The following is a 67,967-nucleotide window of genomic DNA, read 5'->3' as shown; positions in this document are numbered from 1 at the left end:
CTGATGCGGCATGGGCTCGTGCTTGATCGTGACGCCTGTGGGCCTTCAGCCCTCCCCAGTCCCCTCATCAGAGAGCAAAAGTAAATCAGCCTTTTTAGGCCCCAGTTGGAAGCCCTAAACACATCCCTCTTAGGCACAAGAGGAAGCCCTCTCTTGCCCTGGCCAATGTGGCTCAGTGGCTAGCGCATTGTCCCATAACTGAAGGGTTATGGGTCTGATTCCCGGTCAGGGCACATGCATGGATTGCGGGTGCGCTCCCTGGTCCAGGGGTGGGGTGTGATCCCCGGTCTGGGTGCAGCCAGTCGGTGCTTCTCTCTCGCATTGATGTTTCTTTCTCTCTGTCTTCCTCTCTCCCTTCATCTCTCTGAAAGCAATGAAAAAATGTCTTTGGGTGAGGATTTAAAACAAAGTCCCATGTCCCCTGCCCCCAGCCACGAGGTATGGAGCGAAGGATCTGCTCCCCTCCTGGGAGGGAGCTGGTCCGGCAGTGTGACAGGGCGGGAGCACGCTGTGCAGGGACACACACAGAACTTGGACAGGCCACACGGGAAGTGTCCCTTTTCTGTGTCCTGGCTAAGTACAGAGACAGTTCTCTGGCCTGTGGCTGACCAGCTCTCATGCAGTGTTCCTCCGCCTTAGGGGGTAGTTCCTGGTTTTCTGCCTTTTTGGTCCCACCTCAATCCACATGCTTTCACGTGCACAGGAGCAGCAGCAGCTGGGCTGGGACCTCACTGCTGGGCCTGTCACCTGCCGGAAGGAAAAGGAGGGAAAGGATCAAGGAAACGGACACAAGGTGTTAGAAGTGACTTTTTCTGTCTTTCCTAGAAAAGGCTTCTGAGGCGTCACTCCGGGTTCAGTCGTCCGACAAGGTCACAAGCATCAGTCTGCCTGCTGCGCCTGCGTACCACGTGATCGAATTTGAACTGGAAGTCCTGTCTTTACCTTCAGCTCCCGCACCTGCAGGGGAGAGCAGCGCGCTGGGGGGGACAGAGGCCCAGAGAAAGCATAAGGACACACCGAAAGCCGGCCACTGCATGGCCACCACGGACCACAAAGTAAGGCGGGGCTGGGACCGCTCAGCCTGTGGCGGTGGCCTCCGTGTGTCCTGCTTGTTCTGAAAGACAGCACTTAAGAGATGGTTCTGTGGCGGTGGCAGATTTCCTCCCTGATACCGGGAGCTCGTGCTGGGGTTAGCCCTTGTGTCTGTGAATCGTACCTTCTTACTAAGGGGCACATCTTGGGGGACACAGACAAACAGGCTCTCACGTTTCCACCCCAACTCAAGAGGGAAGGACCGTGTGTTATAAGAGACAGAGTGTTTGCTTAGGAGAGGTAACTGTGGGCCCGCGGCCCATTTGTCCTGGTGACTAGACCGGAGGGACTTCTGTGTCGGGTGTGCTTCAGTTTCTGTCCACTGAAACGTCCCATCAGACTCAGCGAGGAGCAAGCTCTGCTCCGGTGCTGGTGTTTATTGACAGCTGCTTGAGAGACCTGTGGCTTTGTTCCCAGGTCTGCAGTCCGTGAGCTCACAGAGTGTGTCACTAGCACTGTGCCCGTCCCACTTGTGTCCGTGTCTTGTAACACAGAGAGCGGTTCTGAGGGCTTCCGACCAGCCTGGGTATAGAAGTTCATTCTTGGGGCTCCGTGGGACTCTGCATTTGCATGCTTTTGGAAGGTGCTGCCCGGGGGTCTGGCTTCTAGTCAGCCCCAATCTAGGTAGGGAGAGACTGCTCTACAGGACACTGACGGTTCTCAGCACCAGGGGCCAGGAGCTGTCCGGAACCAAGCAGGCAGCCGCAGGAGCACAGACGTCAGAGAGACCACCAGGAGCCGCGACGGAGTCGAGCAACAGCCTCGCTTCCTGCACAGGCCGCCCCTTCAGGACGGGAGAGGCGGCGGTTGCACTGCCGCACAGAAACCAGCAGAGCGTCCAGCGTGGTGAAGAGACAGCAGGCATGTGTTCCAAGTGAGAGAACAAGAGAAAGCCTCAGGGAAAAACACCTCGATGTCAGGAAGGCAAGTAATTTACCTGCTAAAGAGTTAGAACTGATGTTTAGAAAGACACTCTGAAGTGGACAGAACAGATGAAATGAACACAGTAAGACCTTCAACAAAGGGGTGGGAAATATAAGAAAATACCAAGTGGCATTAGCAGAGCTGAGACACCCACTGGAGAGGGTCAGCGGCGGACCACATGGAGCAGGAGGAAGGACCCCGACAACTTCCGGACAAGGCGGTGGGACTCATCCACCCGGAGCAACAGAAAGAAGGGAAGAGACTGAAGACCGCTTAAGGGACTTACGGGCCAACACCAATCAGACTAACATTTGCATTATGAGGCCCCCAGGAGGAGGAGAGAGAGAAAGGGGTGGGAATCTGATTTGGAGAAATAATGGCTGAAAAGTTCCCTAGCCTGGAAAACAGACATCCAGATCCAGGAAGTCCAAAGCGTCCCGTCAAGGCACATTCTAGTTAAAACGTCAGAAGTTAACGACAAGGGGAGGTGTTAAAAACAGCCAGAGAAAATCAACCTGTTATGTGCAGGGAACCCCCAGCAGACTGTCAGATTTTTTCATCAGAAACTTTGCAGGCCAGAGGGAGTGTCATACATCCAAAGGGCTGAAAGAAATCAAACGTCCAATTATAATACTTTGCCTGACAAACTTATCTATTATTCAGACTTGAAGGAGAGACAGAAAAGTTTTACAAGCAAAAGCTGAAAGTTTTTTACCACTACACCTGCCTTGCAAGATACATTAAATTCAGTGGACTTAAGATGAGAAGAGTAGGTGCTAATTACTAACAACATGTGAGAGAAAAAATCTCACCAGGAAGGTAGGCATATAGAAAAGGTGGTTGGATAATCAATTAGGAAGCTACTCTGAAAGTTAAAAGACAAAAGTAGTAAAAATAACGATTACAGTAATCAAGGAATACACAGGATAAAAAAATGTAAAATTTGACATAAAAGTATGAAATGTGGTGGAGCAGACAGTAAAAATGTTGAGTTTTAGAATGTAGTCAAACTTAATTATCAACTTAAAATAGGCTGTTACCTGTAAACACAAAGCAAACACTTACAGTAAATATGCAAAAGGTAAAGAGAAAGGAACCTAAGGATACCAGTAAAGAAAGCCATCAAGCCACAAAGGAAGGGAGAAGAAAGAAAGAGAGAGAGAGAGAGAAAAGAAAGGAAAAGAGAGGGACTGAAAAAACAGAAACAAAACAGCTTGAAAACTACAAAATAGCAATAAGAACATACCTATCAGGAATTACTTTGAATGCAAATTGACTAAATTCTCTAAGCAAAAGACAAAGTGGCTGCATGGATAAAACCAAGACCATCCATATGCTGCCTACAACAGACTCGGTTTGTTTTTAAAAAAATTTTTTTTAAACATTATTGATTATGCTGTTACAGTTGTCCCAGTTTTTCCCCCTTTGACCTCCTTCACCCAGCACCCCCACTCCCTCAGGCAGTCCCCACACCACTGTTCGTGCCTGTGGGTCATGTGTGTAAGTGCTTTGGCCGCTCCGTTTCCTGTGCTGTACTTTATACCCCCGTGGCTGTTAACAGACTCACTCCAGGTGTAAGGACACACACAGACGGAAAGTGAGGGATGGAAGGGCAGTTCCCTGCAAACGGAAACGAGGAGAAGCTGGAGTAGTTCTACATATTTCAGATGAACAGACTGTAAAACAAAGACTGTAATAAGAATCAAAGATGGGCATTACATAATGATAAAAGGGATATGTACAACAAGAAGATACAACATTTGTAAACATTTATGCACCCAACATAGGAATAACTAAATATATAAAGCAGGTATTAACAGACCTAAAGGGAGAAATAGACAGCCATACAGGTATAGCAGGGAACGTCAGTACCCCACTTACATCAATAGACAGGCCATTCAGACAGAAAATCAACGAGGAAACACGGCTCTTAAACATGGCAGAGCAGATCAGCTTAACACGCATATCCAGAATATTCCATCCAAAAGCAAAGGAATACGTGTTCTTGTCAATTGTACACAGAATATTTCCAAGATCACGTTAGGCCACAAGTCTTAATAAATGTAAGAGTATTAAAGTCATATCAGGCATCTTTTTTTTTTAGCCACAGTGGTATGAAACTAGAAATTAAGTGCATGAAGAAAACTGGAAAATTCACAAATATGTGCGGATTAAACAACATGCTAACGAACAACCAGTAGGTTAAAAAAGAAATCAAAAAAGAAACCAAAAAAATACCTTGAGACAAATGAGAATGGAAATGCAGCATACCAAAACTTACGGGCTATAGCATAAGCAGTTCCAAGAGGGAAGTTCAGAGTGGTAGCTGCCTACCTTAAGGAACAAGGAAAGTCTCAGATAAACAACCTACTTCTATGCCTCACGGAACCAGGAAAAGAAGAACAAACGAAGCCCAGAGTTAGTAGAAGGAAGGAATTAACAAAGATGAGAGCAGAAATAAATGAGAGAGACTAAAAAGACCATAGCAAACATGAATGCAATTAAGAGTGAGTTGGTTCTTTGAAAAGATAAAATTGATAAACCTTTAGTTAGATTCACCAAGAAAAAAAGAGAAGACTCAATAAAACCGGAAATGAAAGAGGAAATGTTACAACTGATACCACAGAAATACAAAGGATCGTAAGAGACTACGGTGAATAATTACATGCCAACAAGTTTGACAACCTAGAAGGAAATAGATAAATTCCTAGAAATATACAACCCTCCAAGACTGAATCATACGCAATAGAAAATCTGAACAGACTGATTACTGGTAAGGGGATTGAATCCGTAATCAAAAACCTCCCACCAAAAGTTCAGGACCGGATGGCATCACTAGCGAATTCTACCACATATCCAAAGAAGAATTAATGCCAGTCCTTCCCAAACTATTTCAAAAAATGGAAGAGGAGGAAATACTTCCAAACTCATTTTAGGAGGCCAGCATTACCGTGATAGATGCCAAAACCAGAAAAAGGATGCCCTAGGAAAAAAAATTACAGGCTGATATTCCTGCTGCACGTAGGTGCAAAACTCCTACAGACTGTTAGCAAAGCAGACTCAACAATCACGCACCATGACCAAGAGGGATTTGTTCCAGGGGTGCACAGTGGGTTCCGATCTGCAAGTCAGTCACTGTGACTCACAACATTATCAAAACGAGTGACCAAATTATATCTCAATAGATGCAGAAAAAGCACTTGACAAAATTTAGCGTCCATTTATGATAAGAACTCTCAACAACATGGGTGTGGAAGGAGAGGACCTCAGCATAAGAAGGACCAGGTACGCCAGGCCCACAGCTCACATCATACCCAGCGGTGAAAAGCTGAAGGCTTCTTCTCGAAGATCAGGAGGAAGACAAGGATGCCCACGTCATCACTCTTTGTGAACATGGTATCGGATGTCTTAGCCAGAGTGATTAATCAAGAAAAGCTAAATGCGTATAAATTCGAAAGGGAGAAAGGAGACCGTAACTATTTGCAGATGACATGATCTTACGTATAGAAAGCCCTAAAGACTCCATCGGAGAACCGCTGGAACTAATGAATGAATTCAGTGAAGTCGCAGGATACGAGTTCAGTGCACAAAACTGTTGCATTTCTATGTACTAATAATGAACTGTGAGAAAGAGAAATTAATAAAACAATACCATTTACAGTTGCACCCAAAAGAATAAGGAGGAGAAAGACCTTTATAATTGAAGACTAGAAGGAAATAATAAAAGAAAATGAAGAAGACACAAATAAATGGAAGATAGTCCATGCTGATGGAATAGGAGATTTAATGTTGTGAAAATGCCCATATTACCCAAAGCATTATACAGATTCAGTGCAGTCCCTATCAAATTCCAGTGGCATTTCTTAGAGAAATAGAACAATCCTAAAACTTGTGTGGAACCACAAACGACCCTGAATAACCAAAGCAAATCTGAGAAAGAACAGAGCTGGAGGTATCGTGCTGCCTGATTTCCAGCCACATTACAAACTGGTGGTCATTAGAACAGCATGGTGTGGGCATGAACACAGACACGTAGGTTATTGGTTAAGGAATAGGAAGCCCAGAAGTAAATCCATACTTACGTGGTTGATTAATTTATGTTAAAGCATCCAAGAATATACAATGGGAAAGGACATCTCTTGAATGAGTGGTGTTGGGAAAACCTGGACAGTCACACGCAAAGAAACAAAACTGGACCACCACCTTACAACTTAGACAAAAAATAACTCAAAATGGATTAAAGATTTGAATGTAAACCTGAAACCATAAAACTCCTAGGAGAAAACATAGGCAGTAAGCTCCTTGACATAGACCTTAGTGATGATGCTTTAAATCTGATGCCAAAAGCAAAAGCAACAAAACTAAAAATAAACAAGTGGGACTGCATCAAACTAAAAAGCTTCTGTGCACGAAGGAAACCATCAGCAAAATGAATAAACAGCCCTTTGAGTGAGGAAGATATTTACAAACGGTACATCTGATAAGAGGCTAAGATCCAAAATATGTAATGAACTCATAGAAATTAATGGCAAAAACAAAACAAAACAAACCCCCCCAAATAATCCAATTAAAGAAGAGGCAGAAGAGCTGAATAGATATTTTCCCGAAGAAGACATACAGACAGCTGACTGACACATGAAAAGATGCTCAGCATCACTCATCACCAGGGAAATGCAATCAAAACACTGCAATCACAGTGAGGTCCCATCTAACACCTGTCAGAACGGCTGGTACCAAAAAGGCAAAAATAACAAGTGTTGACGGGGATGTGGAGAACAGGGAACACGCGTGCACCACAGGTGGCATTGTAAATTGGCACAGCCACCATGGAAAACAGTATGGAGTTCTCGAGGAATTAAAACTAGAGCTGTACGATCTAACAGTCCCACTTCCGGACGCTTATCTAAAGAAAACAGAAACACTAATTTAAAGAGATGTGTGCACCGCCACGTTCATTGCAGCGTTATGTACAGCAGCCGAGATACGGAAGTAACGTAAGTGTCCGCCTGCGGGTGGGTGGGCAGAGGAGTGATGTGCAGACACGCGCACGCAGGCACGCACAGTGGAATGTCGTTCAGCCCTAGAAAGGGGTTGAAACCCCGCTATTTGAACAACATGGATGGACCTTGATGGTATTAGGCTAAGGGAAATGAGTCAGAGAGAGAAAGACAAATACTACATCATCTCTTAAATGTGAAATCAAAAACGCGAGAAAACTAGCCTCATAGATGCAGAGAAGATTGGTGGTTGCTGGCGGGATAAATGGGTGAACTGGTTTTTGCTTTTTGTTTTAGTTTAAATGACTAATTTTTTTAAATGTGTGTCCAAAAGGCTAAGAAACGCTGTCATTTCAGAGATTGTGGCATAGAATATCAGACCAGTCAGTGCCTACGGAATAATGTTTTCATTTTTCAGTCCTTGAAATTTCCCCCCTCACTTGATTTCGAGTTCAGGAGACAAAGGTGATACTTATTTCAGTAGGCTCATGGGATCCTGCTGAATGACAGAGTTTTCCGTACTCAGTGTGTTTGTTTGCATAAATTGAAGCTTGAGGCCTGGTCTCTGCCCTTCTATGAACTGATAACTCGGTCCACACTGTGCCCCCAAGGTGACTGGCTTTCAGCTAGGCATTCAGCAGCATGTGGATTAAACGTTTGGATCATTCGCTCACTTTTGCTCAGGTAATGACTGACTGGTGTCCTCTGGACGTAGTGATTAAACGCACTCTGTCAGAACCCCCTGTGCCGTAGAATGACGTTTGGCATGGCGGCCATGTGTGCGAGGCCAGTGAGGTGGGTTTGTGCTGCCCCCTGCGGCCTCTGCTCTGCAGCCACCGGGACCATTCTGGCGACTTCTGGACCTTCTGCCAGTTCCACACACATCCATTTTTCCCGACTGTCTGTGCGGCTCTGTGTCTCTCCCGTGTCTGTGCGCATGTTTGGTGGGGTTTTCTTCTGAACACGGAATCAGAAAGCCGTCGGGTGTGCGGGACACTGGCCGCACCGCAGGTGCCGATGGACGGTGGTGGTGGCTGAGCTGCTGGCGAGTAGTCTGAATGGCGTCCTCCTGTTTCCCCCCAGGTGTCCATCGAGTGCCCGTGGTCCATCTACTCCACCGTCATCGCGCTGACCTTCAGCATGCCCTTCAGGACCACGCATGCCCTGCTGTCGTCGGGGACGCGGTAAGGGAGGCCCTGCTCCTGTCCCGGGCTCTTTGACGCAGAGCCCCTTGCTGTTCAGAGCTTGACCTTGGTGACCTTGAGCATGTTGCCTTACATGACCATGATGCCGTTGTCCCCTGCAGCACCCAGTCCGTGCTCAGGTCTCCCAGCTGCCTCAGCAGTGACTCTGCACCATTGCTCTGTGGGATGCGGGCCCCATGTGATTACCCCATGTGATTACCCCATGTGATTACCCCATGTGATTACCCCATGTGATCATCGGATGCCCTTTTCTCCCTCCCGCCCTTGTTCTTCAAGCCCGCGGCCCACTGACAGCTGTGGGTCAGCTGTCCCCTAGGAGGTCCCCCGTTCTGCGTGTGCCCGGGCTGTCCTCTCGGGTCAGTTAAACTAGTCCCCCCGTGAACCTCGGGGTACCTCTGGAGCAGGCCTTTCCAACCGCAGCACTGCTGACGCTGTGGGTCAGGTGGCCCTGTGCTGTGGGCGCTGCCCTGCGCATGGTAGGGTGTTAGCAGCTCCCCCGCTTCGCGCCGGCGGCACTTCCCATCCTGCCCGCCCTCAGTGTGACATTGCCCAACGTGCCCTGGCGCGGGCAGGGGGGATGGCTGCCAGTGAGAGCCACTGCCCTGGAGGCTCGACGAGGCTCGGAGCCGGCCTCTGGAGAGGCCGGGGTCCCGGAGGGGCGGCCCCGTGCTCCGTGTGTCCCCGCGTCCAGAGATGCGGGGTCCAGTGGCCCGGAGGTGGCGGTGCTCTCGTCGACACTGGGCCCGGGCGAGCCTGGCCCCTCCCTGTGACATCCCCTTCTGCTTCACCCACGGGTCATTCGGGCAATTTGGAAACAAATGTCAGCACCCTATTTAGCGTGGGACATTATTCCAGCAGCAGTTTCCCTTTAAATCGCAGTGAGGGAACTGTCAATACTAATGGTTAAAAACATCGGCAGGTGATGAACAGAGCCCGAGTTGCTGTAAGATCGGCTTCCGCAGCCCCTCACCTGCGGCGAGCCTGTGCCCGGTCCCAGAGAGAAAGCCTCCCCGTGGCCGCTGCTCGTGCCCGCGCCACTCGTCGCGGCCGGCGGCTCCTCGTTCGGAGGTTCGGAGGCCTCGGTCACAGGCTGTGTCAGACGCCACCGTGTCAGCATCAGAGCGCCCCGATCCCCTTTTCCTCAGAACCGGCTCCTCAGCAAGACTGGTGCTCGCCGGCTCATCCCCTGTGAAACAGAAAGTAGGAGTGTGCAGCAGCTGGGTCTTAGTTGTTTTACCGTGTGACTTTCCCGATGCCCCGGAGAGGTTCTTCTTAACAAAGCCAAAATATATTCCATGACGTTCTTAATCGTCAAAGTCATATTTCTTGTTTCTCCGCTTTAGGAAATACATTCAAGTTTGTGTCCAGAATTTGTCCGACCTTGACTTCCGCCTGTCAGACAGCGCCCTGGCGGACGTCGGGGGCAGCGCCGACCTGCAGCTGCGGCCGCTGAACCTGGAATCCCAGCAGGTAACCACCTTCTAGAACTGAGCGTGTGCTCAGCAGAACACAGGAGCGTGGGTGCGTGGTGGCCGAGCCACCCGTGGTGTTGACGCTGTGCTGCAGGGAATGCGGGTGTGGCCGCCCTTCCGGAGGGAGAAGGGCGCGCACGGGGCACTGCTTGGAGGAGCAGCTCTGGGCGGCGGCGTGTGTGTCCGCCCCCCACTCCGTGGGCTGGGCGGCGCAGGGAGAGGTCAGGAAATGGAGTGATGTTATGTCATCAGAAGATTGCACCCCTACACTCGTCCCGCCCTGCACACAGATTTATGTAGCCACAAGCTCATTCTCAGTCTCCCGTGGGCGGGGAGTGGTGGCCGTGCCGTCCCGCCTGTCACCAGATGCCTGCCCGGGCCCCGGGGAGAGGTCGGCGGTGTCGGTGTCAAGGCGTCATCTCCGTGTTCACGCCGCCTGGCGGCATCCTGACCTTGCTTTTCCTGTTTGCACGTCACATGTGTTTTCAGACAGTAAACGCTGAGTGTTTAGAAGAGCAAGAGCTTTCGTAAGGGATGTCTCATCTTCAGCGTTCTCACAGGATTTTCCCAGAACACATTTGGCACGTTTCAGATCCCACCCCTGTCTGGGGCTGTGCTGCAGGGGTGGATGCTGACACACGCTGCGCCGGTTCCTCGCATAACTCCGTGTTCCAGACGAAGTGATTGGCGTGGGTGTAGCTGTCCTTTCTAGTTGACTGATGCGTTTCCCATTTTGGAAATGTATGGGATACTCTATACTTGTAAACGTCCTTTAAGCTTTTTAATCTCCCATGCTGTGAGGCACACGAAACCTTAAAAAGGTAAAGCTTGTTTTACCAACCTTGTGCAGACTGCTCCAGGGGCAAGGGCAGGCAGGAGGGGCGGGGCCCCGGCGGGTGCAGGGCATAGGGCAGCACATCTGTCAGGGCTGTCAGGCCAGGGCCCTGTGGGGTCGCTGCTTCTCCATCCCACCCGCCTCCTGTCGGAGGGAGCGCCCCTCTGCCCGGGTGGGGCTCGGCCCCGTGCGGTGACGGCCGGCTCTCTTGCAGCGCATCTGCAGCCGGCAGTCGGTGTTCTTCGTCTGGGAGCTGGCGTGGACGCGAGAGCCGCCCCCTCCGCTGCACGCCCGGTTCTCCGTGGGATTCCGCCCCGCCTCTCAGGAACGGCTGACTGTCTCCTTAAAGCCCTATACTTACGAATTCCAAGTGGAAAACTTCTTTGTATGTATTGTTTTATTTTGGGGGTGGGGAATGCAGGGTGGGGAAGTAAAAGGCGACCTCATGTTCTTTATAATCTAAAAAATCGGACAACATCTTTCAAAATAATGAAGCAACAGATCAAGGAAAATAGTTAACAGTTGGAGTAGTTGAATCGCTGACTGATGGTATTTGGACCCAGGTCCTTTTCAGGGGACATGTTCATGCCCATGTGCTATTTCTGGCAGCTCTAAGATGAGTGTTCATAACCATAAAGACCAACGACTTCCTGCCCTCGCCAGGTGGCTCAGTTGGTTGGAGCATTGTCCTATACACCAAAGGATTGGGGTTTGATTCCCAGTCAGGCCACATGCCTGAGTTGTGGGTTCCATCCCTGGTCAGAGCATATATGGAGGGCAGCTGATTGACGTTTCTTTCTCACATCTCTCTCTCTCTCTCTGTCTGTCTGTCTCTCTCTTTCTCTCTCTCTCTCTCTCTCCCCAGCCTCCTCTCTTTTTCTGAAATTGGCAAACATATCCTCAGGTGAGGATTAAAAAAAAATGTTTTTTAAACAAAAAGACCAAAGACCTCTGATTGCATCTCCCTTCTCTTCCTTAGCTGACATAGTAATGTTCTGGAACTATTTCTCAGAGTCCTTTCAGCTTGATCCTTAACTGTTATGTGGGGGTGGGGGGGGGTGAGGGTTGAGTTATAAAGACATGTATCTGGTTTTCTAAAAGAAAAAAATACTATAGAAGTTCACTTAATATTGGGAAGGTTTCCTTATAATCTGTGTGTGGAGCCGAAAGAAGCCTTGAGCTAGGTGAGTGGGTAGCTCCTTTCTGTTTCTTCAGTGAGATTGTTGGGTTTCGTGTTAGGGAAATGAAGTGAAAATACAGGTGGCCCTGAACAACTTGGGGGAGGTAGGGGCACCCACTCCCATGCAGTCAAAAAGTTGTATCAAAATACAACTTTTGATTCCCCCAAAACTTAACTATCAGTAGCCCACTGTTGACTGCCTTACTGACAACATACACAGACTATTAACACAAATTTTGTATGTTATGTGTGTGTTATACAATATATTGTACTCTTCTGATAAAATAAGCTAGAGAATTGTTATTAAGAAAATCATAAAGAAGAGGAAATACATTTACAGTGTTTATGGGAAAGAAAATCCGTGTGTAAGTGGATCTGCATAGTTCAAACCTGTATTTTTTAAGGGTCAGCGATCCACAACCTTGTGGTGTTTCCTTTTCTCCTCTTTACTACTGAAATGGTCAAACAGCGCTTTGTTTGAGAGGTGTTTGTGTTGACCCATCTTTCCAGTACCTCCCTTCAACCAAAAGACTATTTGTTTCGACCCTTCTGTTTTATTTCACTGTCCGTATCAGCTTTAGTGTTGAACGTGACCGTGAGCCTGGTTACCTTTTTGCAGTGTGGTGCAAACAGGCACCCTTTGGATGCGTTAATAGCGACCGAACATCACATGCTCACATGGTCATCTCTGCAGAAATTCATCTGCTTTGCTTGCTGCAGATGATTATTGGCTAGGTAGCTGTTTTCCCTGGTACTTCGTCTTTTTCGCTCCCTCCTCTGATGCAGAGTATGGAGAAATCTTCCTTTAGAGCTGTACAGGCTGAGTCAAAGGCCAGAGAAAACTGTCTGGTGGGTTGTTCTTTCTAAGGCATATTCTGAGGACCCAATATGTGGATACCACTTTTTAAAAAAGCCCTGTTGGGACATAACCGATACACCATGAAGTTCACCCATCGAAAGGGCACAGTGTGATTATGGTGGTAGGTTGACTCTGGTGCAGCCATTACCGTGATCCTGCTCTAGAACACTTTGGTCACCCTAAAAAGAAGCCGTGTGCCCCATTAACAGCCCTCCCCATTCTGTCCCCCATCGGCTGCAGGCGGTCACCACCTCGATCGAGGCAGCTCTGCCTGGGCTTGCCTGCTCTGAGCAGTTCATACATGTAGGGTGATCCACTGTGTGCGGTCTTTCTGTGCCTGACTTTCTCCACTTGGAGTGAGGTTTCCAGCGTCTGCTTGCCGTGGAGCAGGACCAGAACTTGGTTCCCTTCAGTGGCTGAACAGTACTCCATCGTGCAGACAGGCCGGCCACGTTTTGTTTTTCAGTTACCAGTGGCCAGATAGCTGGGCTGTGTCCACTTTGGGGAGACTGTGAGTGACCATGCCTTGAAAACCCTTGTGTGAGTTTTTCTGCACCAAACATGTTCAGTTTTCTTGGGTAAATACCTAGGTGGAGTTGTGGGGTCATCGGGTAACTCTGTTCTTTTTTTTTTAGTTTTGCTAAACTGTTCTTCAGGGACATCACTTTGCACTGCCACCAGCAACGTCTGAGGGTTCCCCTTCCCACCTCCTCACTGGCACTGGTGGCGGTTGTCCTTTTTTACCGTGACCCTCCCGGGGGCGTGAAGTGGTGTCTCGTGCTTTTGACCTGCGGTTCCCTGCCGGCTGCTGGCGTTGAGCGTCCTTCCTGTGCCTCTCGGCCACTTGAATATGCTCTTCGGAGAGATGTCTGTTCAGGCCCTTTGCCCATTTTTTTATAAGGTTGTCTTTTTATCGCTGAGTTGTAAGAGCTCTGTACGTATTCTAGATATCAGCCCCTTATTAGAGATGGGATTTGCAAATATTTTCTTCCACTCTGTGGGTTGTATGTTCACTTTCTTGATGGTCTCCTGGAAGACAAAGTTTTAATTCTGATGAAGTCCAACGAACTGAGCTCTCTTATTTCTTGTGCTTTTGGTGTAGGGTCTAAGAAATCGTTGCTTATCCCAAGGTCAAAATGATTTCCTTCGAGTTCTCTTCTAAGAGTTTGTAGTTTTAGCTCTCACATGGAGGCTGGCGATCCACTTTGAGGTAACTTTTGTGTGCGGTGACAGACAGGGGTCCAAATTCCTTCTCTCCGTGTGGTTAATCAGGTGTCCCTACACCGTTCGTTGAGAACACTGTTCTTTCCCCATTGGATGGTCTTGGCACCCTTGTTGATAATCAGTTGGCCATAAATGTTAGAAATAAACTCTTACCTATTTAGGAATAAGCTCTAGCACTGTCCCCAAAGCCTCAGCAGCCGCTGTCAGGTGTGGGAGGCACCTCACTGCTAACCGAGGGCCCCGTGCTTCCCCTCGGCTGCTGTCCTCCATCCCTCGTGCAGCCAGAGAGGTGGTGACCAGGTGCTCCCAAGCGCGGCTGGGAGCACACTCACCTGTGTCACCCTGTAACTGCGCTTCCTTCCAGGCTCCGGGCGAAATTCGCCGAGCTCAGCAGCAGTCCAGACTGTGTGTTCCACCCGGGAGCAGGGGGCTCCTCGGGCAGCTCTGCAGGGGCGCCGTCCCTCTCTGTGCAGCGTTCCTTTGGGTGTCGGCCACTGCCGTGCCCCCAGGACAGACGGACCTCTCACGGCCTGCCCAAGGGCCTCTGTCCCTTTGCACCTGCACGTGCGGGCGTCTCTTGTGTCCAGTCAGAGCGCCCTCCGATCAGTAGAAGCCTGCCCCGTCCCCAGAGGGCCGTGACGGGTGTCGGGCGGGCAGGTCACTGCTTGAGGCCCATCGGGGTTACTGTGCAGCCTCGTTGGCTCCCAGGAAAATGGGGTGCCTCGGCAGCAGCCTTTCTAAACTTCTGAAGTCTTTTTCCTTTGAACATCTTACAATACCAACAGAACGCTTGAAATCAAATTATACTGCAATTACTTTATGTGCCGCTATGTAAATTAACAGTAAGTGGAGCACCGGCCGCTGGGTGGTGAGCTGTGGCTCCGCAGCAGAGCGCAGGGAGATGGGAGCAGAGAAGTGTGTCAGGGCCTGGAGGAGGAGCTCCGCACTCCCTTCTGCGGGTCTGTGGCTGGAGGGCTTGGAGGGTCCTGGGCGGGGCTGGATCAGTCTGTTCCCACCCAAAGAGCGTAATCAGTGTATGTGTGCTAGGAGATGGAAAAGCTTGAAAATCCTTGATTCAGGGTGGGAGGGGCCGTGTCTGTTTAGGGTCTCTGCCGGCCACTGGGCCAAACAGCATGGAAGGGGAGGCAGCGGTGCCATGGAGTATCTGAGCTGCACTCTCGACAGTATTGTAGAAGGAAGGAGGCTTACCTTCACCAGCGGCAGCGGCAGGTGTGGCAGGTGGGCGTTAGCCCCCGTGCAGGCTTTGGGTCTCATCCTGGGCGGCAGGCAGGTGTGGGGCGGGTGTGAGTAGGCACGAATATCAGGTAAGCGTGCCGTGGAGAAGGAAGCATTGAAGAGGAAGTTGATTCTGTCTTGATACTGGATGACCCCTAAATACTAATTTTGCCAGTCGTGATAACGGCATTGCGTTTTGGTAAGAAAGCAGCCATGTTTTTAGTTGCGCATACTGAAGTGCACAGGGGTGGAATGACAGGCTGTCTGGAATCTGCCTAGGAACACGCCAGGTGAGAGCGTCAGTGTAGAAGGGTAGGCGAGGACGCACGTGAGTGGCGCGGTGGTGAACTGGAGTCGGGGGCCCGGCACACGGAGAGCGCTGTGCTGCCGCCGCGCGTGCCCCGAAACGCTCAGTGCTCGCTGAAGCAGGGCCGCCCGGATGCTGTGACGTGCAGAGGAGGCGCACGGCTGCTCTGCGGCCACGGGCCCGGCGGCTGAGCAGACGTCCCCTCCGCCCACTGCCGAGCCCGTGGGCAGCACCCGGCCTGCCACAGAGCCCGCGCTTCCAGGTCTGTCTTCAGTGGGGTGCATCTCCTGTGTCCTGTTCTCCCCCGTTCCTGCCAGACGCTGTACAACGTGAGAGCTGAGATTCTGCCCCCTGCGGGGATGGAGCTCTGCAGGACAGGCGCGCTGTGCGCCCTGGAGGTGGCCATCACGCGCCTCTCGGACCTCCTGGAGGTGGACAGGGACGAAGCGCTGACAGAGTCCGACGAGCATTTTTCCACCAAGCTCATGTACGAAGGTAGGTCTGGGGCCTCGTTTGCCCCGGCCGTTGCGCCAGCCCAGTGCTCCAGGTGACTGTGCCCGCACTCTCATACAGTGCAGCGTTCTCGGTCCGAAGCGAGAACGCTCTCGGATTAAAAGGTCTCGTTGAATGTTTCATTCTGCAACGTGGTCCTCGGCTCACAGGAAGTCGGACTTGGTGGTTACGGAGTCGTTCTTGTAACAGGTGTTATCACGCAGCTGTTGGGCTCAGGGCTGAGCCCGGCGACGCGTGGGGCTGCCCTTCCCATTCCACTGCGATTCAGGGTCTCCGTGACCCCTGAAGCAAGGTCCCAGCTCCACTTAGCCGGTCAGCTGCCCTCCAGTCATGGCTCCTGCCCGTTCCCTCCCATCTCCTTTCATCCCCTTTCACACTCCCATCCCCGCTGTGACCCCCACAGTGACCCCGACGCGCCCAGGCCCCTCGTTGCTGATGGCTCCGACACCCCTTGGCAGCCCCCCTCCTCGGGGCCTGGCTCCTTCAGCAGCAGGTCTCAGTTTGGGGGGTCAAGACCCCGTATTCTCTGAGGAACGATTGAGGTGTGGGGGGGAAGGTAGAGAAGCCAAGCATTTACTTACTTAAAGATAACAGCCCTGTTTTCCAAAACCACCACAAAAAGTAGTGAGGAGAAGGACGCTAACTTGAGCTTTCCTGCCTGCTGCATTCGGTGACGTGACAGCATCGGTCACGGACACGAAGAAGCTCCAGTAGTTGGAAACGGGAGGGGTATTTTAACAGCCTCCCTGTAACTAGAGGGTCTTCTTTGATGCCACACCAGAGCTTGACAAGGGGCAGTTTTTACAGGCGAGACACCGCGCAGAATCAGCGCTCGCGTGTGCGGCCCTTTCGTGCCGGGCTTCACGGAGCCCTTTTGCCTGCCCTGCGTCGCGAGAGGCTTCGCCGTCCGTGCGCCGGTCCCGCGGGCACCGGAGTCGTGCAGGTCCTCTCCGTGCTGGTGTCTGTCCTCACCCACTGTCACAGACGCACCTTGTTTCAGACTCACACTGAATTCATCAGGATGGTCTGATTACAGGGACACAGTCAAGTTCACAACGGCAAGTGCCAATTTTCCAAAGTTCTCATTTTTGATGAGAGTTTCAGATCTCAGAGTTGTGTCCTTGGCCACTTCTTTGAAGTCCCAGGCTCATTTTTCAAGAAAACGTCTGCAAAAACCCCAGACTGAGTAGCCACAGCAGGCGAGCTCGTGGCCAGCTCGGCAGTCCAGCGCCCTGCACTGTGCAGACACCTGCCTGGACGGCGGGGCCGGGGAGGCGGGGGATGGTGCACGGGCCTCTCTCTGCCCTCTGCAACTTCTTCTGAGTCTGTCCTCATTTCCCAAAGTAGAAGAAGATGTGTACTTAAACCGGAGTGTGAAAATGGCTTTGGTCCCCCCCGAGGACCCCACCGTGGGAACTGCTGCTCCAGCGTGTCCCTCCTCAATGCTGTCTGCCCCTTGCACCCCTGTGTGTGTCCGTCACCACTGCTCCTGAGCGGTTTGCCCGCCTGCAGGAAACCCACCTCTGCAGCCCCTTCTGTGCTGCTTGTGGAACTTGTGGCCACGTGCTCCTGGGCTCTTGCCTTGTGTCCCCATGCCCCGGTCACGGCGACCTCTCTGCGAGGTCTTCTGCTTCTTGAGGACAAGGGTGCTGTCCTGTGTACTTTGGAGTGACCGATCAGTTAGGTGTTTGAATTGCACTGGATCACACACAGTTGTGTTATAATTAGTGTTACTAATAACACTTGCTGTGTGTTTAGACTCTGAGTGGCAGCTGGGACTCAGACCCTCCGCTCTCATGTCACCACTCAGAAGATGCCATCACTTAGAAGATGCCACCACTCACAAGATGCGCCCCCCGTCCTGCTCCCATTCTTCACACAGCAGCCAGGCAGCCATGCGTGGGAAGAATCAGACACATAGGTTGCCAGGGGACTTCAGCCAGAATTGAATCCTTGACCGTTTATTGATGAGCAGAGTGATTTCCCCGGGCATCGCCATGTGTCCTGGCCACTCCACCATCTGTGCCTTACTGGAACATGTGGTCACAAGATGTGGAGACAGAGGCCTGTGCCCCAGTTTGGGGTTTTGTACTGAGTGTGAGACTGTTGATGCTTTGGTCTGAATGTGCATGCCCTTTCCCGGGGTAACAGAGCGTCTCCCTCTTGGTTTCAGTGGTCGACAACAGTAGCAACTGGGCGGTGTGTGGGAAAAGTTCCGGAGTCATCTCCATGCCTGTGGTCCCTCAGGCCACGCACAGAGTCCACATGGAGGTGATGCCCCTGTTCGCGGGTTACCTGCCCCTTCCCGACGTCAGGCTGTTTAAGTACCTCCCGCATCACTCTGCACACTCCTCGCAGCTGGATGCTGGTAAGGACTCCGTGGTGGGGGGAGCAGGCCTGCTGCTCACGGCACGTTCCCCGAGTCAGGGCTGCAAGCCGTAGGCATCTGCTCCGCGGCTCCATCCTTTGAGGGCCCGTGTGCTAGGTTCCCTGGGAGGAGTTGCCTCATCTACCTGCTGCTGTACTAAGGGTGGCTTGGGTGGCTTGCTGCTGCTCCCCAGGGTGGGTCAAGGGTCCGTGGCTTCGTGGCCTGTATCTCACCTCCTGTGTGTTTTGCAGATAGCTGGATAGAAAACGACAGCCTGTCGGTGGACAAGCATGTGGATGACCAGCTGGACAGCAGCAGCATCAAGAGCAGGGGCAGCGTGCACTCAGCCGCCAGCAGCGAGCACAAAGGCTTGCCCATGCCCCGGCTGCAGGCGCTGCCGCCTGGCCAGGTCTTCAACTCCAGCGCAGGCGTGCAGATCCTGGTCGTCCCCAGCAAAGACGACCATGTTCTCGAAGTCAGCGTCACATGACCACGCCTCGGGGAACGCGCCCCGGCCCGGCGCGAGTGCACTCGAAGGGATCCTGACTCGGTCATTCTCCATTGTAACATTCTCGCTCTAACCACGCCCGGGGACTCTGCCCGGCCACCGAAGCACCAGAGAGACGGGCTCCACGTGCAGCCGGCCAGCAGAGTCCAACACTTCCTTTGTGCTGTCAGTGGTGTCAGGTTACTTACTGCTTTCTCATCCCCCTGTCCCTGCGCCGGCGTCCCCCAGTGCCGGCCCAGAGCCCACCCACTTACCCCCACTCCCCGCTCACGCAAGCTCTTCAGAGGGGTCTCCCACCTGGGCAGCCCGCAGTCTGCCGGTTCTTCTTGAGGTCCGTGTGTCTTCCAGGGAGACGCTCAGCAGGCCTTGCGGTCTTGGTAGTGACACGCGTGTGCCTTTCTGGTCACGCGGCTGCCCGATGTCCGGACCGGGTGGGTTTGTCAGTCTCCTAAGGGGTAACGCAGTCCTTTACCTCAGCTCATCTCATTGTGCTTTTCTAGAAAAACCCCCTTTTAGGGCGGGTAGGTGGGGCTAAGGGGCGGGGTGGGGAGGGAACAACCCCTTCTGTGCCTTGGGATGTCGAGCTGGGCCGCCCTGGGGCACCCACCAGCTGGAGCCGTTGTAAAGGTACTTCGAGGAGACCAGAGCAGGGCCTAAGGAACAAAGAGCTCGGTATTGGAGCAGTTTAGGAAAAGATGTTTCTGGGACCCTTTTTCCCTCATAATGTTGATTGAATACCATATGCACTTGAAATTAAATATATATTTATTTTAATTATCTATGTGAGGGTAAATATGTTGTGTTTTCTCTCACCTTTAAGCTTAGAGTCTTTACATGTCATTGTAACTGTATAATCAATATTTTTCCTTTGCACCTTAAATCTTAGAAATTAGGAGTTTCCATCTGAGTGACGATTGGAGGGGTCCTCTCGGTGTAGTTCTAGTCGGGTCGTAGGGGGGCAGGAGTCCTGGAGTATTCCCTGCTGGGCCGCTAAACTGCAGTCATCCCATACCGACAGATTAATTTGCTTTTGGTTGTAAATGTAATTGTACATACGGTTGATTTATTATTTTTAAAAGTACAAAGTAACTGATGTAATGTTTATGTATAAGTTGCACCAAAAATCAAGGACAGAATAAATATGTGTTTGTTTTTATTGGTGTGAAAGTCACAGCTTGTAAATAAGTGTTGTATGTATTAAACCTTTTCCAGCTTTCCAAAGCGATGTATTTTTGTACATATGAAAAAGAGAACTCTTAATTCACTGAGAAAGTGAGGTCGGGGTTGAACTTGACCAGACTAGCTCAAGAAAGCATGGGGCCTCATGTGAATGACCTCAGATGTGTGGGCCTTACAGAAGGAGCCTCCCGCAGCTGCTGCCAGCCAGGGCGCGTCACTGGCTGGAGGGAGGCGGTGGGGTGGGGGCGCGGGGTCAGGTCGGCGCGCGCGCACTCACACACGGCAGAGCAGTTGCCATCGCTTTTCTGTAGGTTGTCTGTCGACCCAAATAAAGGTGGTACGATTTCCCCCTCATGTCTTTTTCATTTACAGAAATCAGAGAAGTGTGTGAAGAAGATAAATATTGGTGTGTTTCATTAAACTTTCCAGAAATTGATCTTCCTTATGAGCAGCTTAAAAACTAATAAACTTGGTCAACTAGTTAGGCAAATTAGAACTTCAGCATCTAATGATGGCTTAGGGTTTCTAAAATAAGCTTGTTTTATTGTAAACATTGACGATTGCCCTTCATATCTACCAAAGCCCTGTGAATGAAGATGCTTGAGATTCGATTCAGTCGGAAAAGCTCTAATCCTTGTGGTCAGCCTCAGAGCTAAAGGGACTGAGCCCACCTCCCTGCGTGATGGAGCTTTTCTTCTTCCTTCTGGAAGGGACAGTGTGGGTCAATGGTATCCTTATTTCTGTTTGATTTTTGTGTCTGGGCTCTAATCCCAGGATGAAATTCTCAAACAGTATAGATTTAAAGGGGAAAAAATGAATAGAAAATCCAAAATTTTTATGATTTCTTACTGTCTGGAAATTTAATGAAATCAAACTTATCACAGGTTTGTTTTTTTACCCTAACTACCCAAAAGATCTTTTGCAATATGAGTTACATGACTGCCTCTTAAAATTTTTTTTTTGTTTTTTACACAAAAGAAGGATGTCACCTAAAACACCATTTTCTTTTTAACTAAAAGGCTATGATTGGATTTTTGTTGTGTTTAAAATAAGTCTTATGGGTTTGAGACAAGCTGGTTTTGTTGATAAAGATGTAGCAGCTGTCAAATAATTACAAAGCCAGATATAGAATGTACATCTAAAAAAAAACAGAATATGCAGCTACTTTGCAAATGTGTGGAAATGTAAATATTAGCCAAAGGAAAAGAAAGTTATAATTTTGGTGAATTTCATGGGGTCTCCTATGATTGGAAAAATTATAACTCTGCTAATTCTAATGTGAAAATTGTTGTACTTAATCTGAAAATGACTTCTACCTACAGTTTCATTGTCAGCACAGGCTGTCGTGGGCTGGATTCCTAAATTAGTAAGTTGACGAGGGTAGATATACCATAAAGAGCCAGTAGAGAAAATACACACAGGCTTATATTCCATTTTTCTTTAGTGTTTAAGGTTGTTACAAAATTAAACACTCCAGGTGTGTATATAAAATGAAAAAGTTAAGTACTTTTTATAAAAGAACAAACTAGGCTGATATAAATGTTTCACTGTCAACTGTGACTTTTAAATCCTACATGACTTTAAAATTTGATTTTTCATGAAAATGTCCCTTACTCTAAATTTATTCATCTTATACACTAGGCTATAAGACCAGAGAAAGCATTGTTAGTAGAATTTGCTGGGATTCTGTGACTGGAAAAGGTGACAAGTTGGTGACTTTGACACTGCAGGTATTAATTCCATTTTCATGGTTTACTATGAAAGTCATTTTTCACATTACTCTGTAATATATTGTTAGACTAAAACCATTGTATTAAGACTGTTTAAAATGTAAGCATTATAATTCTGAAAATACACATTTTAAGAAGAAACTTCGCTGATTGGAACTTTGTTCTTTTACTGAGTTAAAATTTATTTTCAATTTATTTAGTTTTAGAAAGGGGAGGGAGAGAGAAAGGAGAGAAACATCAAGGCATGGTTGCTTCTCACCAGGCCCCCTACTGGGGGGCTGGCCCACAACTCAGGCATGTGCTCTGACTGGGAATCGAACTGGGTAACCTCTGGTTCCTAGGCTGGTGCTCAATCCATGAGCCGCTCCAGCCTGGGCAAGAATTTTCTGGTTTTCCCTCCCTGATCCTTGTTTCTGACTCTAAGCGTTGATAATTCATTTTGGGGGAGCATTAGGGGCTTCATCATTTATTACCGTCTAACTCACAAGAACTAAGACATTTGCTTCAGAGGTTTGTGGGTTTGTTTTTTTGTTGTTGTTGTTTTCTTTGGTAGACATTTGCCAACCTAACGTTTGACAAGGTAATAAATTGCTTCTGTGTTGTTTGGTAGCATCGATAAAACAATTTCTTCGGAAGAGAGTGGTTTCCAACTTATTCTGAGTCTCATTCTGCTGTAACTCTCCTTTCATAATCCGAAGATACTAAATAAGCGCGGGGGGTTGGTCACCTCACGCTCCTTAGTTCGCGAACCGTAGTTCAAGGTCGATCCTGGTCCTGCTCAGGCGCGCGGCTCCGGATTGGCGGGCGGCGGCGCCCACGGGCTCAGGCTCGGACTCGGGGCAGGGCGTGGGCGGGGCCTGGAACTCTTTCTGGGTGGGGCGGAGCCGGAGGCCCAGGCTCCGCCCTGGGGTGGGGCGTGGCGTGCTCGGGGCGGGGGCTGGGTCTCCGATTCCGGCGGCGCCTCACCTCCGGGCCGGTGGGGGCGCTGTGGCGTACGGTCGCGGCCGGCCCGGAAGTTCCCGCTGCTGGTCGGTAGGTGAGCGGGGCTCGGAGGGTGTGTGGCAGCACACGTGCAGGGGCCGCAATGAAGTTCGCCTACCGGGTGAGTGTGAACGCGAGTTGGCACACGGTGTCTCTCGGCGGCCGGGGTCCGGGTGGGACCGGGGGGCGTGGAGGCAAGGGTGTAGGTGCTAGAGACCTGGTCTTTGGGGGCCAACTAACCATGCCTGGATGGGCTCGGCGTGCGGCAGCACTGTCCTCAGCAGGTAAAGGGACGTAGTCTGGGTCGCGAGGGCTGCTAGCGGCAGCAGCGTCCTGTATCCGGAGGGAAGGCGGGCCGGACCGTAGGCGGCGGCGGGCCGCGGGTAGGCAAGCCCGGAGCTGACATCCCGGTTACCCGAGGCCGCGGTGACGGGGAAGGGTGGTGGCGCAGATGGGCGGAGACGAGTCACTGAGCCCACCCAACGTCACTCTGTCCTCATCTTGCTCCGTGGCTCAGGATCAGTGCCTCAGCGGCTGACCTGCTGCTGGTCCCATTCCTCCTCGGCTGTTCTTTCGCAAAGGGCGGGTCATTCCCCCTGGTGGGTCTCTGCTCCGTGCAGGCCCCCAGCGGCTGCATCCCGCACCTGCGCTGCTCCCTGTCTCCCCCCCGAGAGAGTGCTCCTGGGACCCAGCACAGTGGGTTCGTGGCTTGGAGTGTCTGCGCCAAAGGAGCACAAGTCTTGTTGGAAGAAAACGTTTTGTTCTTACTTGTGACAAGTAGAGGAGGCAGGGGTGATTTCCAAAGCTATTGCTTATGTGCACCGGTTAATTATTTGTTGATAACGTTCTTTGCAGTTGGCTAAACTTATCCTGTTGTGGTTCCAGTAAAGCTCATTTGCAAAATACTTTTGCTACATTTTAGTAAGAACTGCCCAGACTTTGAGACCCTTGCCATACCTAGCACTCCCTTGTGACCCAGACCTGGAGGGGCTTCGCCACTACCCTTGTTCCTCCCATATCCAACTCTTAGCAGGGCCCCCAGCTCCTCTGCTCTCTCTGTTCCTGGGGCCACCTCCATGGTCGGGACACCTTCACCTTCCATGTGGAATAGCATAGGAGCCTAAATGGCTTCTCTGCTTCCCTTCTTGCTTCCATGGTCATCGGAGTGGCCTGCAAAAAGTGGGAACTGGATTATGCATGCCTCTGTTTAACACCTCCTCAGATGACCAGGTTCTGCCCTCACCCCAACCCCCGCCTCCCTGAGGTCCTCGGGGTTTCTGCTGGCCTGCAGCTCCCAACGCTGGCCTGGCTGGCTCCGCCTTCATGTTCCAGCCCAGGTGGCCCCTCCAAGGGTTCCTCCCTGACCACCCTCTGAAATGCCCCTGCCCCTCCCACTGCTGGGGTTTCGCTGGCACAAGGCTCCTCTATTCAGGAAGCCTTGAACCCAAGATGCACTTGGGGCCCCGTTTGATTGCTGCTGTTCTCCCCTCCACCGGACAAACATCTTCTGTCTGGAGGCTTCCCCGGCGCTCACAGTACCCGCCGGCCACCTTGGAGGGAGCTCGGGGCTCCTGGGGGTCGACTGGGCTCACTTCTCCCTCCTTCTCTTGCTCAGGGCTGGGCCTCGTAAGCAACAGCAAGTGTCCCAGGGGATGACTGGAGGGACCCCAGGAATGACCGGGGACCCTGCAGAGGCTCTGCGCCATGTCCTTGACCAGACGCACCACTTACCCCTTTTCCGGGGTGGAGACTCTTTGCATTTTCTTTGTCTTGAGAGAGCTTTGTTTCCTTTCCAGTTTTCAAATTTGCTGGGGACAGTCTATCGGCGTGGAAACTTAAATTTTACATGTGACGGAAATTCAGTGATTAGTCCTGTGGGGAATAGAGTCACTGTATTTGACCTTAAAAAGTAAGTATGCTGAACTGGTATTGACGGAAGCAGTCATTATAGTTTGCTTGTGAAAATCGATGGTGTTTTTCTCCAGTCCTCTTCCTAGTACACCTGTTAGTTATTAAGGCCGCCCGAGATGGGGCCACAGGATTCCACAGAATCGCTGGGCCAGTTGTGGAACTGGCCGTGGGAATCCAGTTTCTTCACTCTAGTTCCTCAGCTAAGCCCTGGGTATCTAGGTCATTGTTACCTTCGAGGTACAACTGTGTGCCACTCCGCCAAATTGTGTGCAGAGGCGGCGTGGAAGCCCCCCTGGGCTCCTGCCCAGGCAGCACGGCGCTCGCTGCACTTCGGTTCTGCTTGCTCAGGTGTGTGCGCTCTGTCCCGAAGCAGGGCGGGTGGCTGCTGTGTTCCTTTCTTAAGGGACGGACTCCTGCGTGGGCTGTCACCTCTTCCCAGGCTTGTGTGGTCTGAGCGAGATCCTCCTGGCAGGGAGGTTACCTGGTTTCTTGCTCTGCAGGCCTCAGCTTCCCAGTCTGTAAAATGGGACAGCAGTGCGAGCATTCTCTGAGGACCCTTTGCGGTAGTGTCTGAGAGCAGCGCCTGTGCGGGGTGGGCCCAGGGCCGGCTGCTGGCGTGGTCATTACTGCCACTGTTCCGTGTAAGCGGCATGTGACAGGGGTTCTCTAGGGTGATTATCACATCCTCACTGGAGAAAAAATGGAAAATAAAATAAAAGACAAAATCAGCATCTAACCCAATGGTTACCATAACTTGTTTTTCAGTTTTTGTGCATTTTCTGTAAAACAACTTTAATGATGTCCTGCACTTGCGGTTAATCCCTCCTGTGGGACCGTAGGCTTGTTTCCTGTTTTCTGACTTTATACAAATGCAAAAACTTGGGGTGCCATCCTAGAAGCAAAATTGACGTATCCAAAGCCCATTTTTAAGGTTTTTAATATGCCATGCCATGTTTTCTCGGGGTTTGTCTACTTCCTTTCCCTTCAGCAGGGAGTGAGGACTAGCAGTGGGCTCTGGCCCAGGAGCTGGGAGGGCCACGTTTTGGGGGTGGGCAGCCTGGTGGTCCCGGCCTCTCCTGATGACATGCGACCAACTGCACGGCTCTGCTCTTTCCCTCTCAGCAACAAGTCCAACACGCTGCCCCTGGCCACTCGGTACAATGTCAAGTGCGTGGGGCTCTCCCCAGACGGCCGTCTCGCCATCATCGTCGATGAAGGTAACCACTAGTGAGCACAAGAGACAAGAGGTGGTGGTGCAGGGTGGTGACCGATGGCACCAGTTGGGGGGCGGATGTGGGCATCAGGGTGACACAGAGCCCAGTCCGGGGCCTGTGGGGGGTGGGGGGCCCACGCAGTCCCCTCCCCCGGCTGCTTTCACATCTCGGCCCCGGTGAGGGGGTGTGTGCGCAGTGTGGGTGTGCCTGGGCATCCTCCCTGGCCTGTGCCCTTAGCAACAAGGCGGGGGGGGCCTCCTGTGTGGAGGGCGGGGCGTGCTTCCAGAGCCCTGGTGCCGGCCGTGGAAACACGCGGAACTCCCCGAGTTTCATCCGCATGTCAGGTGGACACAGTGGCTGCTCTCTTTCTCCAGGGGGCAACGCGCTGCTGGTCAGCCTGGTCTGCAGGTCCGTGCTGCACCACTTCCACTTCAAGGGCTCTGTGCACAGCGTCTCCTTCTCCCCCGATGGCAGGTAAGGGCCCGCCCCCCACCCTTCTGCTCAGGACCGGGTGTTACTGAGGGCTGGAGCCGGCTGGTGCTGACCTGGGGGGCTCTTCCCACTCTGGACATCATTGTGGGAGCCTGTGCTCGGACTCCCGTTGGCGGCCCGGACGGGTTCCTGGGCTGAGTGCTTCCGTGAGGTCCGGGTCCTGCAGGGCTGCCCGGGCGTGGCCCTTCTTCTCCCCCTGCTCCAGGGCGGAGGACACGCCGTCTCCAGGGCAGGCGTGGCCCCCGGGGGGTCTTACAGCCTCCAGATAGCGAGGCCGGGAAGGAGCCACCCACCGGCTCTGAGGCCCCAGAGGGGGGGGTTTGTTCCTGGGCCCACCAGGATGTGCCACGGAGCGGGGGAGGGGGCTTCAGGTTTCGGCTGGGCCCCCCGCCGAGTGCTCACATTCAGAAACCCCTTCGAGCGGCAGCCGAGGTGGTGGCCACTCCTTGGTGCCCGGCACACATGCAGGGCTGGTGTCTTCGTTTTGGCTCCACCCGGGGCTGTCTGAGCTTGTCCTGGCTTTGGGGGTGGGCAGCCGGAGGGAGCGCCTGAGGGAACGCTGCCCAGGGCAGGGGTGCGGGCAGGGCCCGCAGACGTATCTGCCTCCTCCCCGACCCTGCCCGTCCGTCCTTCGGGGGCCGGAGAGAGGCAGGTGCCCCGGGTCTGCCTCTCGGGAGAGACTGACCTCAGAGCAGGGGAGCTGTCCCCTCCGAGGCCCTGAGCTGGCCTCAGGACTCCCGCTGGTGTGGAGTATGGATGGCTGCTGTTTCTGCCGCAGGAAGTTCGTCGTCACGAAAGGCAACATTGCTCAGATGTACCACGCGCCTGGAAGGAAGCGGGAGTTCAACGCCTTCGTCCTGGACAAGACCTACTTTGGGCCGTACGACGAGACCACGCACATCGACTGGACGGATGACTCCAAGTGCGGGTTGGCAGGGGTGGCCGGGGAGCCTGGGGGGGACCCCTTGTTAGAGAGGGCACACCGGGTGTCCGCTGTCACCTCCTGACGTTTCATTTGAAATGACCGCTCCTGAGCCTTGTGTGGGGCTGGGTGCCGGGAGGGCTCCTGGCTGAGGGAGGGCCACACGGCCTGGCGTCGGTCACTGAAACCAGAGCGCAGGACGGGGACCCTGACGAGGAAAGCTGTAACCCAGTGCGTGTGGCCGAGCTCGTGCCATCGAATGTCTCAAGAGCCACGGTCAGCGGGCGAGTTGGCGGGCGTCTCCCCACACAGGCGCCGAGGGTGGCTCGGGCCTGTCCTGTCACAGCCGCCATCCCCAGCCGTCCCCAAAGGCACCTGAGTGTCGCTGGCTGTTTCTCTGCTGCCCTTTGCTCTGCGGGCAGAGAGAGGCGGGGCTGGCAGTGGCTAATCTCTACGTCAGACCGCGGTGTCACAGATCCTGGGCCACGATGGGGAGACACGGCCCCCAGGCGCTGTGTCGGTGGGAAACGATGGTCTCCCGTCTCTGGGGGATGGGGCAAGGGCGGGTGCCCCGAGACTAACCCTTCTCTCACGAGGCGCCTGGGTCTGGCTCTTATCACCGTAGCAGTTTGCTGCAGGGGACTTGGGGGTGGTCAGGGAGGCTTGAGGAGCAGGTTCCCCACACAACCCTGAATGGGCGCCGCCATCAGTTCCTGGGGTTCCCCCGGATGCCCCTGTGGGGGACTACTTCTCGGGGAAGGACAGTGGTACCTGCGCACCAAGGCTCCTGGTCTCGGCAGATGCCCACGGGGATATAGCCGGTGCCCCTGGCCTATCCCCACGCACCACCCTGGGGTGGCCCCCCGTGCTCGGGCAGGTGCCCAGCTGGTGGCCCTGAGGACGAGCTGTGTTTCTTCTGTCCAGGTGCTTTGCGGTCGGGAGCAAAGACATGTCCACGTGGGTGTTTGGGGCCGAGCGCTGGGACAACCTCATCTACTACGCCCTGGGGGGACACAAGGACGCCATCGTGGCCTGCTTCTTTGAGTCCAACAGCCTAGACGTACGTCCCTGCCCCCAGAACCCCTAGCCTCACGGCGCCCCTCGTCACGGCCATGGGTGGGGCCCTGGGCCCTTCCCTGTAGGTGGAGGTGCCCCTTCCGCGGAGGTCCTCCTGGGTCAGCTGGGGTCATCGGTGGCTGTTGGCTGCCCACGGGGAGTCGTCTGTCAGTGCGTGGCGGCAGCTTCGCCAGAACGCATAAACGGGGTTCCCGTCACGGCCGCCTGCGGGTGGTGTGGGCTTGGGGCCTGGGTGACGAGCACCCACCCGTGTGCTTCCAATCGCAGCTCTACACCATCAGCCAGGACGGAGCCCTGTGTGTGTGGCAGTGTGACACGCCCCCTGAGGGCCTGCGGCTAAAGGCCCCCACGGGCTGGAAGGCAGACCTGCTGCAGAGGGAGGAGGAGGAGGAGGAGGAGGAAGAGGGGGAGCAAGAGACCACCATACGAGGGAAAGCCACGCTGGCCTCGGAGGAGCAGAAGGGCAAAGTGAAGTACTCTCGGCTGGCCAAGTAGGTCTTAGGTCTCCGGTCCTCGGAGGGTGGAGGGCCTTGACCTTCTCAGGCTGGGATGTGACACGGATGGGGCACCACCGGGGCAGGGACCCAGAGCACAGGGGACAGGCCCTTTCTCCTCGGGCCCATCCTGGGGAGGCGTGGCTCCAGGGCACCAGCTGGGAGCCTGCCTGGGTCCCGAGCCGGGGTCGGGGAGGCTCGGGGAGTGGAGAGCCGCCGCCGCTGCGGAAGTAGGGGAGTCGAGGCAGCGCAGTCGGGGCTGCTGCCCGCGTGCCCGGCGTGGAGCAGGGCTGCGACCTCTGAGGCCGGGCCGGGTCAGAGCTGTGCGACCAGCCTGGCTCTCTGGCCCTCCTTCCACAACTCTGCCGTCCCCCATCCATTTAGGTATTTTTTCAATAAAGAAGGAGATTTTAATAATGTGACAGCCGCAGCCTATCACAAGAAGATCCACCTCTTGGTCACTGGTTTTGCTTCTGGAATCTTCCACCTTCACGAGCTCCCAGAGTTCAACCTCATCCACTCCCTGAGGTGGGTGCCTCTGCTCTCTGTGGTGGGTGTGGTTGACCGAGGTCCCAGGGACCGGTGGCAGGGGACGGGTGGGAGCCATGCTGTGCCTGCCCTGACCTCAGGCCGGGAGTGGCCAGGAGGCCTGAGCGGCTGCCGCAGGGCTTCCCCGGACACCTGCCCTCGTCTCTGTCCCGGCCAGGTGCACGGAGGGCTGGGGGGGACACCTGCCCTCGTCTCTGTCCCGGCCAGGTGCACGGAGGGCTGGGGGCTCGGGCGCTGCCGCCCCGCCCCGCCGCAGGTGTTGCCGTCCCCTCTCCTGGGCTCTGGTCCCGTGTGTGGGTCGCGTCATTTTGTTTTTTACCTTCTGTTCGGCATCACTGTTACGCAGAGAAGGTTAAGATGCTGGTTTCACAAAGTCATGCATCTTTATGGCTGCGAAGGCAGCGCAGCGCTCTGGGTTTTCGGAGTTTTACACGAGTGGAATTGTTTGCTCTAGTGAGTGGGTGGGAGAAAGCGCGTGGGCCGGAGGCGAACCCTGTCCTCGGTCACCGGCCACCTGGAGGGTGGGGACAGGGGGCTCTTGCGCTCACTGAGTCCTGCTTTCTGCTCAGCATCTCAGATCAGAGGATCGAGTCCGTCGCCATCAACAGCTCTGGGGACTGGATCGCCCTGGGCTGCTCAGGTGCGTCTGCCCGACTGGGTGAGAACAAGAGGCAGCTTCTGCTCTGGGACGCCTGCTGGCGGTCCCGCCTCGGCCCGGGACCCTCCAGGGCCTGGGAGACAGCTGCCAGGGGCCTGCTGTGAGCAGAGGAGGTCAGCGGCGGCTCGTGTGAAGGGGCAGTCGGTGAAACTTCCAAAACGAGGCTGCTCTGGTGGGCCACAGCAGGTGTCTGCGCTGTGGGCCACCCTGCGCGCCGGTGACTGGGAGGCCGGTGTGTCTGTGTTGGGGCCCCGCACCCAGGAGGAGGGTGATGGCGGCCTCTGCCTCGGGGCGGGGGGGGGGGTGCGCGGTGCGGTCACCGTGCCGATTTGACTCCGGGCCACGTAGCCCACTGGGAATCTCACGGGCGGTTGGTGCCTTCGTCTGCCCGCGGGGCAGGGTGTCAGGAGCGAGTCCCCACCCCCGCCCCTCATGTGCCCCTCAGGCCTGGGCCAGCTGCTGGTGTGGGAGTGGCAGAGCGAGTCCTACGTGCTCAAGCAGCAGGGCCACTTCAACAGCATGGTGTCCCTGGCCTACTCCCCCGACGGGCAGTACATCGTGACCGGCGGCGACGACGGCAAGGTGGGCTGTGTTGCCGTGGAAGGGGGCTGGTCAGCGGTGAGGGAGCGTGGCCTGGGAGCAGCTGCGGGGTCCTGCCCCTGTCCCGTGGGCCTCAACTGTGGGGTTCAGCCTGCAGCTCGCAGGCTCACGTCGCCTGCCCTGGGCTGGTGAAAAAGCATCTACATACTCACGGGATCTGAGTGGGGGGGCCCAGGTGTCTCCCAGGGTGCTCACAGCACCCTCTGATGCGGGCGAGTGCTCGCTGCATCTCCCAGGGTGACACAGGATCCCCCCCACACACACAGTCCCCCAACCCTCCCTCACGTGGGGGCAGTGGGAGGAGGCAAGGGGCAGGCAGGTGGTCTCTGGGGGCCTCGGGGCCCACATGGGGTTCGTGTGTGAGAGAGGGAGCAGGCCTCAGCCAGGGCCCACCTGTTCCTCACTCTCCCCAACCCCCGTAGGTCAAGGTGTGGAACACCCTCAGCGGCTTCTGCTTCATCACTTTCACGGAGCACTCAAGTGGGGTCACTGGCGTGACCTTCACCACCACTGGCTACGTCATTGTGACCTCTTCCATGGACGGGACTGTGCGGGCCTTTGACCTTCACAGGTGACCTTTCTGCTCGGGCTCTGGCTCTGGCTCAGAGCAGGCTCCTCTGCGTTGGGGTGGGGACAGGGGCTCGGGGCGAAGCTGCAGCCTTCAGGCCCTGGGAGCAGCAAGGCACGAGGGACCTCAGCGAGCGGAGCCGCCCTGGCTCTCCTGTCTTCCCGGCAGATACCGGAACTTCCGCACCTTCACGTCCCCGAGGCCCACCCAGTTCTCCTGCGTGGCGGTGGACTCGAGCGGGGAGATCGTTTCTGCCGGGGCCCAGGACTCCTTCGAGATCTTTATCTGGTCCATGCAGACGGGCAGGCTGCTGGAGGTGAGGCCCGCCTGTCCTGGGAGCTGCTGCGCTCCGGAGGGTCGGGGGGCCGGGAGACGCGCCACACGCAGGGAGGGCGCCTCCCGACGGGACTGCCTGCAGACGCTCTCAGCTCTCAGCCCTCCTCTGTGACCGGCCGCAGGTCTTGTCCGGCCACGAGGGGCCCATCAGTGGTTTGTGTTTCAACCCGACGAGGTCGGTCCTGGCCAGCGCCTCCTGGGACAGGACAGTGCGGCTGTGGGACATGGTGGACAGCTGGAAGACCACAGAGACGCTGACGCTGACCTCCGACGGTGAGCTGCGTTGCGGGCTCAGCGGGCGGAAGCCGTGGCCCAGGGCAGGAAGGCCGGGTCTTGGCGTTGGGCCTGCCCACCGTGGCTGGCTGTCTGGGTGTAAACTCAGGTCTCCCAAGGGCCCCACCGCTGTTGGGGTTGGCGACGCAGTCATGTACCTTTAGGTCGGGCCTTCCCCAGGACAGCGAGCGGGGGCCCAGGCTGCAGCTTCCTGACACGTCCTGCACTAGCTGGTGGGAGGCAGTGGGTGCAGTGGGCCCCACACAGCCCCCCACCACCTGTGGGTGCGTACGGAGCTGTCCCCATGCACAGCCGGTGCGGTGTGGACGTCTCATCTGTGACTGCTCTCCACTGTGGTGGCGGAGTTGACCGGTCACGGCAAAGGCTGGATGCTTGCCATCTGGCACTGTGCAGAGCACATTTACCGGCCACAGGACTCTGGGGCTCTGTGGGGTCCCTGCTTTCTGCTGCCCACCTGGCCCTGGTTCAGTCTCTCAGCAGCCGGCGCCCTGCGCCCCTCTGGGGCCTCCTCACTGACCTCCACCTCCAGTTGGTCTGTTCCCACCAGCGCCCTCCCACCGGGCGGGCCCTTGTTCAGCCCTTCGTGACCCGTTTTGTGGCTGAGCCTGAAGCCCCCGTCCCGAGGCAGTTGGGGCCCTGTCTGCACTCGCAGCGGGTGTGGCCTCCCTCCTGCGGTGGGGCACCTGGGAGAGCTCCCATGCCCCCCTCACCGCCCTGCTGGGACCGCCCCCTCAGGGAGCTGGTGACAGGACAGCCAGGGTGTGGCTCGTCAGCTGGAGCCCAGGGCCTTGCTTGGGCCCTGAGTCTGTGCGTCTCTCCCCAGCTCTGGCTGTGACCTACCGCCCCGACGGTGCAGAGCTGGCGGTGGCCACGCTGAACTCGCAGATCACCTTCTGGGACCCTGAGAACGCTGTGCAGACGGGCTCCATCGAGGGCAGGCACGACCTCAAGACCGGCCGGAAAGAGCTGGACAAGATCACCGCCAAGCACTCAGCCAAGGGGAAGTGAGTGCCACGGCGAGGGGGGGGGGTCTCTCACAGGGGCGTGGCCCTGGGGCTCCGCCCCCGCAGAGGGAACACTGAGCCTTGCGGGGCTTTGTGGGGGTCGGTGGCTGCAGTGTCCTCGAACTTCGGCTGCGTGAGCTGTGCCACCCTGAGCATTGTGGGACGGGCTTGTGCGGACGCCTGTGTTTGGTTCTCGTGGGTCTGTCCCTAGGTGTGGAGTTGCTTGGGGACTTAGGGTGACCCCTTTTGAGGGACTGTGGATGGTTTTCCAAAGACGTGGCACCGTTTCCCTCGCCCCTAGCAGTGCGGGGGGGGGGGGGGGGTCCAGTCCCCCACCTCCTCGCCACCCCGTGACTGCGTGTCACTCTGAATTGCAGCCGTCCCGGTGGGTGCGAGGTGGGGTCTCGTGGGTGCGGTTTGTGTTTCTCTGAGGATGGACAGTGCCGAGCACCCTTTCACGGGCGGGTTGGCTGTTTGACTGTCAGCTTCGGAGAAACGTGTCTCCGGAGCGTCTGCCCACTTTAACTGGGGTGTCTGCCCTTCTCGCTGAGTTGTAAGAGTGCATGTATTCAAGATACAAGAGCCTTATCGGGTACCAGGACCCGGAAATATTTTCTCCTGTTCTGTGGGTTGGCTTCACTTTCTGGACAGTGTCCTTTGGAGCACAAAGGTTTTTAATTTTGAAGACGTCCAGTTCCAAGGGTGGCCTCCTTTGTATTCTGATTTCAACGAGGACACGCCCTATCTTGAGCCCCGTGGCCCTTTGGTGCCAAGGCCGAGCCTCTCAGGAGGCTGAAGCCCACTCCCCACCTGGGGGCACTGTTGCTGCGGAAGGAGCAGGAGTGGACGTTGTGGGCTGCAGGAGTAGCGTCCCTCCAGCGTCCCGGCCGCGAGCTGTGGAGGCTGCTGGGCAACGTGGCAGGAGGACCACACGTCGGAGGTCCCGGGGTGGTGACTGAGTCCGGGTCCCCTGTGCTGCAGGGCCTTCACCACTCTGTGCTACTCTGCGGACGGCCAGAGCATCCTGGCGGGAGGCATGTCCAAGTTCGTGTGCATCTACCACGTCAAAGAGCAGATTCTCAGGAAGAAGTTTGAGATCTCGTGCAACCTGTCCCTGGACGCCATGGAGGTGGGCGAGCGGTGGGGGCTCGGGGGCACAATGCTGCGGGCTTCTCGGGGCCCGTGTGGGGCTGTGCCGGGCTGTGGTGCGAGCGCGTGAGGTGGCCGGCCCGCCCCCTTCTGGCGGGAAGTGTCCTTGGCATCGCTGAGGACGGGCCTGGCAGTCTGAGGGAGACCCTCACCCCCGTGGTGGCAGCACCGGCTCCTGCCGGGCAGTGCCAGGCTCTGGGGGAGGTCCTACCACGAAACTGGCTCGTCACCGCCTCTCCTCAGGGTCCCTGTGTCCTGTGTGCGTTCCAGGCGGGACTTCAGCGTTCACATACGTGAGCGAAGGTGGGGAGACACATCCCCCCGTCTCCCACCTCTGACGGTGCCACGTCTGAGGTTTTGCTCTTCTAGGAATTTTTGAACCGAAGGAAAATGACAGAGTTTGGCAACCTGGCGCTGATCGATCAGGACACCGGGGAGGAGGACGGAGTCGCGATACCGCTGCCAGGCGTGAAGAAAGGTGAGCAGGGTCCCTCGTGTCCCCCGTGGACTTGGCCACGGCAGGCCGCCCTGTGCTTGGTTCTCTGGGTCGTCGAGTTTCGTTCCATGGGGACGTATTATCCGTAACACAAGGGATCTGGAAATGAAGCGCCAGAGAGGATTTGCGGGACACCTGCTGGGGAGGGTGAGCCTCCACTCCAGAGCCGCCTGGTGCGGTCGTGCAGCGTGTGCACTGCACCAGGTGCCCGGTCGAACGGGCAGGCGGGGACGAGAACCCCCACCCCGCCTCGCAACCCTGGCCGGGGCAGGGGTCACCTCCCGGAACTGAGCCGTGTGCTGGTCAGGCCGCACGCCTGCGGGACTGTCTGTTTCGATGGCTCGTTCATGCAGGTCAGAGGCGCCCAAGGAGCAGCATCTGGGGCCCAGGGCTCTCCTGCTGCCCCTGCAGACGGGGCTGCATGGCCTGGGGCTGGGCTGCCGCTCCTGCTGGGCCCCCGGCCACCCTGGCCAGCGAGGTGACTCGGGCGGTTCTCTCTCGGCAGGCGAATGGCAGGGGATGCTCTGCCCTGTAACCGAGTGGTTTCTTTGATTTCCAGGTGACATGAGCTCTCGTCACTTCAAACCCGAAATCAGGGTGACTTCACTCCGCTTCTCTCCCACCGGTGAGCCACGCAGGGCGTTGTTGGTACTGGAAGCGGTGGGGTCGGGCGTGGGGACCCCACACTGTGCAGGACTGGCTCCCCGGGTCCATGTGGTCTCAGCGTCTGGCTAGCTCTGGGCCGCACTGTCCCCCATGCTTAAGACACGGTCACTTCTGTCCTCTGGAGGATGGCTGTGAAAGCTGTGACCTCAGACAGGCTGGGCTTGGGAACCGTAAGGCAGGCATCTGCTCTGAGCACCCTTCACGTGTGCCGTTGGGGCCATCCTGGGGCCGCCTCGTCCGCCGCCAGGCGCCTTGCTGCCCACCCGGCCCGCCGTCCAGAGCGCCCAGCAGATCGTCTCTGACGGCCGTGGGTGCGGGGCAGCACCTCCAGGCCTGGGGCCCACCGACCAGAACACGGCAGGGCTGCAGAGGGCCTGTCTGCAGTCGTTGGTAGCGGACTCTCCAGCCCAGACTGAGTGACGAGGGCACTAAGGTGCAGGGGCAGCAGGTGGCATTGTGTCGCCGCCGTGTGAACCAGGGGTGTGGACCACAGCCGAAGTATGGGTCTGGGGACCACCTGGTTTTGCAAGTATAAATTTATAGACCAGCCACGCCGGTTCCCTTGTGCCTTCTGTCCCGGCCCTGTGGTGGCCTGAGATACTGCAGCAGAGACCACATGACCTGCAGGGGTGGAAGTTCGTGCCCTTGACCGGAAAGGCTGCCAGGCCTGCCGGTGCGAGCAAGGCGGGGGGGCCCATACGGGTCTGCTGCCGAGTGCACACACCACTCAGGAGGACGGCTTGCCGCAGGACCCAGGCGCTCCTTCCGGAGGGGCCGGGGCAGGGGCGAGAGGAAGACAGCCCGCGCTCCCTCTGTGCTGCTGTGTTGGGGCCCACGGGAGCGTGGTCAATACCTGTTCCTCCAAATAACAGAGGAGAAGTGAGAGGAACTCTTTAGGAGCCATGCGATTGCTTCATCCCGCAGGGCGCTGCTGGGCGGCCACCACCACCGAGGGGCTCCTCATCTACTCCTTGGACACCCAGATGCTCTTTGACCCATTCGAGCTGGACACCAGCGTCACCCCTGGGCGGATCCGGGCGGCGCTGCGCCAGCGGGACTTCACCAGGGCCATCCTTATGGCTCTCCGGCTCAACGAGAGGAAGCTGGTGCAGGAGGCCCTGGAGTCGGTGCCCTGGGCCGAGAGTGAGCGCCCACAGGGCCTGGCTGGGGCGAGTGGGGTGGGCGGGTGCAGAGAGGGGCCCTCCCCCCGATTGGAGTTCTCCGCAGAGTGATCGTGGACTTCCTCTCTTCCTACAGTCGATGTGATCAGCGCCTCCCTCCCCGAGCTGTACATGGAGAAAGTGCTTGAGTTTTTGGCTTCGTCCTTTGAAGTGTCTCGCCATCTGGAGTTCTACCTCATATGGACTCAGAAGTTGCTCATGGCCCATGGACAGAAGCTGAAGTCCAGGTATGGTGTGCTTGCCTGCTCGTCATCTGTGCCTGCTGGCACTTGGGCAGCTGGCCTCTGCGGGTGTAAAGGGAACCTGCGTGCACACCCGCCGTGAACCGGGGCCTGTGCATGCATGCACAGCATGAAGCGAAGCCTCCGCGTGCACGTGTGGTGTGCTGTGAGGCCTTTACACGCGACACAGCCCGCGACGCGAGGCTGGTGTGGCACTCTGTAACTGCTGAGCACTGAGGGAAGTCTCCTTTCCAGAGCCGGGAAGCTGCTGCCGGCCGTCCAGTTCCTTCAGAAGAGCATCCAGCGACACTTGGATGACATCTCCAAACTGTACGTTTCGCCGGTGTTGGTGGTGGGCAGGGCGGGCTTGTACCCTCCCCAGCTGGCCCACACCAGGGTGTGCTCCCTGTGCCACGTCGGGTGGGGACAGGAGGCTGCCGGGGCTGGAGGCGCTTGTTCCCCCACTGCCGGTGAACTCAGCCTGCTGGGTCTGCCCTCATAGTGGTGCTCGAGGTCGGCCAGCCTCAGGTGAGGCTGGGGCTGACAACGAGGAAACCGCTCAGTGAAACCAGGAGCACCTGCTGCGGTTAGGTGGGCTGGGGGCAGTGCAGGGGGATGCCGTGGTGGGGTCAGAAGCCTTCATCCTCCTGTCCTCAGGTGGTTCCTTTGTGGTCCAGGCACTGTCGGGCCCCTCCGTACCCCCGGAGGCTGAGTGAAGCCTTGGGGGCCTCACGGGTTGGCCTCTGGCGGGGGTGGGGGTGTGAAGACACCCCCTTCCTGCCGCTGATTGGGCGAGTGGGGACAGGTGGGTCCTGAGGTGCTGTTGTCGGGATCAGGGGCCAGGCATCCCAGCTGCATTCCTGAACGTCCGTCTCTGCCTTGCGTCTGGACCCAGGGACCCCAAGTCCTGTCTCGTGGTTCCTCGGTCTTTCTGAGCCTCGAACAAGCCCTTGCTCCCTGAGGCTTTTCTCCCCGAACGTCCTGGCTGCCCCGGGAACCCCGAGGCAGGGAGGGGCTGCGTGGGCTCGGCCACCACCGGCGCGAGCCTTCCTCTCGTGGACAGTTCTGCGACCCCGCACAGCTCTGTCCGAGAGGCCAGCTGCCTCCTGTGGGATCGATTCCTGGCCGCTTGGGGTGGATGTGCAGGCATTCGTTCTTCCCTGGACTTCAGCGTCGGCTTGTTGCCGGTGTGGGGGCACAGCCGGCCGTTGTGTATCGGTTTGCGGGGAGGCTCCATCCGTGCTGCCAGACTGCGAGTCTGTTTTAAGAGTTCGCAGGCTTTGCTTTTCTCTCTCATCCATTCCCCTTTCAGTGTCCTCACGGGTGGTTTGCTACGTGGAAACGGTCTTTATTCTCGTCATGTGGGGAATTGGGGTCCCTGCGTGGTCTCGAAGCCAGTACTTCCTCAGGTGTCGGGTGGGACTGGCTGATGCAGTTGAGTGGGTCGGATCCAAGGAGGGGCAGGGGCAGTGAGGCCAGACCAGAAGGACCGGGTCTCACAGTTGGGTCCCCGAAGGCCGCCGCCCAGGGCTGAAAGGGGTAGACACGGGGTGGGGGTGGGGGGGGCAGCCAGGGCAGGGATGAGAGAAGGAAACGATGGGGCTGGTGAGGCTTCCTGCAACCCATGGCTGGTTTTCTCAGTGTTACCGAGAGGGTGGGGGGTGCCCGGTGAGCCAGGGTTCGAGGTGGGATCGAAGTCACCGCTGCTTTCACTAATGTGGCCCGTGTACCTTCACAGCTGCGACTGGAACCGCTATAACATCCAGTACGCTCTGGCAGTGTCCCAGCAGCGGGGCGTGAAACGCTCCTCGGAGCCGCCGGGGAGCGAGGAGGAGGAAGCAGATGGGTCCGATGGTGACGGTGACGACAGTCTGCGCCTGTTCGGTGGAGGACGCAGGGAGGAGGACGACGGGGAGGGACTGTTGGTGTAGAGCCGGCTGGCTCTCAAGCCGGCTCATTTGAGTGCCGACGCTGGGGGAGAGAACCACGGCCGCCAGGGCCCAGGAAGAGAGTGGAGGGCAGTCTCCAGAGCTGCGGAGCCGTCGCCCAGGACTCGCTCTTCACAGAGGGACCGCGCATCTGAGAGCCAGCTGCCTGGTCCCCTGGTCAGCACTAGCTTGGCACACAGGGCCCCACCACGTGGGCCGAACATGCTGAGCTTTTGCCAACGAAGATGCCTTTTAGAGAGGCCAGTGGGTTCATATTTATAGACTCATGAACTTTGTATGCAAGTTATTTATATTTTTTTCATAATAAAGTTTTGATGACAAATTTAGGGATAAAAGATGGGGTTTCCTAAACTGTAACTATGGATGAAGTCTAAACTCTGGACTGTGGTGTTTGCAACGTGTCCAGAGTGGAACTGTCCTGCTGCCCAGCCTAGGCCCCCTGCTCCGTCATCTCTCCATCGGGGCGGGGGCGGGGTGCCTGCTTGACTCTGACCCCGGAGAAGCCCAGATGGGCCTCCTGGGGAGCTCCCTCAGACCTGCTGTGCCGGCTCTGCCCTGTGGTGGCCCTTGGCGGGGGGTCGCTGAGAGTGGCCTGGACCAGCTTTGCCACAGCCAGGTAGCAACAGCGGCGCTCTCCGGGGCATGTACAGGAATGGTGACCGCGGGCCCCACCCCACTGCTTGTCAGAGTGCAGCCCACCAGTCACTGGACGGCCTGGCTCTCCTGTGCTCCTCCAAGTGGACACATGCCCATCTCCCTCAGCTGATGTGAGCCCTCGGGCCAGGTGGGGGGTAGTGCACGTGACACCTGGTGCATCAGTATCTGCTGCTGCCGCCACCTCCACCACCCAGCAGGAAAGCCCTCCACTGCCAGCCTGTCTGCTCTTCGGCTCTGGAACCCCCAGTCCACCCACAGCGGGTGTGCTCCTGCTGGCGCAGCTCGGCTGTGCCACTGGGTGTCGGTTCCTACTCATCATCCCCACCTGGGACATCGGCTGGCTCAAGAGGCAGTCCCTCCTCCTCCTCCCCTGAGCTTACTCAGTAAGCTTCACACGTGCAGGGTGAGGGCAGCTGAGCAGGCCCCTGGTTTGACGGGGATTTGAGATGAGGCTCAGTGGGTGGGGTCCAGCAGCAGCAGCCCTGGGTTGTCTGTAGTCCCAGCCAGTTGGCCCACGGCCTCCAGCTGTGGCCACTGAAACCGTTTTAAAAACTCGTGTTAGTTTGAAAATTGTTAAGGAAAAGGCTAAAGCATCTATCCAGGTGTTCGTATGTGAACTGACTCCTGGCTAACTAGGGTGTGTGTTTTTTATTTAACGTTCAAGTTCCAGCTGGTACCTGAACGAATAAAAATGTCCCCACTGTGCAGTGATTAGTGCAAGGGCACACACTGAGCGTCAAGGGCAGCAAGAGGACTGCCCTCACGGGCTCCTGATGAAAGTCCCACGCCCCGCACTTCCACCCATTAGGCTTTCTGAGCGGAGTGGAGCCCCTGTGGGGCGGGGGCTGGGCCTGCAGTTTACAGGGGACACGCACAGGGAAAGACCCACATGGACTGAATCCGGATCCCGACGCAAACACAGCACGGACACCTGGGAGCCTCGGACGGATGCCCGAGCGTTGGCTCTTCGCTGTTCGGAGATGACTTTTATGGATGGTAGAGGACAAGGAGGCTACTTCAGCACGGTGGCCGGGCCCCTGCGCCGTCCCGAACACGCCGGCGTTGGAAGCGTGCGGCCGGACACTGGACAGCGCGGGGCGGGACTGGGGGAGACCAGCGGGGTGTCCCGGTGGCAGCGGCCTGGCAGCCCAGCAGTGGCGCCGACCGAGGGAAAGAACCACCGCTAAACGCGGACTGAGCCCCAGCACCGCCCGGCGAATGCGCAGGCGTAGCCCCTCCCACTGGCGCTCTTGCGGAGTTGAAAGGGCGACTGCGCAGGTGCAGCTGGGTTGCTCGGCGCCCAGCCCCTCCATCCTGTGACCCTGCGACCCCGCAGTCCCCCTGTGGCCATGGCGGCTGTTAGGGCTCTGGTGGCTTCCCGGATGGCGGCGGCTTCTACCTTTGTGCCGCTCCCCGGCTTCCGACCGCTGCTGTCCAGCGGCCCGGCACCCTCCCCGCGCGCGGCCTTCCACCGCTCCGCACCGCGGCCCGGGCCCAGGGTCGCTCTGGTGAGTGCAGGACCGCGGGGCCATGGGGCGGGGTCCCCGGAGGTCGGGCACCCCCACCACGTGGACTGCAGATGACCCACGCTCCTCCCGCAGGTGCTGTCCGGGTGCGGAGTCTACGACGGGACGGAGCTCCACGAGGCCTCAGCGTAAGCACGGCCGCCTTTGGAAGGGGGCTGCTTCCTCCTCAACGGTCTGGAGAAAGCTTTCTCCGATTAGAAAGGCAGAAGTGGCTGACAAGACACAGGGAGGCCCAGGGAAGTTTTAAAGTTACATCTGTAAAATACAAGGAGACACAAAATAAACCTCTTAAGTATCCCCTGTAATGCTCTCACCAGAGTAAGCACTTGTCCCTGCTGCGGTTTTGAACGGCCAGGTGTTTGCAGACATTGGGATCAGGTGCCTGCGTTTTGGCGCTGTTTTTTTTCCTCCTGCATCAGTCCACTTTCCATCCACGCGGGGCACTCGCAGCACCCTTGCCTGTAGACTGCCACTGATGTAACTTGTCAGTTGTTGACTCTCGCCACCAGACAAGGAGTGAACTTTAGAGTTTGTGGAGGTAGTGGCTGGCAGAGGGCCAGGAATGTCTTCATGGGGGCGGGGCAATGACAGCGTAGAGAAAGCAAGGAGGACTCATGGACAGCTCAAAACCTCCCAGTAGGTCAAGAAGTTGTAGGTGGAGTGCCTAGGAGGTCAGGAGAGGAGCGGGACCCTGGAGTGAGTACCAGGGCAGTTCAGGCACCTTTGGCCCTGAAATACAAGGTGCATCTCCCCTTCCTCCAAAAGGGGGCAGCAACAGCACGGAGTCTGGGAGCGACTGCAGGCCTGGCACAGAGCTGCCCTCTGTAAACACGGCTATGGTCAGCAGCCCTCCAGGCTGGTCTGCGTGTCTACGTGCCTCCCACCTCCATGACAGCAGAGTTGGGGACACCAGGAATTGAACTTCCTATCTTGACCCAGAGCCCTTCTCAAACCTTTGAGCAACCCCATCGATTGACCCGTGGGAGGAAGGCACCCCACAGCAGCCTGGAATCCAAATGGCTAGACCGTGGCACCAGTCAAGTTGCCCCACCCTCTGCACCCCAGTTCATAAAGGGAGCATGGCGACTAGCCGGTCTCTGTGGGCTAGTTCAGTGGCAGCGAATTCAAATTGTGGACATTTACGTCTATAGCAAGCCAACCACGTCTTTTTTGCAAAGCAAGTGGGTCATCACCTGTACAAGGAATTTATACTTGGCATTCGGCTAAAATCCCTGGTTTTAAAAACATGTTAACAGGTGAAGCTGGGTTGGGCCTGTCTCCAAGCCTGGTCTGATTTCCTCCCTTGCAGGGTGCTGGTGCACCTGAGCCGTGGTGGGGCTGAGGTCCAGATCTTCGCTCCTGACGTCCCTCAGATGCACGTGATTGACCACACCAAGGGACAGCCTTCTGAGAACGAAACCAGGTGTGGGTTCCACCCCTCTTGTCCTTGACTGTGAACAGGGGCGGGTGGAAGCTCCCTTGGAACCTGCACGCACAGCTGTTTCATCCCAGCCAGGGCCAAATGCATTCCAGTGAACCTCCGTCTTTTAGCGCACTTGTCCCTGGGCAGGTCTGAGGCGGGCCTCAGAGTGTTACTGTGCATTCTGTACCAAAGCATCCCTGCTGAGTGAGTGCCGCACTTCATTCTGACCCAAGTCGAGCACCTCAGTTGGCTGCCCCCACGTGTCTTGGAGTAGCTGTGAGCGGCGTTTCTGTTGCTGAGACCCCGCAGATCCACCTGTCCCCTCCTGTCCTGCCGGGACCAGAGGGCAGTGGCCCGTGGAAGGCTGTGGTTCCCAGACACCTTCCAGCTGGGATCAGACAGTGAGAAGTGGGCAAAGGGAAGAAACCGCATCTCTGTCCTGCTGGGAGCTGCCGTCCTGGTCGGGACCCCTGTGGCTTCTTTTCTGCCTGGGACGCTGGCCTTGGGGGCAGTAGCTCCCACTGTGGTTGCTGCTCTCACTCAGCACAGGAGCTCCCTAGCTTCCCCACCACCATCCTGTCATCTGTTAGTTCCCCACACGGGTGCTGTCTGCCTCGGACACCTGGGTCTGTCTGCCCGGCACCCCTGCCTGATGCAGGAGGCTCTGGATGATTCATGTGGGTTCTGAGGTGCCAAGCTGAAGGGCTCTGGGAGATGTCTCATATGCAGGCCTACGTCCTTGTAGCCCTATTACTGCATTTTCTAGGCATCAACGTGGGATTCGTGTGGGAATGCTGCTCCCTGGAGCAGGGAAAACACGGCCTTGTGTCTTGTGGGAGCCTTCCCGCCTGATCTCCTGTCTGCGCTGAACCTTTTCTAGGCTCCTTTCTGTGTTTTTCCCAGGAATGTTCTGACTGAGTCAGCAAGGATCGCCCGTGGCAAGATCACGGACCTGGCCCAGCTACGCGCCGCCAACCACGACGCCGCCATCTTCCCCGGGGGCTTTGGAGCCGCCAAAAACCTGTGAGTGTTTGAGCTCGGGGCCTTGTGCTTCTCGCCTGGAGCAGTCACGGGGACCAGGCAGTGACACGAGCCACTGCCGGGGCCTCGCAGCCCAAATGCTGAAGTAGCTGCTCTGACAGGGAACTCTTGTCGTGCGGGATTTAGGTCGCATTTTGGCAAGACTCAGAATTTTCTCACCTGCTCCTTTCTCGGCCCCCAGCACCTGGCTGCCATCATGGGTGTGACTCCCGCAGCGTAGGTGGGTCTACTCATGGCAGAACTAGTCTCTGCGCTTGTGTCCCTGTGCGCCGTGGGGCCCGGAAAACTGGTTTCCGGTCACCTGACCGTCCCAACTAGAGGAAGGAGCCCTCTCTTGCTTTGCCCCTTGGGTCATTGCCACAGCAACTGGATGGCCTGGGAGGCCGTCACTGTGACGTCCTTTGGGTTTCAGGTCCTCTTTCTTCTATTCCTTGTCTCTTCCTGTGCATTTCACAGAAACCCTCCGCGTGGCCTCACTGTCCCTGCATCTCTCTGCTGCAGCGGGCACGGGCCGCTGCGGGGGCGGGGGGTGGTGTGGGCACTGCGTGTGTTCGGGGGAGACGCAGGAGACTGGCGAGTCAGGCCCTGGATCAACAGTTTTCCTGTGTCACTTTTAGGAACATTCCTGGCCCGGGCTCAGGGGTCTGTGGTGACAAAACCCTTCCCTGTGACCGCAGGCGGCCAGGCCCCGAGGCTTGTCTTCCCACTGAGGAGGCCGTTCCTGGGGCTCTGCAGCTTCCTTCCTCAACCGGCCGCTGCCGGAGCCCCCGCCGCCCGCCCGGGGCAGCGCTCCAGGAGCCGCCGCTTCCTCCTCCCCCTCCCCCTCTCCCTCCTCTGTCCTCTCGCTCTCAGGCTGAGCGGGCGCTGCTCTCCCGCCACCCTGTGGGCCGCACCGCGCATCCTCCGGGTCCTCGCCTCGCGGCACACGCCTCCTTCTGCAGGTGTCTGGCACCTGCCTCACCTAGACGCTCCCTCCGCTACGTGACGTCTCGGGGATGCTGCCGGGCCTGCCCACCGGCCCGGTCCTTCCCAGCTGTTCCTCTGGGGAGTCTCCTCCGCCTTCCTGCACCCCCTCTCCGTTCTCCCAGGAGTTTCATCTGCACGCTGCCTCAGCTGGCACCACGTCTGGACTGCAAGTCCCCTTCTGACCCGCATTTCCAGCCGCCTGTCCCAGAGGCCCGCTGGAACCTCCGTTTGGCGTTTAGAGCCGAGTCCCTCACTGCACTCACCTGTCATCAGCATTAGCCCATCCTGTGGGGAGGGGGTGCGCGGGGCAGGCAAGGCTTTAAGCCTCAGCCAGGGTCCTTGTGCTCACGGTCTCCCCTTCATCCTGTTGGGACAGTTGACCGCTTGGTCATTGCTGTCCCCCCACAGTGGCATGTTGACCGCCCCGGCTGGCTCTGGCTGTCTGGGTGTCCTGTACCCAGAAGTGGCAGGCAGAGGTTGTTACGTTTCCTAGAATCTGACTCTGCTCATAACCCTTCTGCATCCAGAGGCCTCGGGGCTCCCCTTCACCTGCTTCTCCAAATCCGTCTGTTTTTCCCTGGTCCCCAGAGGGCTTCGTTCCCGGCTGGCCACGGCTCCTGGCCTCGCCCCCACTCCCTGTCCCGAAAACCAGCCTTTGAGGTGATTTCCACATGTCGCTATCTTTATGCGCCTCCTGGTAGGGGTGGCAGGGGACTGTCGGGATCAGCTGGGCTTTCGCCTCGGACCTTTGGGAGGATGAGCCTGCTTTACAGCCTCTGGCTATTGTGAGCACCCGCTGGAGTGTGTCCCCAGCATGGCTGACGCCATACCTGGTGGACCAAGGAGCTCAGACAGGAGGGGTGCCGGGTCCCTGGTGCATCCGTGTCTTGGTGTTAAAGGGCGTGGGGCGCCCTGGGCCACTGGGCACGTCTGTGAGCTCATGGAGCGCCGTGGGAAGATGTGACTCCCGGTCACCAGGCTCATTCTTTCCGACCATCCCGGAGGAAAGGTCAGCTTCTGCATCGGTCTCTCCTACGCAGTGGCCACTGTGGTCACTGGGGTGCAGCACGTGGCAGCGGGCGAGTCCAGTGGTGACAGGAGTTACTCAGTTCCTCCTGCATGGACCTTGCTCCCCTCCCTGGCACTGTGACTGGCTTCTGTGTGTGTTTCCTGAGTTACTCACATGCGTGATTGTGTTAGAAATCTGACCAGATGGCGGCCTCTTAAGTTCCCTGTTCTGCACTTGGTACTCTTCACTCAGCAGGGTGGCTTGTCGGCCTGTTCGCTGTCCGAGCAGCTGCACACAGTCCCGCTGGGTGAACGAGCCGGCTCTGGCGGGCGCTCGTGATGGCCAGGCCTTTCTTCTCTCAGTAGCTTTTTGGAGGTGTAGTTGGCATGCACGTGCTTACAGTGTAAAAAATCATTTTGACGTCTTTACACACTGAGAAACCATCCAGTGTCAGGAGAGCGGCCACCCGGCAGTCCTTTGCGCCCTGCAGGCGTCCCAGGCTGGAGGGGCGGGGCCCAGAGGGCGGCTCTCGGAACAGAGGGCGGACTCTGGAACCCACCCGGCGGGTCTCACCCAGTTGCCCTCCGTGGGGATGGTGCAGGCAGGCGCCCTCCGGCTGGGGCTCTTGCTCTGGTGGAAAGGGTGGCGCCTTGTTAAATTTGCATTTCTTTTCCTTGTTAGTCAAGTTGGAGTGCCTGTCGCTGGTTTTAGGCCAAGGACGGGTCTGCTGTCTCTCAGTTCCCAAACAAACCACCGGGGACCACGTGGCCTGGCCCACAGTCTGAGCCCGAGGCTCCGCTTTGCTCCGGTGTCTGCCTTCCCACCTCACCTGTGCTGCCCGAACTCCCTCCTTCCACTCCCCATGCCTCCTTCCCTTTGGAAAAACAAAAAACAAAAAACAGGAGAATGTCTAATTATCCTTGGGTTCACGAGAACCCACGGTGGAACCACAGGCCAGGTCTCGGGCAGGGGCCCTGAGCTGTGAGGAGCCTCTCGTTGCAGGAGCACGTTCGCCGTGGACGGGAAGGACTGCAAAGTCAACAGAGACGTGGAGCGCGTCCTGAAGGACTTCCACAAGGCCGGGAAGCCCATCGGGTGGGTCCTGCTGGCCGGCCGCAGGAGTGCGCCTGGCGGGGGGTGGCGGTGCGCTGGAGCCCGAGGCCCGCGGCTTGTAACTCACAGGTGGCAGCTGCCTCCCTGCGCTGTGTTGTCCTGAACACTCTCGGCCCCTTTCCTCGTTTTAATTGAGGGGGTTTCACAGGTGACTTCCAGCTCCAAAAATTCTGTAGTAGTGTGGTTTGATTTTAATTTCTCCTGAAGACTTAACAGGAAGGAGAGGGGATGGCTGTCATCTTCTAGAATGTCCCCCATCCTTCCCTGACTCCCATCCTTCCCCAGCACCACACCCCCGGCCCCCATCCGCCCTCCCGTCCTCACTCAGCCGGTCACGCCTCGCCTTCGCTGCCGCTGTGGGCACCATCCCTGCCCGGCTGCTCTCAGCCGCCGCCATCCCTCCGTGGGCGGGGCCAGCCACACCTGCAGGCAGGAGGGGCTCAGGGACCGGTGACAGAGACCTGGTGGTCAGACCTGATTTCGTCAGACGCTCAGTCCACGAGCAAGCTCTCGGTGCCTGTCTCTCGGTCCTACTTTAACAGAGTGCTCGCTTCGTCCGTGTCAGTGAGTCAGGGCGCATGCGTCGCTCGTCCTTGGAGCGGGTCCCGTGGGAGAAGGCGTGACAGGAGCACGGCAGTGCACGCACTGGGGACAGATTCATAGGATGCAAACCTGAGGCCCACGCCCCTGCTCCCGGGGTGCTGCTCTCTACCGCTTCACTGGCAAATGGAAAAGACCAGCTTACGTTAGAGTTAGATGCCTGCATCCAGGGGGGAGGCAGAGGCAGCCTAGGATAGTCCCCGCCCACTCTCAGCATCTCACAGGCCTCCAGTGACTTGGCCGGAGGCCGGCCCGGTTGCCCTCCTGGGAGCCCCTCAGTACCACCGGCACCGGCCTGGAGCCGGAGCCCGGGAGCGGTCGGTCTGTGCACAGCGCCCGTGCCTCCTCCCTGCACCCCTGGCCTGGCGTCCCCCTGCACGGGCCTGAGCTGACCCCGTTATCCTTCACCTTTCAGCTTGTGCTGCATCGCTCCTGTCCTCGCGGCCAAAGTGCTCCCTGGGGTCGAGGTCACCGTGGGCCACGAGCAGGAAGAAGGTGGCAAGTGGCCGTACGCCGGGACTGCGGAAGCCATCAAAGCCCTGGGCGCCAAGCACTGTGTGAAGGGAGTGACCATATCCTTTCTGGCAGTGGGCGGCAGCCTGTGCCGTGGGGTCCCCTTCTGTGGCTGGGCAGGCAGCATCTCCACCCAGGACCTGCGCAGGGCGCCATAGGCGTAGAGAGCCTCCTGCACAGGCAGGCCACGCCCCGGGGTGCTCCTGGACCCAGAGGATCCCCGCGTGGGCCAGAGTCAGAGGAGCAGTATGTCACAGTGTCCCTTCGGGTGTCTGCTGAGAATGGCTCCATCATCCTGGAGTGCCTCGCGTGCGGTCGTATCAGGTGTTCGTGTTCCCTCTCCTTCCGGTGCTGAGCAGCCCACAGACCTGCTGTCGGTCGGTGGGCACTGGGCTGGCCAGGGGTGTGGCATGGGTCCAGGGCAGGTGAGGGCAAGGCCAGTTCTGTCACCTCCCAGGGTCCGTGAGAGCTGGGGCAGGAGCCGGGGCGGTGAGGGCGGTCCCCAGGGGAGCTGCCCTCTGCTGTCCCAGCGGCATGCGGATGAGCTCTCTCAGTTGTCTTGATCTGAAAAGCAGAGGTGCCCTCACTGCCTTCAGGGTTGTGGTGGATCCTGGGCCAGCACCACGCACCCAGCAGAGGCCACGGATGCCTTGGGTCCCGTATGGGTCCCACACACACAACGCCGTTCTCTGAGGTGCCAGCTGCTTGCTTTCCCCTGGGAACGTGCTGGCCGAGTTCTGCTTAGTTCCGTCCAGTGGAAGGCGGGGCGCTGCCAGCAGGTTCCTCTGGGGAGAGTGTGCCCCCCCGCCAGTCACACTGGGAAGGACGGGGGCACTTACTCTGAGGGCAGCCGGGAGCAGTGGCTGGTGCGTGCTTCATGCCTAAATCTCCCCGTCCTTGCTGGGTGGTGGTTTTCCCTAACTGCCATGCACGAAGTACACGTGGACCAGAAAAACAAGGTGGTCACCACCCCGGCTTTCATGTGCGAGACGGGGCTCCACCACATTCACGATGGGATCGGGGCCATGGTGACGAAGGTGCTGGAACTCGCCAAGAAGTGATGCTGCCGGGGCTGTGGGCTCCGCCTCCTCCGCCGGGCGGAGCTGGTCGCCCGTTCTCCTGTGCACCTGGGCGTGTGGCGGGAATTCACGTTTCTGCTTGTAGGACACACTTGGGGTCGGGGGTAAATTGGCGCGAGAGTGTGGTCCTCGGCCTTCCCCCCAGGAGGGGGGCAGGCAGAGCCCACGCACTGGAGGGGCAGCTGGTCGTCCCGCGCCTTTAGGATGAAGTAGCGTCTGGACCCCCTGCGCATCCTGAAAGTCTCGGCCAGGGTCAGCTTCCTCAGGAAGCGGACGGGTTGGAGGCGTTACTGTGCAGTCTCGGGTTTGGCCTGCTTCAGAGTAGGTAGCGTTTGGAAGGGAAAATGATTGTAAGTCTGATAATCAGCAAACCAAAACCATGGTTATTGACAATTAAAGACTCTCCGATCTGGACTGAATATGTGCTAATTAAAACGTCATGGGGGTTTTACAGTAGGCAGCTGTCAGGTCTTCTGAAATCGGCAGATGAGGAATGTAAATGAGGTTTCTTAAACGAGTCTCAGTTCTCTTAAATTTCGGGAAGAAAGGGAAGTTGCAGGCACTCGGCCTGGGTGATGGCCCTGCTGGGTGGCGGGGGGCTGTCACGTTGGGCCCGGGCCACAAGCAGCCGCCGACACGAGGTGTCCACGGGAGAAGCAGTAGATTGTGTTGTGTCCCTCTCGTGAGTGCGGCTTCCCTTCTGGGGAGAGGGCTGCCCGTGCTTTGGGTTTGAGAAAGCTGTTGGTGGGGGCAGCTGGATTGTTTTGCCGGGTGCTGGTGCTAGCTTGGGGACAGGCGCAGGGGCAGGTGCTGCCACTCTGCCCCCCGCCACCTCGCCGCCGTGTAGGGGGAAGTGATGGCCGCCCCTCCGCCGGTCTCTCAGGGTGTAGTGGCCGGCACTGCGCTCACCAGGCCCTCCGGTTCGCCTGTCTCAGCCCTTGACGTACCAGTCCTCCTCCTCCACGGAACCCCGCTGTCTGGCGGCCAGTTTTCCCCCCACCGAAGCTGGGCCCACGGGCGAGAGCCCTCTGGCAGCTGCACTGGCTCCGGCCCCAAGGGCTGGAGGGCTGGGCCTGCCTCTGCCCGTGCAGCTGCAGGGAGCCTCGCAGGGCCCGTCGGAGGGCGGGCAACCGAGCGTAGTCTCCGACCTCAGACTTGTCCGTGGAGGCACTCCTGCGTCTGTGCGTGCGTGCCTGTCTGTGAGTACGGCAGAGCGCGCAGCTGTCAGGCGTGCACCTGGTGAGTTCTCACAAAGCGAGTGCTCCGTGGACCCAGAAGAACACAGCCTCCAGACCTGAGCCCACGGGTGACAGTGCGCCTCGGCTCTCGCCCCGGGGAGCCCCAGCCGTGCGGCTTCCCTTCGTGGGAGGATCTCCAGGTGGGCTTCTCTGCTGGGGTGTTGCCCACGTTCTGCGCTCTGCCTCTATGAACGTCTCGTAGTGCTCACGGCACCCCCATGGGCGTGTGTGTGTGTGTGTAGCTGCCGGGCTGCAGGGACGACGTGCAGCTGTGGTGGGGGACGTCAGCGGTGGTCCTGTGCACCCTGCTCTGTGCCACCAGCGCGGGTGTCAGCTCCGTCCCGTCCCGCCAGGCGCCAGGCGCCATCGGGCCGTCTGTCTCGTCCCTGCACCCCGGTGGGTGGGTGGTGCTCCCGGGGTTTTCTCTGCCGTCTCCCTGGTGTCCACCGAGGCCAGCTACCTCGTGTCTTTCGGCCTTGCGGCGATCCTCCTGTGAAGGACCTGTTCTCCCCAGGGGCTTGCCTGTCTGGCTGTCCGCCGTCTGGCCGTTGGAGCTCCGTCTGTGTTCTGGCTGCAGGCCCTTTGTCAGCTGAGTGGGTCACCGGCGTTTCCTCCCCCGTCTCCCCATTCTCCAGGGTGTCCCGGTGAGCAGATGGTCCTCATGTTTACATGGCCCCTCTACCACCCTCTGCAGTTGTGTTTCTGGGATGTCCCTGCCCTCCCCCAGTCGTGCGGCGTTTTCCTGTGTCGTCATCTGTTGTCTGTTGTGTCACCGTCCTGTTGAGGTCACCATTCGTCTGGAATCAGAGTCTGTGACTCCCCTCTGCTCTGCAGTTTGGTGTATCTCTCCCGGAGATGCCGGCGGTGCACCCTCGGACCTGAACCCTGGGCGGGGGCAGCACCGGCACCCCCACCTCCATCCACCTGGGGCCCGCCTCCCAGGGCCTGGCGGTCAGTTGCAGGTGGCCGTGGACAGACGTGTGGCAGGAACGGGGTGTGAGCTTGGGGAGCAGCAGCCGGCTGGGTTCCACCCCCTCTCACTTCTCCTCCACCTCTGCAGTGACCTGGCCGAAGGGCAGGTGGCCAGAGAGGGAAGGGAGGACTTCCCAGGAAATCCCAGAAAGTGCTGGCGTGTCACTCGGTGCTCGGGCCCTTCTCCCGTGCACTTGGCCGAGGTCCACCCCGCTGCTTCCGTGGGGTGCCTGGCGGCCCGGGTCCGATGCCTCTGCGGTGCACCGGCCTCTCTGCCTGTGCAGCCCCGGGGCAGCCCTGCGAGGTGGGTTCCTGGCTGTCCCCCGTCACAAGGCCGAGCTGGGACTCGGGTCGGGCGGAAAGGCCGGTGCTCGGATCCGAAATGCTGGAGAGCCCGGAGAGACCCGAGGCCCGGGCCCGAGTCCAGCCCTCGCTGGACATCAGTGGAGTGCTGCGTGCCCAGGGCCAGGGGAAACCGGCCGACGTGGCCCCGGCACTCACGGGGCCCAGGCTGCGGGGGCGACTGGACAGCAGCCGAGGAGCAGCAGAGGCCAGTGGCGCCGGGAAAGGGCCGGTGGGGCCGGTGGGCCAGGAAGGGGCGAGGCGCCATTTCATCCGAGTGAGGTGGAGGTGGAGGCGGCTGTGTGTGAAGAACATTCCAGACAGAGGAGGAGCCGGTGCAGAGGCCCAGTGGGCAAGGCCGTGAAGTTGCAGAATAGCAGGGGCGTAGGGCAGCAGGGCCCTGAGCCATGTGTTCTGTGTGGTGGGTCCCTGGAGGCTCCTTGACCAGAGGCCGGGCCGTGGAGCGTGCCATGGTTCAGGCTCTGCCACCAGGGGCGCCACAGAGCTGTCTGGTCTGGCTGCAGGCTCCCAGCTTCCCTCAGCCTGGACGGGTGGCCTCCCTGAGCTTCTCCTGCTGCCCCCAGTTGGGGCAGGAGCCCTTCTGGACCCCACATCCCCCCATCTGAGCCTTTCTCGGGCACCTCTTCACCACCCCTCCTGCCCCTTCCAGCTGGGAAGCCCAGACCCCATCTCTGCCACCAGCCCCCTCACCCCTCAGTGCCTTGCATCAGCATCACTCTGGAGCCGACTTCCGGTGCTCCCTGGCTGAGGAAGTGACCCTCCCACACCCACTCTGCTCTGGCGAGCTCACAGTCTGTAACTGCACACACGTGGGTGAGTGTCTCCCTGTGTGTGCACACATGTCACCGCCTTGTCATGTCGCCCACATAGACCGAGAGCTCCAGGAGAGAAGGCACCAGCTTCCTTAGAGAACAACCTCAGTGTCCCCAGGGCACCTGGGATAGCAGTCCCAGGGTGGTGGGCTCCGTGGAGACCCGAGGCTCGCTGGCCGGGCCTGGGGTCCGGGCAGAGGCCCGTCCCGGGGCCTCAGCCTGACTCCAGGCCCCTCTGCCCACCCCCACCCCCGGGCAGCACCTGCCCTTTCTCCGCTTTCTTCTCCTGCAGCGCCTGACTCCCCCTCCTGGCGCTGCTTTTGTGTGGGGGGAATTGTCTTACAGATTTTATCTTTCAGAGCAGTCTGAGGTTGACAGCAGAATGGACTGGACAGTATAGAGTTCCCATACACCTCCCCACCCCCGCAACATCCACAGCCTCCCCACCATCATCATCCCCCCCAGAGGGCACATCGGTTAAAGTGGAAGAACCTCCACGACATCACCACCCAGAGCCCACGGTTTGCTCTCTGTGCTGCGTGTTCTGTGGGTTTGGACAAACACATGATGACAGGCGTTCATCATTATGATATGTAGAGTCGTTTCACCGCCCTCAACACAGGAATTTGCCCCCCCCACCCCCCGCCCTGACCCCCGACCCCGGCAAGCAAACTCTTAACTGGCTGGTGTTGCCTTTCCCAGAACATCACGGCGCTGGAGTCATGCGGTGCGCAGCCTTCTCAGCTGGGCGCCTCTCCCTCGGGAACACGAACTGAAGGCTCCTCCGTGGCCTCGTAGCTCGTTTCTTTTCATCCCGGGAGGACATTCCGTCGTCGGGGTGGCCGTGGTTTGTCTATTCCCCCGGCGAAGGGCGTCTGAGCGTGAGCGCCTTGCGTTTCAGGGGTGTGGTGTTAGCCGGAGGGTTTTGTGGATTTTGCTGAGCTGAAGAAGTTGTCCTCTGTTTCTGAGTTCCTGAGAGGTTGTTTTTTTTTTTTAACCATAAATTGGTGTTAGAATTTGCCAAATGCCTTTCCCATGTTTATTAATTAGGAACACGTGTTTTGATTTTTCTCGTTCCGTCTGTTGCTTTTCAAATGTTGAACCAGCCTTGCCTGCCTGGAGTAAATCCCACTTGGTCGTAGTATTTAATTCTCTTTTTAAACATTGTGGAGATGAGTGGCTAACATGTTGTTGAGACTTTTTGCGCATTTGCTCACGAGAGAGAACTGGTCTGCAGTTTTCTCGTAACGCCTTTGCCTGGGGTGTCAGGGTGACGCCGGCCTCGTGGAAGGAGAGAAGAAGTGTAGTCTCTGCTTCTGTCCTCTGGCAGAGACGACAGAGGAGGGGTGTGATTTCTTCCTTAAATGCTTGGTAGAATCCGCCGCTGCACCCGTCGGGGCCTGGTGCCTCCGGTTCGGGGAGGTTATGGAATGATTGCCGCAGTCTCTCGAACAGGTGCCGCCCAGCCCAGGTCTTCCTGTCTCGCTGGGTGTGTTGGCAGATGGTGTCTTTCAAGGAATTAGCTGGTTCACTTCATCCAGGTTGACCTGTGGGCGTCGGGTGTGGGTCAGAGTGTTCTTTTCTCAGTCTTTCTAACGCCTCTGGGATCTGCAGTGCTGTTTCTTCTTTCGTTTCTGAGATTAGTCATTCGCGCCTCCTCTCTCTTCCCTCAGCCTGGCCCGGGCTCCGCAGTGTTCTCTCTTCAGAGAAGGGCCCACTCTTTGTCTCATGGATTTTCTCTGTTTCCTGTTTTCAGTTTCATCGATTTCTGCTCTCACGTTTTTCTTTTCTTCTGCTTGCTTAGGACTCACATCCAACGTGCGCTCCTTCGAGTTTTCTGAAGCGCAGGCGTAGACGGTTGATTTTAGGTCTTTTTTCTTTTCTAACTTAGGCATTTAACGCCCTACGTTTCTTTCTAAGCACTCCTTTTATTGCATCTCACAAATTTTGATTGCTGTATTTGCATTTTTCTTTAGTTCACAGTATTTTAAAATTTCTCTTGAGATATTTAACACACGTGCTCATTAGAAGTGTGTCGCTTGATCTGCAAGTGCTCAGGGACTTCCCAGTTAACCTTCCGTTAGGATTTCTAGTGTAATTCTGTCGTGGTAGAGGGCAGACATTGTGTGATTTCCGTTCTTTTACATGTGTTCAGGCGTGTCCTTGGCCCAGCACGTGGCCTGTCTCGGTGAATGTCTCCTGTGAGCTTGAGAAGAACGCGTGTCCCCCCACTGTTGGGTGAAGTGGTCAGTGGGTGTCGGCCACACTCAGCCGCCGGACGGCGTAGAGGTGGGAGGTCAGCCCCGCCCTCACTGCTGCCCCGCGTCTGAGACGGGGCCGGAGTCTCTGGCTCCGGGAAGGTGGGCTTTCTCCCTGCAGTTCTCGCACTTGCTCCCCTTGTAGTTTGACTTTGTGTTTCTAGGCACGTGCGCGCTAAGACTTGGTATATCTCCTTGGAGATGTGGGCCCCGTCTCCAAGGGGCCACACGCTACACCCGACAAGCTCAGGGGAGGCCCGCATGGTGGACTTGGAAACTCAGATCCGACGTGACCTCACGGGACGGCCTGAAGGGAAACTTCCCGACCCAAAGTGAGTCATGGCGGGCAGTCACCTGCTCGGCCGTTATCTTCCATGACAAAGGTCAGTCTTTCCCTTAACCGAAACTGGGGATTGCCTCTGTGCGTCTGAGACAGCACACCTGTGGGGTGTCAGAGCAGTCCCCTTATTCCAGATCCCTCGGGGCACAGTCTCCCCCAGAGCACGGGAGCACTGCCCCGCTCACTGTCACCGTGTTCTCCCCCAGACCATCCCGCCGCTCTGTGAGCGTTCACCCCCACTGTCCTGCCCCCACCTGTGGAGACGTGCGTGTGTGTCTGTGCGCCCTCTGCGTTCCCGCCCCAGACCTGCCTGCCCCCCGTGGCTTTCACGTCACCCGCTCTGTCTTCCCCTTTGTTTCTTCTGTCTTTAAGTATATTTTATTGATTATGCTATTACAGTTTTCCCAATTTTCATCCCTTATCCCCCCTTCACCCTGCATCCCCCAGCCCTCCAGCCCCCACCCCTTAGTTCATGTCCATGGGTTGTGCATGCAAGTTCTTTGAGTTCTCTGTTTCCTGTGCTGTTCTTAACCTTCCCCCGTCTGTTTTATGCCTAATAATTATGCTTCCTCTTCCCTGTGCCTTTTCCCTTCCCCACGCCCTCCCACTGAACTCCCTCTGTGTGATCTCCATTTCTGTGATTCTGTTCCCGTTCTAGTTGTTTGCTTAGTTTTTTGCTTTTTTTAGGTTCATTTGTTGATAGTTGTGATTTTGTTATCATTTTCCTGTTCATATTTTTTATCTTTCTTTTCTTAGATAAGCCCCTTTAACATTTCATAAAATAAGGGCTTGGTGATGATGAACTCCTTTAACTTGACCTTATCTGGGAAGCACTTTATCTGCCTTTCCATTCTGAATGAGAGCTTTGCTGGCTAGAGTAATCTTGGATGTAGGTCTTTGCCTTTCATGACTTCAAATACTTCTTTCCAGCCCCTTCTTGCCTGCAGGGTTTCTTTTGAGAAATCAGCTGATAGCATTATGGGCACTCCTTTGTAGGTAACTGTCTCCTTTTCTCTTGCTGCTTTTAAGATTCTCTCTTTGTCTTTAATCTTGGGTAACTCAATGATGTGCCTCAGTGTGTTCCTTTTCGGGTCCAGCTTCTTTGGGACTCTCTGGGCTTCCTGGACTTCCTGGGAATCTGTTTCCTTCGCCAGATTGGGGAAGTTCTCCTTCATTGTTTGTTCAAGTAAGTTGTTCTTCTCCTTCTGGCACTCCTATGATTAGGATATTGGAATGTTTCAAGTTGTCCCAAAGGTTCCTAAGTCTCTCTTCATTTTTTTGAATTCATGTTTCTTTATTCTGTTCTAGTTGGATGTTTATTTTTTCCTTTTGTTCCAAATCGTTGCTCTGAGTCCTGGTTTCCTTCCTGTCATTGTTAGTTCCCTGAATATTTTGCTTTATTTCATTTTGGGTATCTTTCATTTATTCTGTTGTTATTTGACGAAGCTCAATCATTATGTGAGCATTTTGATTACCAGGGCTTTAAACTCTGCATGAGATAGGTTGGCTATCTCCTCATCACTTAGCTCTCTTTCTGAAGTTTTGCTCTGTTCTTTCATTTGGGCCCTATTTCTTTGTCTCGGGGCACCTGTTAAGGTGTAAGGGGGCGGGGCATTAGGTATTCACCTGGGCAGGGCAACCCTTCTTGCTGCGCTGTGGTGCTGCCTGTGGGGGAGGGGCCAGAGAGGGAGCCATGCAGCTTGCCCGCTCAGCTCTAGCCCACTTTCCAGTGAACCTCGTGTGAGACTGGGAGTTCCTGTCACCTCGGCAACCCCGCCGTACCCACGGTCAGCTCTGAGCCCCACTTTCCCACTCAGCCAGCCCTGCCCGTGCGGTCCGCCACCTCGCCTCGGTTCGCTCCCTCGGCCACCTCACTGGTCTGGTGGTTCTGGTTGACTGTTTCAGTTCCTTGGTTGTCGGAGTTTCATACAGTTTGATTTTCTGGCCCTTCTGGTGGTTCATTGGCTTTAGATTGGTGGTCATCCTCCTCCTGGTTGTACAAGGTGTGGCAGGCCTAGTGTGCGCGAGCGTGCACGCGTGCATGCATGCACACACGCACTCTGACAGCGGGCCGACGGCCGTGCCGACGGCTGAGAGGCTGCAGGTGCGTGAGGGCGGGGAGAGCAGCCCAGGTGCTGATTCGGGACTGGGAGCAAACAGGGCGGTGGTGGTTTTACCCCGTTTAGTTTTGGGGTGGATTGTTGCACAGCAGGAGGTGACTGATACACCCACCGCTCCAGGCTGGGCCAGGGGCCCACCCCGTGGGCTGCCCTGGGTCACAGGGACAGTGCACCTGGCTGACCTCGCACCGAGGGGCTCTCTCGGAGGCCAGGGGACGCCTTCCTGCTCGTATCCAGCCCGAGCCCCCAGCTCGGGGCTGGGGGTGAAGGACACGGGGACTGGTGTTTGGAGTGAACAAGGGACGTGAATGCCCCCGATGAACCTTCCTGCCAGTGTGTTCACCCAGTGGTCAGGGCCAGCCTGGTGGACACTCGTCCTCACAGACCTCGGCAACACCTGCCGCATGTTGAGTTGGGTCCCGTTTCGAGTCTCCCAGACGCCCCTGGCAGCCGCTCGATGGTGCGGGCCCAGTCTCAGGCCTCTGCCACCGAGAACCGGGGGTCGTAAGGCCGTGAGGTGTGTGGTGGGGCGCCCGTGTGCCCGGCTGTCTGGGGCCCGTGGCTCCACAGTCATTGCTGACTGTGTCCCACACGGAGATGCCACTCCCTCTGGCCCCCAGCCCCTCCTCGCTGCTCTGTGCTGCGCTCCTGCACCCTCGGGCCCTCTGTGTCCCCAGTGTGGCCTTCGTGCTGGGCTCCAAAAGAGAAGGCCGGCCCCGTGGGGGCGGAGAGCGCGGGGGCTGCCGCAGGCCCCTTGGAAGGAATCCATGGAATTGACTTCGAGCAGCAAAGCCCTCCGGCGTTCTCAGTGTTCTCTTTACTGTTTCCCGTCTCATTTTCATGCTTCCTCGCACTTCCCTGTTTGGGCCGAGGTCAAATAGCAGAAGTACTGAAAAGTAGCTTCTCACTCGTGTCCCATGGTGCTTCTGACGGGGCCCGAAACAGGAAGCCCTGGGAGCTGTGTCACCGGAAGTCTCTGCCTCCATCACGGGCTCTGTGCACACGACCTGCTCCCCGAGCCCCTGTCCTGGAGTCCTGTGGGGACTCGGTGGGGGGAGCGGGGAGCTGTTCCCTGTGGGGGGATCTGTTCCCTGTGCGGGGAGGACTTCGTTTGCTCGCTGGGGTCAGAGGGTAGTTCGGGGGAAACTAGGAACCCAGCTGTGTTGATGCCCTAGGGGGACCCGACAGCATGGCAGACCCGCAGCTCGGACAGGGGGTTCGCTTTCCCGCAGCCCTGGGGGCCGGGAGTCTGCCCCCGGGAGTGGGCAGGGCTGTGCCCCCTGAGGCTGCCTCTTGGTTTGCGAGTGGCCGTCTTCCCCGCGTCTTCCGCGAGTGTGTGTGTCCTGGTCTCTTCTCGGAGGACAGCGGCCACAGTGGGACAGGTCCCGCCCTTGTTTTACCTCGGTCACCTCTGTAAAGATCCCGTCTCCAAACACAGTCACAGTGTGAAGTCTTGGGAGCTAGGGCCGTGGTGTATGGGTTTGGGGAGCCACCGTTCAGCCTGTTAAACCGCCTTGTTTTCTTTAAGTCCATGCAGGGGCTGGCGGTGAAGCCACTAAGCGCGTCGGGTTGGAGAACGGCTGCACCTGTGACAGACAGTGCGGAGCTCACGCTGGGTGGTCTGTGAGGGGCTCTGAATGCGGCAGTGCCCGGGACCCCCTTGACAGCCTCACAGGACCCTCACTCGGAGCTGGTCCGGCACAGTCCAGGGGGTGCGGCCGTGAAGTCTTCTCCCCGAGTCTAGAGGTGTTCAGGGGCACACAGACCGCGGTTAGTTGTGGTGAAATGCACATAACTTAAGAGTCGCCACTTTGGCCATTTTAGGGTGTGTCCCTCAGTGTCAGCAGGGCAGTCTAGGACCCCTTTGCAGCCCCCAAAACAGGCCAGTTCCAGGACCCCTGTCACCCCAGTTGCTGCCGCAGCACCGAGCAGCGCCCTGCCTGCCCCTAAGGCTCACCCACTCCGGGCGCCTGTGGGCTGTGGGTCCTGGGAACTCTGAGTTGGTCCACAGAGGAAAGCTCCAGGCTGAGGCTGCCTGGATGGACCTCATATCCCTGTGCGTGCGGGGTCTGGGCCCCCCCAAATCGCGTCCCACTTGAGTGCCCATCTGCCCACGAGCATGCAGCGGTGCCTGGGGGCTGAGGAGACCCCCAGACATGCCGGTGATGGCCACACTGTCTCTCCCCAGAGCCCCCCAGACCTTCCTCTCATGGCCGTCCTGCCCAGCCTGGGACGTGACCCCACCATGCCCACAAGCATCCGGCCTCTGAGTCCTGGCTCCCAGCTGGCTGTCCTGGCCTGGGTCTCCGGAAGCCACCTGAGACCGGTCAGGATTTATGGAGGAGGGGCACACAGGTTAGGGCGACAGGTGGGAGACGCAGGAGATAGGCAGGTAAGCAGGGCCTGTTTCTGGATCACGGGGTGACCCAGCCTCAGCATTCCCTGCGGGCAGCTGGGTGGGGCTCCTTACCCCTCCCTGTCCTGGGATGCAGACGGGTCCGCAGGCGCCTCCAGGCCCAGACTAGACCCACAGTGCCCAGAGAGCCCTGCACTGGTGGGGTGGGGCACGAAAGGGCTTGGGGGGTGGTGTTTTGGGAACAGGTTGAGTGTCGCCCTCCTGCAGCCTTGGGTGGGACCTGCCCCCGCCCCCTCACCTGCCCAGCTGTTCCTGCAGGTGACACGGGCCTCACAGCCCTTGTTCTCTCTGGCAGAGGAAGTTGTTCTCCGGAGGCCTGTAGGGGGTTCTCAGGGGGATTTCCAGCTAGAGATCGGCTTTTATTGCTGGTGCTACATGGCTCTGAAAGGTCAGTCCCTCACCAAATGAGTCACCTTGGAGACTGCCGCAGTCTCGGTCCCGTGCCCAGGAGTGTGAGGGGCGGGGGTGCCAGTCTACCTGGAGTGGACTAAGCCAGGGCCAGCCCAGCCCAGCCCCGCATTTCCTGCCGGCGCCCCTTCTTTGATGGCTGTTTTCTGTGTCCGTGTGACCGCCCCTTCCAGGGCGCAGGGCAGACCTTCCGCTGTGTGCGAGGGTGTTTCCTGATGAGATAAGCACTCCGTTTGGCGATTCTCTGCTTTCTTTCCCTGGCAACCCCAGCAAAGCCAGAGGACAGGGGGTGGATCCACGGAGTGGATCCCCACGCACCAAGCCTGGGGACATGGGGAGCCCCAGACGTGTCCCTGTGGGTCTGTGAGGAGATTTGAAATGGGCCCCCCCCAACCTGGCTTTGGGGGCCGCCTCCCCGGCCAGGCCCAAGGATGTTGGGCTTGGGATTGCTGTCACAGGGGCCTGGCCTGGTGCCCCACCTCTGTGTGAGGCTGCCCAGGCCCCCCCCCGGGGCCTCGCAAGAGGCTGAGCTGGAGGATGGGGGTCCGTGGGCTTCTCCCCGTTGGGACAGTGAGGACAGCCCGGTAATGGCGCCGGTGCGGGAGAGCAGACGGTGGGAACGTCCAGGGGCTGCCCTGGCACCGGGCGGCCTGCGGTTTTGGTGTGTAACTGCGCCATTATTGTGGGAACGGCAGCGCCGAAATGCTGGAAACCGAGAAAGGAAAAATCCAGCCCCACCTCCAACCCTGCAGCCTGGAGCTGCCCGCCCTGTGCGCCCTGTACACCAGGTGTTTCAGTGCTCTGGGTGTTTCAGTGCATGCGGGTGACTTAACGCACTCGCTGTGGGAGCGTGCGTGAGCGTGGCTGCAAAGCCCAGATGCCCCCACAGCCCTCGGACGGCCGGGGGTCGCGACTCCCGACTCCCGAGGGCCGGGGCCCTGCGCTCTTCTCCCAGGGCTTCTACGTGGAGCCCACCCCCTCACTCCCATCCACCCTCCCGCTGTTGGCGGTTCGTCCTCATTAACATAATGTCGGGAAGAACATTTTGTCCTCGGAGTCCTTTTCCTCGGGGCATCATTTTCTCAGAAATGAGGCTGCAGGATCGGGGCTGGGAACATTTTTTGCAGCTACAGTGCCATGTGGAGAGGTCCTCCCAGCGTGAGCTGTCTGCGGGCGTGTCCCCGGGACTGGCAATGGGCTGGTGCCCCGGGGGCCTGACTGCGGGACCTCCCACCGCCGGGCGGGCCTGGAGGCAGCCGGGGGTCTTCGCAGGAGCCTTCCGCAGAGAGTGGCCCTCCTCCTGGAGATCCTGCTCTCCGGCTTCTCTGGCGGCAGCCGCTGCTGGTGGCCTGTGGCGGGAATCCCCGCAGCATGTGTCCTCGCCTTCCCAGGGCTGGGTGGGTGGCACACCGGGGGTCTGCTCCTTCAGCGGTGGAGGCCACCCCACTTTCTCAGTGATAGTCTAAAAGGAGCCAGTTCTGGGCGTGTTGACGTGACGGCCTCTTGACAGGCAGCCTGCCAGTGAGCTAAGGCGGCTGTTTCTGGAAAGGGGGCTCACCCGCTCCTCAGATCCGGCCAGAGGCAGGGCCGGCGGGCTGGGCTGGGCTCTGCTGTGGCAGGTGGCAGGTGGCAGGTGGCAGGTGTGCAGACAAGGGCAGCCCTGGACCCTCCAACCCGCTGCAGCAGCGCAGGTCCCCGCCGCCCTCGCTGCCGAGTTGAGAACATTCACGGGTCTCAGGGCTTTTGAGATCTCGGAGCTTTGGGGCTCCCTGTGGCCTCTCTGGGGGTCCAGGTGGCTGCCCCAGGGCCTAGCCCCCGGCATCGCCTCCTCCTGTGGGACTTTATCCCAGAGGTGCCCTTCCTGGGCAGGTGTCAGCAGGTGCGCTTGGGAGCGCCAGGTTAAACAGGGCAAAACAGGTGTCTTGAAGGTCGTGGGCCTGGTGAGAACCTCCCAGGCACAGCTGCTTCTCTGTGGGAGGGATGCTCGGGAGAGCCTGGGGCAGCGTGAGCTCTGGCCCCGAAAGACACGCCCCCGGAACCACTGCACACGGTCCTCTCCGGAAGCAGGGCCTTCCCAGGTGGGACCGAGGTGCGGGGCTGACGACGAGGTCCCGCTGGGTCACCACCGGGGTCGGCCCCGAGCCCAGGGACACGTGTTCTCGTAAGAAACAGATGGGGGAGGGAGTGCAAGGTGACTGCAGCAGGGACGGGAGTGGTGTGGCCAGGCTGGGCCCCACCCCAGGGCCCGGGTGCCAAGGACAAGGGTGCCCACCTGCACCTCCCAGGCCGGCTTCAGGGCGCAGCGTCCCTAGAGATGCAGCGTGGATGCATGAGAATGGAGGGCGCTTCCAGAACATTCTAGAACCCGGCAAAGGAACAGGAGCCTGAGAGGGAAGCACAGCCGCCGTCACAGAAAAGCAAGCCGTGACTCAGGTCACGTAGAGGAGGCAGATGCCACAGGCACAGGTCAGAGGTGCGGCTCCCTGACCTGCTTCTGGCCCAGGGGCCGGAGAGGCCTGAGGGCGGGCAGCCACGGCCAGAGCTCGGCACTCTGCTGTGGTGCTCGTGTCCCCCCTCGTCCAGGCCCCAGGCGTGCCTCACTGGTGACGTTAGCGTGAGCCCCCCGCCTGTCCCTGGGTGTCGAACGCAGACAGCGGGCTGTCCTCCTCTGTTGGGACACGAAGACCTTTGCTGCTGCCTGGATGTGTGCACCGAAGCCCCCCCCCCCACGGTCCCGTCCCTGCAGGGAGTGGGGCTCTAGCTGGAGTAACCTGGAAGGCGGTCCTTCCACCACGACCCCTGACCCTCAGTGGGGTTCAGGAACTCCTGAGAGCCAGCCCCCCGTCACCAGCGGAGGGGACGCGTGATTTCCAGATGGGCAGCACCAGCCTCGCCCAGTTCCTCTGTGCTCAGCCCTTGTGGCGGGGCCTCGGCTTCCCGCTTCCCATGGTGGTGGGAGGGGGACCAGAGGGAGCCCCGGGCGAGAGGCACATGCGGAGGGAGTGCCTGCCGTCCTGACTAACGCTGCGGTGTGGCTGAGGGCAGCCTGCCCACAAAACTGTGCGGTGACTCTCTAGGAACTTGGTGACCAGATGACCGTGCGTCACAGGAACCGGGGCTGCCCGCTTGTGGGACCCCTGCCGACCCTGTGGCGGGGTCCTGCGCTGGGGCTGCCTGGCTCAGAGCCCCCACAAGCCTGGGGAGGCCGAGGGCACACAGCGTCAGACCCGCCACTTCCCAGGGTTCGTCCCTGTGTTGCCCCTTCCCAGCAACTTCGCTGCCCCTGGGTCCCCGTGCATCCGGTCACCTTTGGCCCCATCCCCTTGTCTCCAGCCAGCTGCCCGCCCGGCCACACCTGATGCCTCTCCTACCTCCACCGCCAGAGTGGCTGGTCACCTCCAGTCTGGACAAGAGGGGACATGCTCCCGGAATAGAGATGAGGTCTGGGGCAGCAGAGCCAGCCGGGGGCAAGTGAGTAGGGTGGCGGGAGCTCTTCAAGCTGTTCCATGAAGCCCTTCCTCCCCAGCCTCAGGGGGGACCCCTGAGAGAGACCCTGCTTCCCAGAGGAGGCGGTGCCGGAGGGAGAGCTACGGGTGGAGAGGCCGGGAGGGAGGTGTGGAGGGTGCTGCTGGGACACCCACCCCGGGAGGGCCCCGGGAGCCCTGGTGCTGCGGGGTGGGCAGTGGCACCCAGAAGAGTATTGCCCCGCTGACCACACCCCCCTGCCCGGTGCCCCAGTGCTGGCTGCAGACTCAAGCCGGGCTGCCCCGGTCCCACATGGCCCCCTGCCCAGCCCCACAAGCCCCTCCAGGTTTGGAATGAGCTAAGGGACAAAGTCAAGTCCGCACAGCATGGGCCTCAGGGTGGATGAGGAGGCTGCCCCTGATGAGGGCAGAAAGAACTCCCGGGACGGGGGCAGCTGGCTGTACACATCCCAGGACAGCATCGGACCCTCTCAGAGCTGGAGGTCTGGGGCCGTGGTTTCAGGAAACGTTCAGGACGTGCTGGGCGCCTGGGGGGCTGGGGGGCTGGATTTTGGGATGACTGAGATGGTGGCTTGCAGCCTCAGGAGGGCAGAGCAGAAGTCTGTCCCCCCTCCCCACCCCCCCTCCCTGGTAGCCCAGTGACCAGAGCCACCAGGGTGTCGGTTCCCCTTTACCTGACGCCCGTCCCCACCTCCCAGTCTCAGGCGGCTTCTGTGGCCACGCAGCTGGGGTGTGAGGGGACTGGGGCTTTTCTCCAGAAAGGACCCTGGGACCCGAGAGAGAAATCAGCTCGAGTGCTAGAAGCTGTGGTTCAGGCTCTGGCAGTTTTCCCAAAGTTTTTGTTGTGAAAATTTTTTGAAATATTTTATCAGACATTTATTTCAATGTTGTCAAAGCTTATAGAAAGTGATTAGCAGTTCCAAGAACAAATTGCATCATCAGAGAGACCTTTCTAAAAATGAAAACTCGTCAAAAGCCATTTGCAGCCCAGTGTTTGCCAAGACTGACTGACAGTATTTTCCGTCACACCGATTAAAGACGGAGCTGCTGGAAATACAAACTTGAATGACCCGAGAAGCCAGTCTGCAGGGGAGGGGGCTGGGAAAACCACACGGTCAAGCAAGACGTCATGTTGATAAAGTCTGACGGTATTTTACAAAATAACCCCCCCAACGTGAAAACTTTTTTTTGAACCAATATTACCTTTTTAAAAATGGCGGTAAAAATACACATAAACATAAAATTCACCCTGGGAACCATTTGCAAGTGCACGGTTCGGTGTCGTTAAGCAGAATCGTATTGTGCAGCCATAACTGCCATCCGTCTCTAGAACTTTCCGTCTTCCCCAACTGAAACCCGGTCCCCATCAAACACTACTTCCCCATCTCTGTCCCCCGGCCCTTGGCTTCCCCCTTCCTGCTTTCTCTGTGTCCCCAACGCCGACGGCCCCTGGGGCCTCAGGGAAGTGGGGTCGTACCGCATTTGTCTTTCCGTGTGTGGCGGCTCACTCCACTCCGCGGCACGTCCCGGGGTCGTCCCTGTCGCGGCGTGGGTCAGAAGCCGCTCCTTCCCAAGGCCGAGCGCACTCCCACGGAGCGGACGGGCCGCACGTGCCTGCCCGTCCTGCGTGGACGGACCCTTGGGATGGTCCTGCCTGTGGCTGCCGTGGACGTGGGTGTGCAACTGTCTCCTCGGGACCCTGCTTTCATTTCTTTTGAGTGCACATTCAAAGGTGGAATGGCTGGTTCATATAATGACTCTATTTTTAAGTTTTTGAGGAACCACCATGCCGTTTTCCACCACCAGCTGTGCCACTTCACATCCCCTCCCACGGCGGCAGTGCGGGTTTTAATTTCTCCCCTTCTCACCGGCACTTGTTTCTGTTTTTGTTTTTGTTTTGGTGTAACGGCCATCCTAATGGGGGTGCGTTGGGAAAACTGCAAAGTACTTGAAGTGTTTAAGGAACAGGAGAGGGGACGCCCGCACCCCGTACCCCCGCCCCCAGAGAACCTCTCCGGGCGGTGACCACGCACCCTTCCCTCCGTGTCATTGGAAGGTGGGCGGCAGACGCCTGCGTCTGAGCACTAGCACGTGTCCCCAGGGTGAGGGGGGCGAGGACACGAGGACGTCACTGCCCTCAGGACACCCCAGTGCAGTGTCTGCTCCCCAGGCCCCATCTGTATGTAGGTCCCCGCTTGTCCCGACGCCTGCCAGGTGCCCTGCTTGTTCCACACCCAGCCTCTCTCCGTCTTTCCAGACACCTTTGCTGTGGACAGTGCTGCGCACCCCGGGTCTGTCTCCCTGACGCTCTCTGCCGTCACCTCCCTGGCCTCCTAGGACCTGGAGGCTGGCGCTAGAGTGGCCATCCTTAATCTTAACTCTGCCCCCCAGGAGGTGTTCGCTGGCACCTGGAGGCATTCGTGGCTGTCACGCAGGCAGGGGTGCTGTTCCACACCCTCCGACGTGTAGAGGGGCCCCCGGCCCACGGGCAGCCTCTCCCCAAACACTGTGGCCAGGAGGTGGTGAGGGGCGACTCGCGGAGCCCGGGCAGGTGTCCGTGGCCGGGCCCTTGCCGGCGCGCCAGGAGCTCACTCACGAGCAGCCAAGAGCCAGTGTCGGGTCCCCACGTTGGCCTCTTGGGCAAGGGGTGGGTGTGACTGTCCCCTGTGCAGTCGTATTCCCACCCTGGCAACTACCAGGTCACACAGGGTGCCTCACTTCGGCCCCCACTGGGTGCCCCAGTGCTCAGGACCCCTTCCCCTGGCGGCTTCTGCCCTCACTGCGGGTCCCGGGCTCATCAGTGGTCACACGGTGGCTGCAGGTGACGCTCTCTTGCTCATCACCCAGGTGCCTCTGCACCTGCGGGCTGGCTTGTTTCCTTCAAGAAAGCCCCCCCCTTACTTCTCCTTCCCCCCAATCTCTCTCGCCTTTTTGTTAGGTTTTTGCTTTAGATTTTTAAGCAATATTTCTCTGGATGTGTGGGTTTCACTCATTCAATGAGTTACAGTCAGTACTACGTTTGAAGTTCAAATTGTCCAAAACCTAGCCACTGGAACTCCTGGTTGTCCCGGGCGGGGTGGGGAGGGGGCAGGGGCAGCCTCCTCTGTGCCCTCAAAGCCTGGGCTTCGCCGCCTCCCTTGGCTCCTGCCAGCAGGAAAGGGATCGCAGGACCCAGGTCTGGGCAGGCGGGGCGGGGGGGCAGGGGTGGGGGGGGACTGCCGCCGCCAGCGCGCGGGGTTGAGGCTGATCCGTGGGACCAGACTGTGCGGTGAACAGAGACGCCGTGCCAGAGCCGCGTGGGGACGTCCGATTTCAAGTGAACGTCAGGAGGACCTTGAACCTCGCTTGCTGCTTGTCTGCGTCACCCCCGCCACTTATTCTGAAACTCTCGGTCTCCAAGAACATCACCTTATTACTCAGCTGCGCCCGCAATCTCGGCGTGAGTCTCGGCCATTGGAGGCAGAGATTTCCCCGCGTCCTCCGGCTGCCAAGGGGGGGCGCCCGACACCCCCTTCCACGCGTGCCCTCTTCTCCGAGTGGCTGTGTTACCGGCTCCAAGAACATTCGAAATGTAACCATTTCCTCAAAACACCAAGCGCGATCCTTTTTACATGGACATTTTCCTTTCAGGTCTTGGAAATACTTTGAAAATGTGCCACACCTGGCCCCCACCCCGGGTGGGGGGAGGGGCTCCCCGGTGCCCCCAGGGCTAGCACCTGTGTGCCCGTGACGCTCCATGCAGGGTTGCACACCGACAGTGACCCCACCGCCACTAGGGTCTCCCCCTGCTGTCCAGGTGCCTGCAGCACAGGGATGTTCAGGGGCCCCTCGGTCCCGGCAGGGCTAGCCCGTGGGGCGCGTCAGGCTTGGACGGTGCCCTGGGCTCCCTCGTGTTCTCCTGCCCTGCCGCCCGTGTGGGCTGGCGTCCTATGGCAGTGCGTGTCCTGAAGAGACCCCAGCTGCCCATCCAGCGCCAGCCGCCTGCGTCTGGGCAGCCCGGTCTCCTGGCCTTGTGTCAGCAGGAGCACACGGTGCCCCGGGCCTTCTCCTCCGCAGCTGCGTGCTTCCCTCTGGAGACGTCCCCACTGGTCAGGTGGTCGGGCCCGAAGGACAGAGTGGGGCAGGGGGCTGGCCAGCACTGTTCTGCAAGTGCCACCCTCTGTGCTGTGTGGCCTGGAGTGACCCGCCCACCTCTCTGAGCCTCAGCTTCCTCACCTGTGAAATGGACAGAAAAAGAAGCTTCTTGCTGGATGCATGGGCCAACGCGGGGAGGTTGGGTGAGTGCCACAGGCGAGGGCTGTGGCGGTGTCGGGCTGTGGGCTCTGGCTCGTGAGGCCGGAACCGGCCGTCAGGGAGCAGACTCTGCAGAACAGGACGGAGCGTGCTCACCCCTGAGTGGCAGGCGTCTGTGGCCCGGACGGCGGGGACAGGTGAGACTGGCACCCGGGATGGGGCTGTCCTGGGGCCGAGTCTGTGTCGGGGCCTTGAATGGGGAAGCTCTGATGGACCGAGCAGGGCTGGGTGGCAGCACCCAGGGCGTCGGTAAAAAGGTGCAGGGCAGGCTATGTCCAGTATGTGTGCGGCACATGTCTCTGTGCCTGGCTTTGCCCCAAGGCCTCCAGGGAGCGTGGCCGGCTAGGGTTCTGGTCGGGCACGGAACGCATGTCCCAGAGCCTGTGGTCCTGTTCTCGTCATCGTGAAACGGACCTGCCCGGGTGGGGGCCACAGGAGTGAGGCGGGCTCCGGGTCTGAGGAGGAGAGAGGGAGGAGGGGGCGCCTGGGGCCCAGACGGCACAGAGAGGGTGCAGGGCAGGTGACTTCTTCATAGAGGACCAAGGGGGCCAGTGAGGGCAGGGAGCTCTGGGGCGAGAGCAAGGTGCCCTGGTGGGCGGGGTGCAAGGGGCACCCCAGTGCCACCCCTGGGAAGAGGGGCTAGTTAACACCGCACAGGCTGCCCCGTAGGCGGACCCCCTATCACCCAGTCCATCCCTGTCTCCACGGAGAGCTCCTCACTGGCTCGGTCCACCCATGGGACGGCGCCCCATTTCCTGGGTGTCCCTCTGTGGACACGGCCGTCCACCGGGTGAGGCAGATCCTGCCCTCCCCCAGCCTCCCAGGGCAGTGGACCACGCCTGCCTCCCTGGACGTTGCTGCCCGGCTGAGGGCCAGGCAGCACAGAGGCGGGGACAGGAGCATGAGGCGGGGACAGGAGCATGAGGCGGGGACAGGAGCATGAG

General features: G+C 58.0%; 3 protein-coding genes and 1 long non-coding RNA gene across 4 annotated transcripts in view; 3 read left to right on the top strand and 1 right to left on the bottom strand.

Moving 5' to 3' along the window:
- Positions 1-21,770, top strand: part of TRAPPC10 (trafficking protein particle complex subunit 10) — an 87,560-nt gene extending 65,790 nt beyond the window's left edge. Inside the window, exons 17-23 of the mRNA XM_045852456.1 lie at positions 826-1,055; positions 8,097-8,197; positions 9,562-9,688; positions 10,740-10,910; positions 15,649-15,826; positions 18,018-18,212; positions 18,464-21,770. Coding sequence (XP_045708412.1) covers positions 826-1,055; positions 8,097-8,197; positions 9,562-9,688; positions 10,740-10,910; positions 15,649-15,826; positions 18,018-18,212; positions 18,464-18,702 — 1,241 coding nt within the window. The 3' untranslated portion in view covers positions 18,703-21,770. The remainder of the gene's footprint in view (positions 1-825; positions 1,056-8,096; positions 8,198-9,561; positions 9,689-10,739; positions 10,911-15,648; positions 15,827-18,017; positions 18,213-18,463) is intronic.
- Positions 21,771-22,640: 870 nt separating this feature from the next.
- PWP2 (PWP2 small subunit processome component) lies at positions 22,641-38,713 on the top strand. The gene is made up of 21 exons (XM_045852423.1): positions 22,641-22,731; positions 24,407-24,519; positions 25,644-25,738; positions 26,110-26,209; positions 27,006-27,149; positions 28,074-28,209; positions 28,494-28,717; positions 29,105-29,248; positions 29,839-29,909; positions 30,373-30,509; positions 30,950-31,098; positions 31,264-31,411; positions 31,554-31,704; positions 32,549-32,729; positions 33,711-33,858; positions 34,248-34,356; positions 34,934-34,999; positions 35,965-36,183; positions 36,298-36,448; positions 36,698-36,772; positions 38,181-38,713. The coding sequence occupies exons 1-21, from the start codon at positions 22,714-22,716 to the stop codon at positions 38,371-38,373; spliced, it is 2,772 nt and encodes a 923-aa protein (XP_045708379.1). The 5' UTR covers positions 22,641-22,713; the 3' UTR covers positions 38,374-38,713.
- On the bottom strand, positions 38,663-40,144 carry LOC123827971. The gene is made up of 2 exons (XR_006787390.1): positions 39,938-40,144; positions 38,663-39,582 (listed from the first exon to the last, which is right to left on the bottom strand). It is a non-coding gene; the product is annotated as an uncharacterized LOC123827971 (long non-coding RNA).
- A 142-nt stretch (positions 40,145-40,286) lies between these two features.
- GATD3 (glutamine amidotransferase class 1 domain containing 3) lies at positions 40,287-48,732 on the top strand. The gene is made up of 7 exons (XM_045852424.1): positions 40,287-40,556; positions 40,650-40,702; positions 41,884-41,997; positions 42,901-43,020; positions 46,016-46,108; positions 47,142-47,298; positions 48,172-48,732. Exons 1-7 carry the CDS (start codon positions 40,398-40,400, stop codon positions 48,298-48,300), a joined length of 825 nt encoding a protein of 274 aa, XP_045708380.1. The 5' UTR covers positions 40,287-40,397; the 3' UTR covers positions 48,301-48,732.
- The last annotated feature ends 19,235 nt before the right edge of the window (positions 48,733-67,967 follow it).

This window comes from Phyllostomus hastatus, unplaced genomic scaffold (assembly GCF_019186645.2).
Source record: "Phyllostomus hastatus isolate PE091 unplaced genomic scaffold, TTU_PhHast_1.1 phas_contig_948, whole genome shotgun sequence".
NCBI lineage: Eukaryota > Metazoa > Chordata > Mammalia > Chiroptera > Phyllostomidae > Phyllostomus > Phyllostomus hastatus.
The sequence above is the reverse complement of the archived record's forward strand: the minus strand, read 5'-3'. Positions and strand labels throughout refer to the sequence as shown.

Coding starts and splice junctions, on each gene's coding strand:
- PWP2 (XM_045852423.1), top strand. Junction 28,718..29,104: donor AAGTACTCTCGGCTGGCCAA/GTAGGTCTTAGG, acceptor CCATCCATTTAG/GTATTTTTTCAATAAAGAAG. Junction 34,357..34,933: donor GCTGCCAGGCGTGAAGAAAG/GTGAGCAGGGTC, acceptor TTTGATTTCCAG/GTGACATGAGCTCTCGTCAC.
- GATD3 (XM_045852424.1), top strand. CDS start 40,398: ATGGCGGCTGTTAGGGCTCTGGTGGCTTCCCGGATGGCGGCGGCTTCT. Junction 40,703..41,883: donor GAGCTCCACGAGGCCTCAGC/GTAAGCACGGCC, acceptor CCTCCCTTGCAG/GGTGCTGGTGCACCTGAGCC. Junction 41,998..42,900: donor CCTTCTGAGAACGAAACCAG/GTGTGGGTTCCA, acceptor TGTTTTTCCCAG/GAATGTTCTGACTGAGTCAG.